Raw genomic sequence first — 72,089 nt, forward strand, 5'->3', positions numbered from 1 at the left:
ATAGTATATAGTGTGATAGAGTATAGTGTTATAGAGTGTTATAGTGTATAGTGTTATAGTGTATAGAGTGTTATAGTGTATAGAGTGTTATAGAGTATAGAGTGTGATATAGTATAGATTGTTATAGTGTATAAAGTGTTATAGTGTATAGAGTGTTATAGAGTGTATAGAGTGTTATATAGTATAGAGTGTTATATAGTATAGATTGTTATAGTTTTTAGAGTGTTATAGTGTGTTATAGTATATAGTGTGTTATAGAGCATAGAGTGTTATAGAGTATAGAGTGTTATAGTGTATAGACTGTTATAGTGTATAGAGTGTTATGGTGTGTTATAGTATGTTGAGTGTTATAGTGTATAGAGTGTTATAGTGTGTAGAGTGGTATAGTGTATAGAGTGTTATAGTGTGTTATAGTGTTATAGAGTATAGAGTGTTATAGAGTATAGAGTGTTATAGAGTGTTATTGTGTATAGAGTGTTATAGTGTGTTGTAGTGTATAGAGTGTTATAGTGAATAGAGTGTTGTGGTGTATAGTGTGTTATAGTTTATAGAGTTTTATAGTTTATAGAGTGTTATAGTGTATAGAGTGTTATAGAGTGTATAGAGTGTTATATAGTTTAGAGTGTTATATAGTATAGATTTTTTATAGTGTTTAGAGTGTTATAGTGTATAGAGTGTTGTAGAGTGTAGATTGTTATAGTGTTTAGAGTGTTATAGTGTATAAAGTGTTGTAGAGTGTAGATTGTTATAGTGTATAGAGTGTTATAGAGTATAGAGTGTTATAGAGTGTTATTGTGTATAGAGTGTTATAGTGTGTTGTAGTGTATAGAGTGTTATAGTGAATAGAGTGTTGTGGTGTATAGTGTGTTATAGTTTATAGAGTTTTATAGTTTATAGAGTGTTATAGTGTATAGAGTGTTATAGAGTGTATAGAGTGTTATATAGTATAGAGTGTTATATAGTATAGATGTTATAGTGTTTAGAGTGTTATAGTGTATAGAGTGTTGTAGAGTGTAGATTGTTATAGTGTTTAGAGTGTTATAGTGTATAGAGTGTTGTAGAGTGTAGATTGTTATAGTATATAGAGTGTTATAGAGTATAGAGTGTTATAGAGTATAGAGTGTTATTCTGTATAGATTGTTGTAGAGTGTTATAGTGTATAGAGTGTTATAGTGTATAGAGTGTTATAGAGTGTATAGAGTGTTATAGAGTATAGAGTGTTATATAGTATAGATTGTTATAGTTTTTAGAGTGTTATAGTGTATAGAGTTTTGTAGAGTGTAGATTGTTATAATGTATAGAGTGTTATAGAGTATAGAGTGTTATAGAGTATAGAGTGTTATAGTGTATAGAGTGTTATAGTGTATAGATTGTTGTAGAGTGTTATAGTGTATAGAGTGTTATAGTCTATAAAGTCTTATAGTGTATAGAGTATAGAGTGTTATAGAGTATAGAGTGTTATATAGTATAGATTGTTGTAGAGTATAGATTGTTATAGAGTGTTATAGTGTATAGAGTGTTATCGAGTGTAATAGTGTATAGAGTGTTATAGTGTGTTATAGTATATAGAGCGTTATACTGTATAGAGTGTTATAATGTATAGAGTGTTATAGTGTGTTATAGTATATAGAGGGTTATAGAGTGTAGAGTGTTATATAGTATAGAGTGTGATATAGTATAGATTGTTATAGTGTATAAAGTGTTATAGTGTATAGAGTGTTATAGAGTGTTATTGTGTATAGAGTGTTATAGTGTGTTGTAGTGTATAGAGTGTTATAGTGAATAGAGTGTTATTGTGTATAGAGCGTTATAGTGTATAGAGTGTTATAGTGTATAGAGTGTTATAGTGTATAGAGTGTTATAGTGTGTTATAGTATATAGTGTGTTATAGAGCATAGAGTGTTATAGAGTATAGAGTGTTATAGTGTATAGACTGTTATAGTGTATAGAGTGTTATGGTGTGTTATAGTATGTTGAGTGTTATAGTGTATAGAGTGTTATATAGTATAGATTGTTATAGTGTATAGAGTGTTATAGAGTATAGAGTGTTATAGAGTATAGAGTGTTGTAGACTGTAGATTGTTATAGTGTATAGAGTGTTATATAGTATAGAGTGTTATATAGTATAGATTGTTATACTGTATAGAGTGTTATAGAGTATAGAGTGTTATAGAGTATAGAGTGTTGCAGACTGTAGATTGTTAGAGTGTATAGAGTGTTATATAGTATAGAGTGTTATATAGTATAGATTGTTATAGTGTATAGAGTGTTATAGAGTATAGAGTGTTATAGTGTATAGAGTGTTGTAGACTGTAGATTGTTATAGTGTATAGAGTGTTATAGAGTATAGAGTGTTATAGAGTATAGAGTGTTATAGTGTATAGATTGTTGTAGAGTGTTATAGTTTAAAGAGTGTTATAGTGTATAGAGTGTTATAGAGTGTATAGAGTGTTATATAGTATATAGTGTTATATAGTATAGATTGGTATAGTGTTTAGAGTGTTATAGTGTATAGAGTGTTGTAGAGTGTAGATTGTTATAGTGTATAGAGTGTTATAGAGTATAGAGTGTTATAGAGTATAGAGTGTTATAGTGTATAGATTGTTATAGAGTGTATAGAGTCTTATAGAGTATAGAGTGTTATATAGTATAGATTGTTGTAGAGTATAGATTGTTATAGAGTGTTATTGTGTATAGAGTGTTATACAGTGTAATAGTGTATAGAGTGTTATAGTGTGTTATAGTATATGGAGCGTTATACTGTATAGAGTGTTATAATGTATAGAATGTTATAGTGTAGAGAGTGTTATAGTGTGTTATAGTATATAGTGTGTTATAGAGTACAGAGTGTTATAGAGTTTAGAGTGTTATAGTGTATAGAGTGTTATTGTGTGTTATAGTATATAGAGTGTTATAGTGTATAGAGTGTTATATTGTGTAGAGTGGTATAGTGTATAGAGTGTTATAGTGTGTTATAGTATATAGACTGTTATAGAGTATAGAGTGCTATAGTGTTATAGAGTGTTATAGTGTTATAGAGTAGAGAGTGTTATAGAGTATAGAGTGTCATAGAATATAGAGTGTTATAGTGTATAGAGTGTTATAGTGTATAGAGTGTTATACTGTATAGAGTGTTATAGTGTATAGAGTATAGAGTGTTATGGAGCATAGAGTGTTATATAGTGTTATAGAGTATAGAGTTTTATAGAGTATAGAGTGCTATAGAGTATATAGTCTTATAGAGTGTTATAGAGTATCGAGTGTTATAGAGTATATAGTGTTATAGAGTGTTATAGTGTTTCGAGTGTTATAGAGTGTAATAGTGTATAGTGTGTTATAGTGTGTTATTGTACATAGAGCGTTTTAGTGTATAGAGTGTTATAGTGTATAGAGTGTTATAGAGTATAGAGCATTATAGAGTATAGAGTGTTATAGAGTATATAGTGTTATAGAGTGTTATAGTGTTTAGAGTGTTGTAGAGTGTAATAGTGTATAGAGTGTTATAGTTTGTTATTGTATATATAGCGTTATAGAGTATTGAATGTTATAGTGTATAGAGTGTTATTGTGTGTTGTAGTATATAGCGTGTTATAGAGTGTTATAGAGTATATAGTGTTATAGAGTATATAGTGTTATAGAGTGTTATAGTGTTTAGAGTGTTATCGAGTGTGATAGTGTATAGACTGTTATAGTGTATAGAGTGTTATGGTGTGTTATAGTATATTGAGTGTTATAGTGTATAGAGTGTTATAGTGTGTAGAGTGGTATAGTGTATAGAGTGTTATAGTGTGTTATAGTATATAGAGTGTTATAGAGTATAGAGTGTCATCGAATATAGAGTGTTATAGTGTATAGAGTGTTATAGTGTATAGAGTGTTATAGTGCATAGTGTGTTATAGTGTATAGAGTGTTATAGTGTATAGAGTGTTATAGTGTATAGAGTGTTATAGAGTGTATAGAGTGCTATAGAGTATAGAGTTTTATAGAGTATAGAGTGCTATAGAGTATATAGTCTTATAGAGTGTTATAGTGTTTAGAGTGTTATAGAGTGTATTAGTGTATAGATTGTTATAGTGTGTTATTGTATATAGAGCGTTATAGTGTATAGAGTGTTATAGTGTATAGAGTGTTATAGAGGCTAGAGTGTTATAGTGTATAGAGTGTTATTGTGTGTTATAGTATATAGAGTGTTATAGTGTATAGAGTGTTATATTGTGTAGAGTGGTATAGTGTATAGAGTGTTATAGTGTGTTATAGTATATAGACTGTTATAGAGTATAGAGTGCTATAGTGTTATAGAGTGTTAGAGTGTTATAGAGTAGAGAGTGTTATAGAGTATAGCGTGTCATAGAATATAGAGTGTTATAGTGTATAGAGTGTTATAGTGTATAGAGTGTTATACTGTATAGAATGTTATAGTGTATAGAGTATAGAGTGTTATGGAGCATAGAGTGTTATAGAGTGTTATAGAGTATAGAGTTTATAGAGTATAGAGTGCTATAGAGTATATAGTCTTATAGAGTGTTATAGAGTATCGAGTGTTATAGAGTATATAGTGTTATAGAGTGTTATAGTGTTTAGAGTGTTATAGAGTGTAATAGTGTATAGTGTGTTATAGTGTGTTATTGTACATAGAGCGTTTTAGTGTATAGAGTGTTATAGTGTATAGAGTGTTATAGAGTATAGAGCATTATAGAGTATAGAGTGTTATAGAGTATATAGTGTTATAGAGTGTTATAGTGTTTGGAGTGTTGTAGAGTGTAATAGTGTATAGAGTGTTATAGTGTGTTATTGTATATATAGCGTTACAGAGTATTGAATGTTATAGTGTATAGAGTGTTATTGTGTGTTGTAGTATATAGCGTGTTATAGAGTGTTATAGAGTATATAGTGTTATAGAGTATATAGTGTTATAGAGTGTTATAGTGTTTAGAGTGTTATCGAGTGTAATAGTGTACAGACTGTTATAGTGTATAGAGTGTTATGGTGTGTTATAGTATATTGAGTGTTATAGTGTATAGAGTGTTATAGTGTGTAGAGTGGTATAGTGTATAGAGTGTTATAGTGTGTTATAGTATATAGAGTGTTATAGAGTATAGAGTGTCATCGAATATAGAGTGTTATAGTGTATAGAGTGTTATAGTGTATAGAGTGTTATAGTGCATAGTGTGTTATAGTGTATAGAGTGTTATAGTGTATAGAGTGTTATAGTGTATAGAGTGTTATAGAGTGTATAGAGTGCTATAGAGTATAGAGTTTTATAGAGTATAGAGTGCTATAGAGTATATAGTCTTATAGAGTGTTATAGTGTTTAGAGTGTTATAGAGTGTATTAGTGTATAGATTGTTATAGTGTGTTATTGTATATAGAGCGTTATAGTGTATAGAGTGTTATAGTGTATAGAGTGTTATAGAGTATAGAGTGTTATAGAGTATATAGTGTTATAAAGTATATAGTGTTATAGAGTGTTATAGTGTTTAGAGTGTTATAGAGTGTAATAGTGTATAGAGTGTTATAGTGTGTTATTGTATATATAGCGTTATAGTGTATTGAGTGTTATAGTGTATAGAGTGTTATAGTGTGTTGTAGTATATAGCGTGTTATAGAGTGTTATAGAGTATATAGTGTTATAGAGTATATAGTGTTATAGAGTGTTAGAGTGTTATAGAGTGTAATAGTGTATAGAGTGTTATAGTGTATAGAGTGTTATGGTGTGTTATAGTATATTGAGTGTTATAGTGTATAGAGTGTTATAGTGTGTAGAGTGGTGTAGTGTATAGAGTGTTATAGTGTGTTATAGTATATAGAGTGTTATAGAGTATAGAGTGTTATGGTGTTATAGAGTGTTATAGTGTTATAGAGTATAGAGTGCTATAGAGTATAGAGTGTTATAGAGTGTTATTGTGTATAGAGTGTTATAGTGTGTTGTAGTGTATAGAGTGTTATTGTGTATAGAGTGTTATAGTGTATAGAGTGTTGTGGTGTATAGTGTGTTATAGTTTATAGAGTGTTATAGTTTATAGAGTGTTATAGGGTACAGAGTTTTATAGTGTATAGAGTGTTATATAGTATAGAGTGTGATATAGTATAGATTGTTATAGTGTATAAAGTGTTATAGTGTATAGAGTGTTATAGAGTGTAGATTGTTATAGTGTATAGAGTGTTATAGTGTATAGAGTGTTATAGAATGTATGGCGTCTTATAGTGTATAGAGTATAGAGTGTTATAGAGTATAGAGTGTTATAGAGTATAGAGTTTTATATAGTATAGATTGTTATAGTGTTTAGAGTGTTATAGTGTATAGAGTGTTATAGTGTATAGAGTGTTATAGAGTGTATAGAGTGTTATAGCGTGTATAGAGTCTTATAGTGTATAGAGTATAGAGTGTTATAGAGTATAGAGTGTTATAGAGTATAGAGTGTTATAGAGTATAGAGTGTTATATAGTATAGATTGTTGTAGAGTATAGATTGTTATAGAGTGTTATAGTGTTTAGAGTGTTATAGAGTGTAATAGTGTATAGAGTTTTATAGTGTGTTATTGTATATAGAGCGTTATAGTGTGTTGCGTGTTATAGTGTATAGAGTGTTATAGTGTATAGAGTGTTATAGAGTGTATAGAGTGTTATAGCGTGTATAGAGTCTTATAGTGTATAGAGTATAGAGTGTTATAGAGTATAGAGTGTTATAGAGTATAGATTGTTATAGAGTATAGAGTGTTATATAGTATAGATTGTTGTAGAGTATAGATTGTTATAGAGTGTAATAGTGTATAGAGTTTTATAGTGTGTTATTGTATATAGAGTGTTATAGTGTATTGAGTGTTATAGTGTATAGAGTGTTATAGTGTGTTATAGTATATCGGGTGTTATAGAGCGTAGAGTGTTATAGAGTATAGAGTGTTATAGTGTATAGAGTGTTATAGTGTATAGAGCTTTATAGTGTATTGAGTGTTATAGTGTATAGAGTGTTATAGAGTATAGAGTGTTATAGTGTATAGAGTGTTATAGTGTATAGAGTGTTATGGTGTGTTATAGTATATTGAGTGTTATAGTGTGTAGAGTGGTATAGTGTATAGAGTGTTATAGTGTGTTATAGTATATAGACTGTTATAGAGTATTGAGTGTTATAGTGTTATAGAGTGTTATAGTGTTATAGAGTAGAGAGTGTTATAGAGTATAGAGTGTCATAGAATATAGAGTGTTACAGAGTGTTATAGTGTATAGAGTGTTATAGTGTATAGTGTGTTATAGTGTATAGAGTGTTATAGTGTATAGAGTGTTATAGTGTATAGAGTGTTATAGAGTGTATAGAGTGTTATAGTGTATAGAGTATAGAGTGTTATAGAGTATAGAGTGTTATAGAGTGTTATAGAGTATAGAGTGTTATAGACTATATAGTGTTATAGAGTGTTATAGTGTTTAGAGTGCTATAGAATGTCATAGTGTATAGAGTTGTATAGTGTGTTATTGTATATAGAGCGTTATGGTGTATTTAGTGTAATAGTGTATAGAGTGTTATAGTGTGTTATTGAATATAGAGTGTTATAGAGTATAGAGTATTATAGTGTTATAGAGTGTTATAGAGTGTTATAGAGTATAGAGTGTTATAGAGTATAGAGTGTTATATAGTATAGATTGTTATAGTGTTTAGAGTGTTATAGTGTATAGAGTGTTATAGAGTATAGAGTGTTATAGAGTATAGAGTGTTATAGAGTATAGAGTGTTATAGTGTATAGATTGTTGTAGAGTGTTTTAGTGTATAGAGTGTTATAGTGTATAGAGTGTTATAGAGTGTAAAGTCTTATAGTGTATAGAGTATAGAGTGGTATAGAGTATCGAGTGTTATAGAGTATAGAGTGTTATATAGTATAGATTGTTGTAGAGTATAGATTGTTATAGAGTGTTATAGTGTATAGAGTGTTATAGAGTGTAATAGTGTATAGAGTGTTATAGTGTGTTATAGTATATAGAGCGTTATACTGTATAGAGTGTTATAATGTATAGAGTGCGATAGTGTACAGAGTGTTATAGTGTGTTATAGTATATAGTGTGTTATAAAGTACAGAGTGTTATAGAGTATAGAGTGTTATAGTGTATAGAGTGTTATTCTGTGTTATAGTATATAGAGTGTTATAGTGTATAGAGTGTTATAGTGTGTAGAGTGGTATAGTGTATAGATTGTTATAGTGTGTTATAGTATATAGACTGTTATAGAGTATAGAGTGCTATAGTGTTATAGAGTGTTATAGTGTTATAGAGTAGAGAGTGTTATAGAGTATAGAGTGTCATAGAATATTGAGTGTTATAGTGTATAGAGTGTTATAGTGCATAGTGTGTTATAGTGTATAGAGTGTTATAGTGTATAGAGTGTTATAGTGTATAGAGTGTTATAGTGTGTAGAGTGGTATAGTGTATAGATTGTTATAGTGTGTTATAGTATATAGACTGTTATAGAGTATAGAGTGCTATAGTGTTATAGAGTGTTATAGTGTTATAGAGTAGAGAGTGTTATAGAGTATAGAGTGTTATAGACTATATTGTGTTATAGAGTGTTATAGTGTTTAGAGTGGTATAGAGTGTCATACTGTATAAAGTTTTATAGTGTGTTATTGTATATAGAGCGTTATATAGTGTTATAGAGTATAGAGTGTTATAGAGTATAGAGTGTTATAGACTATATAGTGTTATAGAGTGTTATAGTGTTTAGAGTGCTATAGAGTGTCATAGTGTATAGAGTTGTATAGTGTGTTATTGTATATAGAGCGTTATAGTGTATTTAGTGTTATAGTGTATAGAGTGTTATAGTGTATAGAGTGTTATAGTGTATAGTGTGTTATAGTGTATAGAGTGTTATAGTGTATAGAGTGTTATAGTGTATAGAGTGTTATAGAGTGTATAGAGTGTTATAGTGTATAGAGTATAGAGTGTTATAGAGTATAGAGTGTTATAGAGTGTTATAGAGTATAGAGTGTTATAGACTATATAGTGTTATAGAGTGTTATAGTGTTTAGAGTGCTATAGAGTGTCATAGTGTATAGAGTTGTATAGTGTGTTATTGTATATAGAGCGTTATAGTGTATTTAGTGTTATAGTGTATAGAGTGTTATAGTGTGTTATAGTATATTGCGTGTTATAGAGCGTAGAGTGTTATAGAGTATAGAGTGTTATAGTGTATAGACTGTTATAGAGTATAGAGTGTCATAGTATATTGCGTGTTATAGAGCGTAGAGTGTTATAGAGTATAGAGTGTTATAGTGTATAGAGTGTTATAGAGTATAGAGTGTTATAGTGTATTGAGTGTTATAGTGTATAGAGTGTTATGGTGTGTTATAGTATATTGAGTGTTATAGTGTGTAGAGTGGTATAGTGTATAGAGTGTTATAGTGTGTTATAGAATATAGAGTGTTATAGAGTATAGAGTATTATAGTGTTATAGAGTGTTATAGAGTGTTATAGTGTTATAAAGTATAGAGTGTTATAGAGTATAGAGTGTTATATAATATAGATTGTTATAGTGTTTAGAGTGTTATAGTGTATAGAGTGTTGTAGAGTGTAGATTGTTATAGTGTATAGAGTGTTATAGAGTATAGAGTGTTATAGTGTATAGATTGTTGTAGAGTGTTATAGTGTATAGAGTGTTATAGTGTATAGAGTGTTATAGAGTGTAAAGTCTTATAGTGTATAGAGTATAGAGTGGTATAGAGTATCGAGTGTTATAGAGTATAGAGTGTTATATAGTATAGATTGTTGTAGAGTATAGATTGTTATAGAGTGTTATAGTGTTTAGAGTGCTATAGAATGTCATAGTGTATAGAGTTGTATAGTGTGTTATTGTATATAGAGCGTTATGGTGTATTTAGTGTAATAGTGTATAGAGTGTTATAGTGTGTTATTGAATATAGAGTGTTATAGAGTATAGAGTATTATAGTGTTATAGAGTGTTATAGAGTGTTATAGTGTTATAGAGTATAGAGTGTTATAGAGTATAGAGTGTTATATAGTATAGATTGTTATAGTGTTTAGAGTGTTATAGTGTATAGAGTGTTATAGAGTATAGAGTGTTATAGAGTATAGAGTGTTATAGAGTATAGAGTGTTATAGTGTATAGATTGTTGTAGAGTGTTTTAGTGTATAGAGTGTTATAGTGTATAGATTGTTATAGTGTATAAAGTGTTATAGTCTATAGAGTGTTATAGAGTGTAGATTGTTATAGTGTATAGAGTGTTATAGTGTATAGAGTGTTATAGAATGTATGGAGTCTTATAGAGTGTTATAGTGTTTAGAGTGTTATAGAGTGTAATAGTGTATAGATTGTTATAGTGTGTTATTGTATATAGAGCGTTAGAGTGTATAATGTTTTATAGTGTATAGAGTGTTATAGTGTGTTATAGTATATAGAGTGTTATAGAGTATAGAGTGTTATATAGTATAGAGTGTGATATAGTATAGATTGTTATAGTGTATAAAGTGTTATAGTGTATAGAGTGTTATAGAGTATAGAGTGTTATAGAGTATAGAGTGTTATAGAGTATAGAGTGTTATATAGTGTATAGTGTTATATAGTGTATAGTGTTATATAGTGTTCCTGTTTTGACTAATTTAATAGAGTGGGTTAGGTCTGCTTTATACCAAATTAGCATACCCCCTGAGTCTCTTCCCTGTTTCACACCTCGTAGTTTGGTGGATGGGACTACCAGCTCTCTGTAACCTAGAGGGCAATCAGTGGGTCAATCTCCTTTATACAATGTTTCTTGTAGGATGACAATGTCTGTATTTCCAATTTCTTTGATGAAGTCTGGGTTCCTGCTCTTAAGGCCAAAGGCAGAGGACCTCAGACCTTGTTTATTTCAGGATTAGATAGTAAAAGCTTTGTGTTCCATAGTGTCTAGTGTTGTTTTTGTGTGGTTTATGCCCGGACCGTTACAGTAGGTGTGAGCAGAGCATGTTAGCATCTGATACATACCTCTTAGGTCGCAGGATGGGGCTTGGGCGGGTGTAATAGTGGGGGTCGGGCCTGTTGATCTGCTCATGGCCTGGTCATATGTCCTGCTGTCATGTTGAGGTCCTTGCTGCAGGGGCGGGGGGCATGGGGAGGGGCAGAAGGGGAATAGGTCTGATCTGGGGGTAGGGTGTGGCCAGGGTTTGTTTGGGGGTGGTCTCAGCTTGTTGGGTTGTGGCTGGTGATGCTGTGGTCTGGGTGTAGGTCCTCTTGGTTTGGGTTCTCTCAGTGCAGGTCCTTCGGGAGGGGTCTTGCAGATCTGCGAGGGTGTCTCGCCGGTCTGGGCGGGGTGTCCGTTGCTCTGTTGCTCCTGTGTGAGGTGCAGGGGCTATGGTTGAGGGTGACGTCCTTCAGCGTCCTGGCAAAAGTTGGGATTGCTGCCTTGTAGAGGTGGAACTGGTCGTAAAGGCTGTTCATGTCCAGGGTGGAGTGGTGGGCCAGGTAGACGTTAGGTTTTGAGGCACAGTCTTGCAATATGCTGTGCTGGTCTGTTTTGTGGGTTTGTTCTGTCTGGATTGTGAGAACCAGCTTTCTGAGCTCCACCGTGTCTCCCTCCAGCTCTGTGAATGTATCCCTCTCAATGATGGAGGAGCAGTGCAGTTGTGGGACATGGGTGTGTTCAGTGCTGGGGGGGGGGGACTATCCTCATCTGCAGGACAGTTTGAAGAGGTGTGATCAGACTCACTCAGGATGGGGGAGTCGTCACAGAGAGAGAGAGCTTTTCCTGCTGTGCTCTCTCTTTGATCCCATAAAGTCCTGCCGGAACTGTTTGAGGATGTGCTACACCATTACTGTCCCAGACTTGTACACGTTGACAGAGGTTGTTTCAGTTTCCTCAATGTCTAGTATTCTGAGTTTCCACCCTGGGCCAATTCCCTCTCTCTTGACATAGGGGTAGTGTGCTCTTATAGCACTGTGCCATGCCAGGGGATGGTCTGGTTAATATAGCACTGTGCCATGCCAGGGGATGGTCTGGTTAATATAGCACTGTGCCATGCCAGGGGATGGTCTGGTTAATATAGCACTGTGCCATGCCAGGGGATGGTCTGGTTAATATAGCACTGTACCAGGGGATGGTCTGGTTAATATAGCACTGTGCCATGCCAGGGGATGGTCTGGTTAATATAGCACTGTGCCATGCCAGGGGATGGTCTGGTTAATATAGCACTGTGCCATGCCAGGGGATGGTCTGGTTAATATAGCACTGTGCCATGCCAGGGGATGGTCTGGTTAATATAGCACTGTGCCATGCCAGGGGATGGTCTGGTTAATATAGCACTGTGCCATGCCAGGGGATGGTCTGGTTAATATAGCACTGTGCCATGCCAGGGGATGGTCTGGTTAATATAGCACTGTGCCATGCCAGGGGATGGTCTGGTTAATATAGCACTGTGCCATGCCAAGGGATGGTCTGGTTAATATAGCACTGTGCCATGCCAGGGGATGGTCTGGTTAATATAGCACCATGCCAGGGGATGGTCTGGTTAATATAACACTGTGCCAGGGGATGGTCTGGTTAATATAACACTGTGCCATGCCAGGGGATGGTCTGGTTAATATAGCACTGTGCCATGCCAGGGGATGGTCTGGTTAATATAGCACTGTGCCAGGGGATGGTCTGGTTAATATAGCACTGTGCCAGGGGATGGTCTGGTTAATATAGCACCAAGCCAGGGGATGGTCTGGTTAATATAGCACCATGCCAGGGGATGGTCTGGTTAATATAGCACTGTGCCATGCCAGGGGATGGTCTGGTTAATATAGCACCATGCCAGGGGATGGTCTGGTTAATATAGCACCATGCCAGGGGATGGTCTGGTTAATATAGCACCATGCCAGGGGATGGTCTGGTTAATATAGCACTGGTGCCAGGGGATGGTCTGGTTAATATAGCACTGTGCCATGCCAGGGGATGGTCTGGTTAATATAGCACTGTGCCAGGGGATGGTCTGGTTAATATAGCACTGTGCCAGGGGATGGTCTGGTTAATATAGCACCATGCCAGGGGATGGTCTGGTTAATATAGCACTGTGCCAGGGGATGGTCTGGTTAATATAGCACTGTGCCAGGGGATGGTGTGGTTAATATAGCACTGTGCCATGCCAGGGGATGGTCTGGTTAATATAGCACCATGCCAGGGGATGGTCTGGTTAATATAGCACTGTGCCAGGGGATGGTCTGGTTAATATAGCACTGTGCCAGGGGATGGTCTGGTTAATATAGCACTGTGCCATGCCAGGGGATGGTCTGGTTAATATAGCACTGTGCCAGGGGAGGGTCTGGTTAATATAGCACCATGCCAGGGGATGGTCTGGTTAATATAGCACTGTGCCAGGGGATGGTCTGGTTAATATAGCACTGTGCCAGGGGATAGTCTGGTTAATATAGCACTGTGCCAGGGGATGGTCTGGTTAATATAGCACTGTGCCATGCCAGGGGATGGTCTGGTTAATATAGCACTGTGCCATGCCAGGGGATGGTCTGGTTAATATAGCACTGTGCCATGCCAAGGGATGGTCTGGTTAATATAGCACTGTGCCATGCCAGGGGATGGTCTGGTTAATATAACACTGTGCCAGGGGATGGTCTGGTTAATATAACACTGTGCCAGGGGATGGTCTGGTTAATATAACACTGTGTCATGCCAGGGGATGGTCTGGTTAATATAGCACTGTGCCAGGGGATGGTCTGGTTAATATAGCACCAAGCCAGGGGATGGTCTGGTTAATATAGCACCATGCCAGGGGATGGTCTGGTTAATATAGCACTGTGCCATGCCAGGGGATGGTCTGGTTAATATAGCACCATGCCAGGGGATGGTCTGGTTAATATAGCACCATGCCAGGGGATGGTCTGGTTAATATAGCACCATGCCAGGGGATGGTCTGGTTAATATAGCACTGTGCCAGGGGATGGTCTGGTTAATATAGCACTGTGCCATGCCAGGGGATGGTCTGGTTAATATAGCACTGTGCCAGGGGATGGTCTGGTTAATATAGCACCATGCCAGGGGATGGTCTGGTTAATATAGCACTGTGCCAGGGGATGGTGTGGTTAATATAGCACTGTGCCATGCCAGGGGATGGTCTGGTTAATATAGCACCATGCCAGGGGATGGTCTGGTTAATATAGCACTGTGCCAGGGGATGGTCTGGTTAATATAGCACTGTGCCAGGGGATGGTCTGGTTAATATAGCACTGTGCCATGCCAGGGGATGGTCTGGTTAATATAGCACTGTGCCAGGGGAGGGTCTGGTTAATATAGCACCATGCCAGGGGATGGTCTGGTTAATATAGCACTGTGCCAGGGGATGGTCTGGTTAATATAGCACTGTGTCAGGGGATGGTCTGGTTAATATAGCACTGTGCCAGGGGATGGTCTGGTTAATATAGCACTGTGCCATGCCAGGGGATGGTCTGGTTAATATAGCACTGTGCCATGCCAGGGGATGGTCTGGTTAATATAGCACTGTGCCATGCCAGGGGATGGTCTGGTTAATATAGCACTGTGCCAGGGGAGGGTCTGGTTAATATAGCACCATGCCAGGGGATGGTCTGGTTAATATAGCACTGTGCCAGGGGATGGTCTGGTTAATATAGCACTGTGCCATGCCAGGGGATGGTCTGGTTAATATAGCACTGTGCCAGGGGATAGTCTGGTTAATATAGCACTGTGCCATGCCAGGGGATGGTCTGGTTTATATAGCACTGTGCCAGGGGATGGTCTGGTTAATATAGCACTGTGCCAGGGGATGGTCTGGTTAATATAGCACTGTGCCAGGGGATGGTGTGGTTAATATAGCACTGTGCCATGCCAGGGGATGGTCTGGTTAATATAGCACCATGCCAGGGGATGGTCTGGTTAATATAGCACTGTGCCAGGGGATGGTCTGGTTAATATAGCACTGTGCCAGGGGATGGTCTGGTTAATATAGCACTGTGCCATGCCAGGGGATGGTCTGGTTAATATAGCACTGTGCCATGCCAGGGGATGGTCTGGTTAATATAGCACTGTGCCATGCCAGGGGATGGTCTGGTTAATATAGCACTGTGCCATGCCAGGGGATGGTCTGGTTAATATAGCACTGTGCCAGGGGAGGGTCTGGTTAATATAGCACTGTGCCAGGGGATGGTCTGGTTAATATAGCACTGTGCCAGGGGATGGTCTGGTTAATATAGCACTGTGCCATGCCAGGGGATGGTCTGGTTAATATAGCACTGTGCCATGCCAGGGGATGGTCTGGTTAATATAGCACTGTGCCATGCCAGGGGATGGTCTGGTTAATATAGCACCATGCCAGGGGATGGTCTGGTTAATATAGCACTGTGCCAGGGGATGGTCTGGTTAATATAGCACTGTGCCAGGGGATGGTCTGGTTAATATAGCACTGTGCCAGGGGATGGTCTGGTTAATATAGCACCATGCCAGGGGATGGTCTGGTTAATATAGCACTGTGCCATGCCAGGGGATGGTCTGGTTAATATAGCACTGTGCCAGGGGATGGTCTGGTTAATATAGCACTGTGCCAGGGGATGGTCTGGTTAATATAGCACCATGCCAAGGGATGGTCTGGTTAATATAGCACTGTGCCAGGGGATGGTCTGGTTAATATAGCACTGTGCCAGGGGATGGTGTGGTTAATATAGCACTGTGCCATGCCAGGGGATGGTCTGGTTAATATAGCACCATTCCAGGGGATGGTCTGGTTAATATAGCACTGTGCCAGGGGATGGTCTGGTTAATATAGCACTGTGCCAGGGGATGGTCTGGTTAATATAGCACTGTGCCATGCCAGGGGATGGTCTGGTTAATATAGCACTGTGCAGGGGAGGTAATATAGCACCATGCCAGGGGATGGTCTGGTTAATATAGCACTGTGCCAGGGGATGGTCTGGTTAATATAGCACTGTGCCAGGGGATAGTCTGGTTAATATAGCACTGTGCCAGGGGATGGTCTGGTTAATATAGCACTGTGCCATGCCAGGGGATGGTCTGGTTAATATAGCACTGTGCCATGCCAGGGGATGGTCTGGTTAATATAGCACTGTGCCATGCCAAGGGATGGTCTGGTTAATATAGCACTGTGCCATGCCAGGGGATGGTCTGGTTAATATAACACTGTGCCAGGGGATGGTCTGGTTAATATAACACTGTGCCAGGGGATGGTCTGGTTAATATAACACTGTGCCATGCCAGGGGATGGTCTGGTTAATATAGCACTGTGCCAGGGGATGGTCTGGTTAATATAGCACCAAGCCAGGGGATGGTCTGGTTAATATAGCACCATGCCAGGGGATGGTCTGGTTAATATAGCACTGTGCCATGCCAGGGGATGGTCTGGTTAATATAGCACCATGCCAGGGGATGGTCTGGTTAATATAGCACCATGCCAGGGGATGGTCTGGTTAATATAGCACCATGCCAGGGGATGGTCTGGTTAATATAGCACTGTGCCAGGGGATGGTCTGGTTAATATAGCACTGTGCCATGCCAGGGGATGGTCTGGTTAATATAGCACTGTGCCAGGGGATGGTCTGGTTAATATAGCACCATGCCAGGGGATGGTCTGGTTAATATAGCACTGTGCCAGGGGATGGTGTGGTTAATATAGCACTGTGCCATGCCAGGGGATGGTCTGGTTAATATAGCACCATGCCAGGGGATGGTCTGGTTAATATAGCACTGTGCCAGGGGATGGTCTGGTTAATATAGCACTGTGCCAGGGGATGGTCTGGTTAATATAGCACTGTGCCATGCCAGGGGATGGTCTGGTTAATATAGCACTGTGCCAGGGGAGGGTCTGGTTAATATAGCACCATGCCAGGGGATGGTCTGGTTAATATAGCACTGTGCCAGGGGATGGTCTGGTTAATATAGCACTGTGTCAGGGGATGGTCTGGTTAATATAGTACTGTGCCAGGGGATGGTCTGGTTAATATAGCACTGTGCCATGCCAGGGGATGGTCTGGTTAATATAGCACTGTGCCATGCCAGGGGATGGTCTGGTTAATATAGCACTGTGCCATGCCAGGGGATGGTCTGGTTAATATAGCACTGTGCCAGGGGAGGGTCTGGTTAATATAGCACCATGCCAGGGGATGGTCTGGTTAATATAGCACTGTGCCAGGGGATGGTCTGGTTAATATAGCACTGTGCCATGCCAGGGGATGGTCTGGTTAATATAGCACTGTGCCAGGGGATAGTCTGGTTAATATAGCACTGTGCCATGCCAGGGGATGGTCTGGTTTATATAGCACTGTGCCAGGGGATGGTCTGGTTAATATAGCACTGTGCCAGGGGATGGTCTGGTTAATATAGCACTGTGCCAGGGGATGGTGTGGTTAATATAGCACTGTGCCATGCCAGGGGATGGTCTGGTTAATATAGCACCATGCCAGGGGATGGTCTGGTTAATATAGCACTGTGCCAGGGGATGGTCTGGTTAATATAGCACTGTGCCAGGGGATGGTCTGGTTAATATAGCACTGTGCCATGCCAGGGGATGGTCTGGTTAATATAGCACTGTGCCATGCCAGGGGATGGTCTGGTTAATATAGCACTGTGCCATGCCAGGGGATGGTCTGGTTAATATAGCACTGTGCCATGCCAGGGGATGGTCTGGTTAATATAGCACTGTGCCAGGGGAGGGTCTGGTTAATATAGCACTGTGCCAGGGGATGGTCTGGTTAATATAGCACTGTGCCAGGGGATGGTCTGGTTAATATAGCACTGTGCCATGCCAGGGGATGGTCTGGTTAATATAGCACTGTGCCATGCCAGGGGATGGTCTGGTTAATATAGCACTGTGCCATGCCAGGGGATGGTCTGGTTAATATAGCACCATGCCAGGGGATGGTCTGGTTAATATAGCACTGTGCCAGGGGATGGTCTGGTTAATATAGCACTGTGCCAGGGGATGGTCTGGTTAATATAGCACTGTGCCAGGGGATGGTCTGGTTAATATAGCACCATGCCAGGGGATGGTCTGGTTAATATAGCACTGTGCCAGGGGATGGTCTGGTTAATATAGCACTGTGCCAGGGGATGGTCTGGTTAATATAGCACTGTGCCATGCCAGGGGATGGTCTGGTTAATATAGCACTGTGCCATGCCAGGGGATGGTCTGGTTAATATAGCACTGTGCCATGCCAGGGGATGGTCTGGTTAATATAGCACTGTGCCATGCCAGGGGATGGTCTGGTTAATATAGCACTGTGCCATGCCAGGGGATGGTCTGGTTAATATAGCACTGTACCAGGGGATGGTCTGGTTAATATAGCACTGTGCCAGGGGATGGTCTGGTTTATATAGCACTGTGCCATGCCAGGGGATGGTCTGGTTAATATAGCACTGTGCCAGGGGATGGTCTGGTTAATATAGCACTGTACCAGGGGATGGTCTGGTTAATATAGCACCATGCCAGGGGATGGTCTGGTTAATATAGCACTGTGCCAGGGGATGGTCTGGTTAATATAGCACTGTGCCATGCCAGGTGATGGTCTGGTTAATATAGCACTGTGCCATGCCAGGGCATGGTCTGGTTAATATAGCACTGTGCCAGGGGATGGTCTGGTTAATATAGCACCATGCCAGGGGATGGTCTGGTTAATATAGCACTGTGCCATGCCAGGGGATGGTCTGGTTAATATAGCACCATGCCAGGGGATGGTCTGGTTAATATAGCACTGTGCCATGCCAGGGGATGGTCTGGTTAATATAGCACTGTGCCATGCCAGGGGATGGTCTGGTTAATATAGCACTGTGCCATGCCAGGGGATGGTCTGGTTAATATAGCACTGTGCCTAGGATGGTCTGATTAATATAGCACTGTGCCAGGAAAGTCTGGTTAATATAGCACCATGCCAGGGGATGGTCTGGTTAATATAGCACTGTGCCATGCCAGGGGATGGTCTGGTTAATATAGCACTGTGCCAGGGGATGGTCTGGTTAATATAGCACCATGCCAGGGGATGGTCTGGTTAATATAGCACTGTGTCATGCCAGGGGATGGTCTGGTTAATATAGCACTGTGCCAGGGGATGGTCTGGTTAATATAGCACTGTGCCATGCCAGGGGATGGTCTGGTTAATATAGCACTGTGCCATGCCAGGGGATGGTCTGGTTAATATAGCACTGTGCCATGCCAGGGGATGGTCTGGTTAATATAGCACTGTGCCAGGGGATGGTCTGGTTAATATAGCACTGTGCCAGGGGATGGTCTGGTTAATATAGCACCATGCCAGGGGATGGTCTGGTTAATATAGCACTGTGCCAGGGGATGGTCTGGTTAATATAGCACTGTGCCAGGGGATGGTCTGGTTAATATAGCACTGTGCCATGCCAGGGGATGGTCTGGTTAATATAGCACTGTGCCATGCCAGGGGATGGTCTGGTTAATATAGCACTGTGCCAGGGGATGGTCTGTGTGGGAAATGAAGTTGCTTACGTTCCCGTCTTTGTAGAAGTCAGCAAATAGTGTCTCTGGATTGTCCTTGTGCAGTGTTATTTTTAATATCCATGGAAGTCTAATTTTCACACCTCTCACTTCACACTTCAGTGCTAATTGAAGTTGCAGCCAGGTCAGTTCTTTCCTAGCAGCTTGGTAGCTTAGTAGCCTTATTTATTTAGCTTTATATAACAAAAATGCCTAGAGATTATTGTCTTTGACTTTTTGGCTTCAGAAGTAGGTTCATTACTCACTCACCTTTGTGTTGGATGGTATTTCCAGGTTCCACTGTGTTTCTTCTGCAGGTTTTGGTTTGTTCTTGGTAGTAATTTTGTCCAAAATCAAGGTTTTAGGTATGTAATTTTGATTTGGAATGAAGGTTTTGATGTTGAGGTAAGTATCCTCTGTAAGTCCCTCTCTTAATTCAATTCAATTCATGTCACGCCTGCTCCCGTTCTTCCCCCCTGGCGCTCGATGACGCCAGGCTGCCCTGCATTACGCACTCCTGACTTCCCTCGTCACGCGCTTCAGCGATATTGGACTCACCTGGACTCACTCAATCACCTGTTTATTACCTCCCCTATATTTGTCAGTTCCCCAGCTCTGTTCCCCACTGCTGCATTGTTTGTTGTCTGTCTTTTTGATTCCCAGTTCTGGCGCTGTTCCTGTCCTGTTGCATGTCCGTTCCTAATTAAATGTCAACTTCCCGTACCTGCTTCTATTCTCCAGCGTCATTCCTTACAATTCAATTCAATTCAATTCAAGGGGCTTTATTGGCATGGGAAACATATGTTAACATTGCCAAAGCAAGTGAAGTAGATAATATACAAAAGTGATATACACAATAAAAATGAACAGTAAACATTACACTCACAAAAGTTCCAAAAGAATAAATACATTACAAATGTCATATTATTATACAGGGTTGTACATCTCTCTCTCTCACTCACTCACCCTCCCTACACCCTCCCTATCTCTCTCTCTGTCTAGTCAGGCTTTCTGTCGGTCTGTCCTCCTCCTCCCCCACTCCTCATACACAGTCTAGTCAGGCTGTTCTGTCTGTCTGTCCTCCCCCCTCCCCCACTCCTCATACACAGTCTAGTCAGGCTGTTCTGTCTGTCTGTCCTCCCCCCCTCCCCCACTCCTCATACACAGTCTAGTCAGGCTGTTCTGTCTGTCTGTCCTCCCCCCTCCCCCACTCCTCATACACAGTCTAGTCAGGCTGTTCTGTCTGTCTGTCCTCCCCCTCCCCCACTCCTCATACACAGTCTAGTCAGGCTGTTCTGTCTGTCTGTCCTCCCCCCTCCCCCACTCCTCATACACAGTCTAGTCAGGCTGTTCTGTCTGTCTGTCTGTCCTCCCCCTCCCCCACTCCTCATACACAGTCTAGCCAGGCTGTTCTGTCTGTCTGTCCTCCCCCCTCCCCCACTCCTCATACACAGTCTAGTCAGGCTGTTCTGTCTGTCTGTCCTCCCCCCTCCCCCACTCCTCATACACAGTCTAGTCAGGCTGTTCTGTCTGTCTTTCCCTACCCATCATAAACACACACACACACACACACACAGAAATAGAAACATACACACACGCACACAGAGGAAATGAATCCTGCTTAAGTAAGTATTAGTTGTATCCAGACAGAGTGAAGTCTTGAAGCACAGATGACAACAGATCATGCAGAAACCTCTCCTCCACTAGCTAAGATACTATTTCATATCAACCCCTGATACTATTTCATATTTGATTTATTCTACTCTATGAAGGCCTATACCCCCTCCAAGAGAAAGTGATCTTAAAAGAATAGTTGTCTGTCTCAGATCACTCCATCACTCCAACAGAGTACAGAGTACAATGTGATGTATTGTCCAAACACACACACACACACACACACACACACACACACACACACACACACACACACACACACTGAGACTGTATTTGTTTTCTGTCAATCATAATGGAGAGTTACACTATTAGCTAGTTATTATAGTTATTATTAGCTATCATTATTAGGGGTTATTAGTTCAACACACACACACTTCTCCTAGGCGGAACAGTCACAAACCAACACACCTACACGTCCCTTGATTCCTGTGAAAATATCAAATATTCCTGGCTCAGCATGCGCACGCACACACACACACACACACACAGACAGACAGACAGACAGACAGACAGACAGACAGACAGACAGACAGACAGACAGACAGACAGACAGACAGACAGACAGACAGACAGACAGACAGACAGACAGACAGACAGACAGACAGACAGACAGACAGACAGACAGACAGACAGAGACACACACACACACACACACAGACACACAGACACATAGACACATAGACACACAGACACTAATGGATGTACTGCAGGGGGTTTTGTTGAAAGAACAGAAAGAACACTGATAAAGAACAGAAAGAACAGTGAGAGATTTGGCGGCTCAGTTACACTTATTAGGAGAAGAATGTAGATGGTATCCGTGTGTGTGTGTGTGTGTGTGTGTGTGTGTGTGTGTGTGTGTGTGTGTGTGTGCCGTGCGTAAGTATGTGTGTGCACTGACGAAAGTAGATCATATCTGCATTCTGATTGGCTTACTCCAAAGCTCCTGTGTCAAACGAGCTCAAATTTCACAGACCTTAGAGTCTACAGCAGTCAAATTCAGCGCAGTCAGAAATGTGATTTTCCTGTGTTTTATACATATTTCCACACTATGAAGTTGGAAAAATACTGTGAAATTGTGAAAATGATGATAATGTCCTTTTAGTGTAAGAGCTGTTTGAAAAGACCACCTGAAATCTCAGTCTGTTTTGGTGGGATGGAGTTTTGACCTGCCGGGTGACCTGCCAGGTCAGTACATTAGTTAATTGACCAATAATAGAGTTCCAAACCTCTCTGCCAATAACAGCTAGTTTTCCCCTCCCCACTCAGCCCCCTCCAAGACAGTCCAAGCTAAATTCTTGCTTGAGAAATTGCTATTTGCTAAGAAGATAGTTTGACCATTTGTTTTTATTTGACCAGGTAAGTTGACTGAGAACACATTCTCATTTACAGCAACGACCTGGGGAATAGTTACAGGGGGGATGAATGAGCCAATTGTAAACTGTGGAGGATTAGGTGGCCATGATGGTATGAAGGCCAGATTGGGAATTTAGCCAGGACACCGGGGTTAACACCCCTACTCTTATGATAAGTGCCATGGGATCTTTACTGACCACAGAGAGTCAGGACACCCGTTTAACGTCCCTTCCGAAAGACAGCACCCTACACAGGGCAATGTCCCCAATCACTGCCCTGGGGCATTGGGATATTTTTTTTTAGACCAGAGGAAAGGGTGCCTCCTGCTGGCCATCCAACACCACTTACAGCAGCATCTGGTCTCCCATCCAAGGACAGATGAAGACTAACCCTGTTTAGCTTCAGAAGCAAGCCAGCAGTGGCTTTGAAAACAATCACAGTAAGGTAACTACTTGTAACCCAGAATTGATTTGATATTGAAATAAAAACAGCTGCATTGGACCTTTAAGTCACTGTCCAATTTAGTTAATATAACAGTCCAGTTCTGTTTCTATAGCAGTCTACTTCAGTTTAAAGAACCATTTAGTTTATATAGCAGTAGGAGTGGGACACACACACACGTAAGTTATACGACTGTGGGTGTGTGTGCGTGAACACACACACACACACACCCACTCCCACCAGCTGTTTTCTGGCAGCAAGGCTAGGCATTCGGGACTAAATATGCAGTAAAAACAGACAGATGGAGACACTGAGGGTGTGAAAGAGAGAAAGGAAAGAGGGTGGAAGGGAGGGAGGATGAGTGGGAGGCAGGGAGGAAGGGAGGGTGGGTGAGAGAAAGAGAGAGAGCGAGATCACTCCCTCATCTGTCTGTTAGCCATCTAACCCTCTAGCCAGATGCAGCAGACTAACAATAGACTGTTTACAGACCATTACAGACAGACCATACACCAGGAGAGAGAGACAGAGAGGGTCAAATGTCTACTGTTTGCTGATGATCTGGTGCTACTTTCCCCAACAAAGGAGGGCCTACAGCAGCACCTACAGCTGAAGTCAGAAGTTTACATACACTTAGGTTGGAGTCATTAAAACCCGTTTTCGGCCTCCCAGTGGTCTAAGGCACTGCATCGCAGTGCTAGCTGTGCCACTAGAGATTCTGGGTTCACGACCGGGAGGCCCATGGGGCAGCGCACAATTGGTCCAGCGTTGTCCGGGTAAGGGAGGGTATGGCCAGCAGGGATATCCTTGTCTCATCGCGCACTAGCGACTGCTGTGGCGGGCCGGGCGCAGTGCACGCTAACACGGTCGCCAGGTGTACGATGTTTCCTCCGACACATTGGTGCATGAGCATTGTGTTAAGAAGCAGTGCGGCTTGGTTGGGTTGTTTTTCGGAGGACGCATGGCTCTCGACCTTCGCCTCTCCCAAGTCCGTATGGGAGTTTCAGCGATGAGACAAGACTGCAACTACCAATTGGATACCACGAAATTGGGGAGAAAAAAGGGGTGAACAATACAACAACCAAAACAATACTCATTTTTCAAACACCACAAATTTCTTGTTAACAAACTATAGTTTTGGCAAGTCAGTTAGGACATCTATTTTGTGCATGACACAAGTAATTTTTCCAACAATTGTTTACAGACAGATTATTTCACTTATAATTCACTGTATCACAATTCCAGTGGGTCAGAAGTTTACATACACTAAGCTGACTGTGCCTTTAAACAGCTTGGAAAATTCCAGAAAATGATGTCATGGCTTTAGAGGCTTCTGATAGGCTAATTGACATCATTTGAGTCAATTGGAGGTGTACCTGTGGATGTATTTCTACCTTCAAACTCTGTGCCTCCTTGCTTGACATCAGGGGAAAATCAAAAGAAATCAGTCAAGACCAAAGAAAAAAATTGCAGACCTCCACAAGTCTGGTTCATCCTTGGGAGGAATTTCCAAATGCCTGAAGGTACCACGTTCATCTGTACAAACAATAGTATGCAAGTATAAACACCATGGGACCACGCAGCCATCATACCGCTCAGGAAGGAGATGCGTTCTGTCTCCTAGAGATGAACGTACTTTGGTGCAAAAAGTACAAATCAATCCCAGAATATCAGCAAAGTTTCTTGTAAAGATTCTGGAAGAAACAGGTACAAAGTATCTATATCCACAGTAAAACGAGTCCTATATCGACATAACCTGAAAGGCCGCTCAGCAAGGAAGAAGCCACTGCTCCAAAACCGCCATTAAAAAGCCAGACTACGGTTTGCAGCTGCACATGGGGACAAAGATCGTACTTTTTGGAGAAATGTCCTCTGGTCTGATAAAACAAAAATAGAACTGTTTGGCCATAATGACCATCATTATGTTTGGAGGAAAAGGGGGACGCTTGCAAGCCGAAGAACACCATCCCAACTGTGAAGCACAGGGGTGGCAGCATCATGTTGTGGGGGTGCTTTGCTTCAGGAGGGACTGGTGCACTTCACAAAATAGATGGCGTCATGAGGAATGAAAATTATGTGGATATTTTCAAGCACCATCTCAAGACATCAGTCAGGAAGGTAAAGCTTGGTCGCAAATGGGTCTTCCAAATGGACAATGACCCCAAGCATACTTTCAAAGTTGTGACAAAATAGCTTAAGGACAACAAAGTCAAGGTATTGGAGTTGGCATCACAAAGCCCTGACCTCAGTCCTATAGAACATTTCCAATAGAAAATTTGTGTGCAGAACTGAAAAAGCGTGTGCGTGCAAGGAGGCTTATAAACCTGACTCAGTTACACCAGCTCTGTCAGGAGGAATGGGCCAAAATGGGGAAGCTTGTGGAAGGCTACCCGAAACGTTTGACCCAAGTTAAACAATGTAATGGCAATGCTACCACTTCTGATCCACTGGGAATGTGATGAAAGAAATAAAAGCTGAAATAAATCATTCTCTCTACTATTATTCTGACATTTCACATTCTTAAAATAAAGTGGTGATCCTAACTGACCTAAGACAAGGAATTTTTACTAGGATTAAATGTCAGGAATTGTGAAAAACTGAGTTTAAATGTATTTGGCTAAAGTGTGAGTGAACTTATGACTTCAACTGTAGATCTTCTGCACAGATTCTGCCAGACCTGGGCCATGAGAGTAAATCTCAGTAAAACAAAAATAATGGTGTTCCAAAAAAGGTCCAGTTGCCAGGACCACAAATACAAATTCCATCTAGACACCGTTGCCCTAGAGCACGTATTTCCAAACTGGGGTACGCAATGCCATCGGGGGTAAGCCAAATAAACAACACAATGTCAAATACAGGTAGCCTAGTCAAATAATGACATCCAATCACATTAACCGTTACTCTCTTGCAGGAATTCCACTAACGGTCCGTATGTAGCCAAACGTAGCTGCTGCTCATGTTGGTATCTGGACTGATGGCTCACAAGCTGTTCACTTTTTATTGCTTATTTCACTTTTGTTTATCCATTGTACTTGCTTTGGCAATGTAAACATATGTTTCCCATGCCAATAAATCACCTTGAATTTAAGTGAATTGAGAGAGAGAGAGAGAGAGAGAGAGAGATAGACTGAGTATGAGGGCTGGGGGAGGGGGAGGACAACAGATAGAACAGCCTGTCTAGAGGAGTGGGGGGGGGGGGGACAGACAGACAGACAGAACAGCCTGACTAGACTGTGTATGAGGAGTGGGGGAGAGGGAGGACAGACAGACAGACAGAACAGCCTGACTAGACTGTGTATGAGGAGTGGGGAGGGGGAGGACAACAGAACAGCCTGATAGACGTGTATGAGGAGTGGGGGGAGGGGAGGACAGACAGACAGACAGAACAGCCTGACTAGACTGTGTATGAGGAGTGGGAGGGGGAGGAAAGACAGACAGAACAGCCTGACTAGACTGTGTATGAGGAGTGGGGGAGGGGGAGGACAGACAGACAGACAGAACAGCCTGACTAGACTGTGTATGAGGAGTGGGGGGAGGGGGAGGACAGACAGACAGAACAGCCTGACTAGACTGTGTATGAGGAGTGGGGGAGGGGGAGGACAGACAGACAGAACATGGAGATGCGGGGAACCGAGCTCGGGCGAGAGCCGAAGCCACCCTCCCGGCTCAGAACCCCACGCAGAGGGAAGGGGGAAGTGGACGGCGTGAGCCCCTTACCCTACCCAGCCCACAGTACATAAAGATTGGAAAACAACCTAGTGTCTATAAAGATAAAGGTGAATGGGTGGATAGATGTAGAAATAGAGACTGGTAAAGCGATATGATGAAGGAGAGATGGGTAGATAGAGATATACAGTAGAGATGGTAAAAAGATAAGAGAGAGATGGGGGATGAGAGAAGGGGGGTGGAGAGGTGATGATGTATTCCTCTAAAGCAGGAAGCAGCTCTCCTCATCTCCATGGTGATCTCTCTCTCTCTTTATCTTTTTTCTGTATATCGCTCACTCTCAATCCCTTTCCCTTTCCCTGCCCTATATCTCTCTCTCCCTCTTTAAAGCATGCTATTACATCAATAAGCTATTTAAAGCCGCAATATGTCACTTTTTGGGCGACCTGACCAAATTCCCATAGAAATGTGATTTATAGACCTGTCATTCTCTTTGAAATCAAGTCTAGGAAGTGGTAGATCCGTTCTATGTGCACTATTTCTATGCCTCCCCTTCTAAAGTTGCATTTTTGCATCTTTTACTTTCGGTTTTGTACACTCACTTCAAAGAGCTGAAAATACAATACACAACATATTTTGGGTTATACAAAATATATTTCACAGCGGTTTAGATGGTATAATGATTCTCTATGAACTGAAATTAGCACACACACACACACACACATTCACAAAAACACTTGCTTGCCTCGCCCAACCTGTTGCTATAGTAACAGGCCTTGGTGCAGTCCGCAGTATCACAGATCATCTAGATCTCAGACTACTGACAGAAATTAGAACAAACACACACACACACACACACACACACACACACACACACACACACACACACACACACACACACAGCAGTCATACTTTTTCTCACCCTCTCTTTCTCACACTAACACTTCAGATGATAAATGTCTGTTTTTGATATAGGCTGTTACTGCTGCTGTAGCAGATTGGCTTATCAGTCTGTCTCTGAGTCTATCTAGCTATATGTCTGTCTCTGAGTCTATCTAGCTATCTGTCTGTCTGATACTATCTAGCTATCTGTCTGTCTCTCAGTCTATCTAGCTATATGTCTGTCTCTGAGTCTATCTAGCTATCTGTCTGTCTGATACTATCTAGCTATCTGTCTGTCTCTCAGTCTATCTAGCTATATGTCTGTCTCTGAGTCTATCTAGCTATCTGTCTGTCTGATACTATCTAGCTATCTGTCTGTCTCTCAGTCTATCTAGCTATATGTCTGTCTCTGAGTCTATCTAGCTATCTGTCTGTCAATGTGTCTATCTAGCTATCTGTCTGTCTGATACTATCTAGCTATCTGTCTGTCTGATACTATCTAGCTATCTGTCTGTCTGATACTATCTAGCTATCTGTCTGTCTGATACTATCTAGCTATCTGTCTGTCTGATACTATCTAGCTATCTGTCTGTCTGATACTATCTAGCTATCTGTCTGTCTCTCAGTCTATCTAGCTATCTGTCTGTCTGATACTATCTAGCTATCTGTCTGTCTCTCAGTCTATCTAGCTATATGTCTGTCTGATACTATCTAGCTATCTGTCTGTCTCTCAGTCTATCTAGCTATCTGTCTGTCTGATACTATCTAGCTATCTGTCTGTCTCTCAGTCTATCTAGCTATCTGTCTGTCTGATACTATCTAGCTATCTGTCTGTCTGATACTATCTAGCTATCTGTCTGTCTGATACTATCTAGCTATCTGTCTGTCTCTCAGTCTATCTAGCTATCTGTCTGTCTGATACTATCTAGCTATCTGTCTGTCTCTCAGTCTATCTAGCTATCTGTCTGTCTGATACTATCTAGCTATCTGTCTGTCTCTCAGTCTATCTAGCTATCTGTCTGTCTGATACTATCTAGCTATCTGTCTGTCTGATACTATCTAGCTATCTGTCTGTCTCTCAGTCTATCTAGCTATCTGTCTGTCTGATACTATCTAGCTATCTGTCTGTCTCTCAGTCTATCTAGCTATCTGTCTGTCTGATACTATCTAGCTATCTGTCTGTCTGATACTATCTAGCTATCTGTCTGTCTCTCAGTCTATCTAGCTATATGTCTGTCTGATACTATCTAGCTATCTGTCTGTCTGATACTATCTAGCTATCTGTCTGTCTCTCAGTCTATCCAGCTATCTGTGTTTCTATCTTTATCTCTTCTCTCTTCTATAAATCTACACCCCCATCTGTCTACATACCTCCCCTCTCACTTCCTCTCTATTACTGCCCCTCCCCCTACTGTTTTCTCTTTCTTTCTTTCCCTCTCTCTCTCTCTCTCTCTCTCTCTCTCTCTCTCTCTCTCTCGCTCTCTCTCTTTTCTTTCTCTTTCTTTCTCTCTCTCCGTGTCTCTCTCTCGCTCTCCTTTATTATCTCTCTCTCTCTCTCTCTCTCTCTCTCTCTCTCTCTCTTAAAGGATACAGTGTGTTTCTTGGAGTGAGTTCTACAGTGTTTACTGGATAGTGAGTTATGGTCGTAGAGGGAGACATTGGTGAAGATAAAATGGTGCAGCAGCTCTCAATCGGTGATGGACTAGCCTTTCGTGCACACACACACACACACACACACACACACACACACACACACACACACACACACACACACACACACACACACACACACACACACACACACACACACACACACACACACACACACACACACACACACAGACTAGCCTCTATTGCCTAAATATACTATAGCTTGCATCTAAAAAATGTATTCTATGTGCTGCTAAATGCCCACTCCAATAAATGCATTTAGCTATTTCATATATTCAAAAGGAAAGGAAATTCACTACATGGAGTCTGTGTGTCTGTTTGTGTTTGTGTGTGTTTGTCAGTGGAAGCTGCTAATGAGATAATAATCAGAGGGGGGCAACACCTCAAAGTGCCGCTGAGCATCATGGGCTGTGATGACCCGTTGCGCCTCAAAGAAACTCTTCCTCTCTTCCTCTCCTTCTCTCTCTCTTTCTTCTCTTCTCTCTTTACACTAAGCCCAGGTAAGAGTAGTGTGATGGACTGGATTCAAGCCTGGGTCTCCTGCACACAGTGGCGGACTTAGCATTGGGCAGAAGAGGCAATTGCCTCTGGCCTCACATCATCAATGGGCCTCGTGAGCTGGACATCATTTTACATATACAGTACCAGTCAAATATTTGGACACACTTACTCATTCAAGGGTTCTTCTTTATTTTTTAAAATATTTTCTGCATTGTAGAATAATAGTGAAGACATCAAAACTATGAAATAAGACATGGAATCATGTAGTAACCAAAAAAGTAGCCACCATTTGCCTTGATGACAGCTTTGCACACTCTTTGTTTATCATCAGCTAGGGTAAATGTTGAGATCTGCCTGATACCATCCCTTTTGACTGGTACTGTATATATACATATACACAGAGTATACAAAACATTAAGAACACCTGCTCTTTCCATGACATAGACTGACCAGGTGAATCCAGGTGAAAGTTATGATCCCTTACTGATGTCACTTGTTAAATCCACTTCAATCAGTGTAGATGAAGGGGAGGAGACAGGTTAAAGAAGGATTTTTAAGTCTTGAGACAATTGAGACATAGATTGTGTATGTGTGCCATTCAGAGGGAGAAAGAATAATATTTAAGTGCCGTTGAACGGGGTATGATAGTAGGTGCCAGGGTCCAGGACACCACTTTGTGTCAAGAACTGCAACGCTGCTGGGTTTTTTACGCTCAACAGTTTACGTGTGTATCAAAAATGGTCCACCACCCAAAGAACATCCAGCCAACTTGACAGAACTGTGAGACGCATTGGAGTCAACATGGGCCAGCATCCCATCACTTTCAACACCATGTAGAGTCCATGCTCTGACGAATTGAGGCTGTTCTGAAGGCAAAGGGGGGCAGTAAAATAGAGCAGCAGTAAAATAACAGTAGCGAAGCTATATACAGTGGGTACCGGTACAGAGTCAATAATGCAACCAGTCAGGATGCTCTCAATGGTGCAGCTGTAGAACTTTTTGAGGATCTGAGGACCCATGCCAAATATTTTTAGTCTCTTGAAGGGGAATAGGCTTTGTCGTGCCTTCTTCACGACTGTCTTGGTGTGTTTGGACCATGATAGTTTGTTTGTGATGTGGACACCAAGGAACTTGAAGCTCTCAACCTGCTCCACTACAGCCCAGTCGATGAGAATGGGGGCGTGCTCGGTCCTCCTTTTCCTGTAGTCCACAATCATCTCCTTTGTCTTGATCACGTTGAGGGAGAGGTTGTTATCCTGGCACCACAAGGCCAGGTCTCTGACCTCCTCCCTATAGGCTGTCTCATCATTGTGGGTGATGTTGTGTCATCGGCAAACTTAATTATGGTGTTGGAGTCGTGCCTGGCCACCCAGTCATGAGTGAACAGGGAGTACAGGAGGGGCCCCCGTGTTGAGGATCAGCGAGGCGGATGTGTTGTTGCCTACCCTTAGCACCTGGGGGTAAGGAAGTCCAGGATCCAGTTGCAGAGGGAGGTGTTTAGTCCCAGGGTCCTTAGCTTAGTGATGAGCTTTGAGGGCACTACGGTGTTGAACGCTGAGCTGTAGTTTTTTATTTGATTTATTTCACCTTTATTTAACCAGGTAGGCTAGTTGAGAACAAGTTCTCATTTACAACTGCGACCTGGCCAAGATAAAGCAAAGCAGTGCGACAGAAACAACAACACAGAGTTACATGGAATAAACAAGCGTACAGTCAGTAACACAATAGAAAAAAGAAAGTCTATATACAGTGTGTGCAAATGGCATGAGGAGGTATGGCAATAAATAGCCCATAGTAGCAAAGTAATTACAATTTAGCAGATTAACACCGGAGTGATAGATGAGCAGATGATGATGACGAGCAGATGATGGTGTGTAAGTAGTGATACTGGTGTGCAAAAGAGCAGCAAAGTAAATGAAAACAATATGGGGATGAGGTAGGTAGATTGGATGGGCTATTTACAGATGGACTATGTACAGCTGCAGTGATCGGTTAGCTGCTCACATAGCTGATGTTTAAAGTTAGTGAGGGAAATGTAAGTCTCCAGCTTCAGCGGTTTTTGCAATTCGTTCCAGTCACTGGCAGCAGAGAACTGTAAAGAAAGGCGGCCAAAGGAGGTGTTGGCTTTGGGGATGACCAGTGAGATATACCTGCTGGAGTGCGTGCTACGGGTGGGTGTTGTTATCGTGACCAGTGAGCTGAGATAAGGCGAAGCTTTACCTAGCATAGACTTGTAGATGACCTGGAGCCAGTGGGTCTGGCGACGAATATGTAGCGAGGGCCAGCCGACTAGAGCATACAGGTCGCAGTGGTGGGTGGTATAAGGTACTTTGGTAACAAAACGGATGGCACTGCATCCAATTTGCTAAGTAGAGTATTGGAAGCTATTTTGTAGATGACATCGCCGAAGTCGAGGATCGGTAGGATAGTCAGTTTTACTAGGGTAAGTTTGGCGGCGTGAGTGAAGGAGGCTTTGTTGCGAAATAGAAAGACGATTCTAGATGTAATTTTGGATTGGAGATGTTTGATATGAGTCTGGAAGGAGAGTTTACAGTCTAGCCAGACACCTAGGTATTTGTAGTTGTCCATGTATTCTAGGTCAGAACCGTCCAGAGTAGTGATTGTAGTCGGGCGGGCGGGTGTGGGCAGCGAACGGTTAAAAGCATGCATTTAGTTTTGCTAGCGTTTAAGAGCAGTTGGAGGCCACGGAAGGAGTGTTGTATGGCATTGAAGCTCGTTTGGAGGTTAGTTAACACAGTGTCCAAAGAAGGGCCAGATGTATACAGAATGGTGTCGTCTGCATAGAGGTGGATCAGGGACTCACCAGCAGCAAGAGCGACATCGTTGTTATATACAGAGAAAAGAGTTGGCCCGAGAATTGAACCCTGTGGTACCCCCATAGAGACTGCCAGAGGTTCATACAACAGGCCCTCCGATTTTACACACTGAACTCTATCTGCGAAGTAGTTGGTGAACCAGACGAGGCAGTCATTTGAGAAACCAAGGCTATTGAGTCTGCCAATAAGAATACAGTGATTGACAGAGTCGAAAGCCTTGGCCAGGTCGATGAAGACGGCTGCACGGTACTGTCTTTTATCGATGGCGGTTATGATATTGTTTAGTACCTTGAGTGTGGCTGATGTGCACCCGTGACCAGCTCGGAAACCGGATTGCACAGCGGAGAAGGTTCGGTGGGATTCTAAATGGTCAGTGATCTGTTTATTAACTTGGCTTTCAAAGACTTTAGAAAGGCAGGGCAGGATGGATATAGGTCTGTAACAGTTTGGGTCTAGAGTGTCACCCCCTTTGAAGAGGGGAATGACCGCGGCAGCTTTCCAATCTTTAGGGATCTCGGACGAAATGAAAGAGAGGTTGAACAGACTGGTAATAGGGGTTGCAACAATGGCGGTGGATAATTTTAGAAAGAGAGGGTCCAGATTGTCCAGCCCAGCTGTTTTGTACGGGTCCAGGTTTTTCAGCTCTTTCAGAACATCTGCGATCTGGATTTGGGTGAAGGAGAAGCTGGGGAGGCTCGGGCAAGTAGCTGCGAGGGGTGCGGAGCTGTTGGCCGGAGGGGTAGGGGTTGGGGTAGCCAGGAGGAAAGCATGGCCAGCCGTAGAGAAATGCTTATTGAAATGTTCGATTATCATGGATTTATCGGTGGTGACCGTGTCGCCTAGCCTCAGTGCAGTGGGCAGCTGGAAGGAGGTGCTCTTGTTCTCTATGGACTTTACAGTGTCCCAAAACTTTTTGGAGTTAGAGCTACAGGATGCAAATTTCTGTTTGAAAAAGCTAGCCTTTGCTTTCCTGACTGACTGTGTGAATTGGTTCCTGACTTCCCTGAACAGTTGCATATCGCGGTGACTATTCGATGCAATTGCAGTCTGCCACAGGATGTTTTTGTGCTGGTCAAGGACAGTCAGGTCTGAAGTGAACCAAGGGCTATATCTGTTCTTAGTTCTACATTTTTTGAAAGGGGCATGCTTATTTAAGATGGTGAGGAAATTACTTTTAAAGAATGACCAGGCATCCTCGACTGACGGGATGAGGTCAATATCCTTCCAGGATACCTGGGCCAGGTCGATTAGAAAGTCCTGCTCGCAGAAGTGTTTTAGGGAGCGTTTGACAGTGATGAGGGGTGGTCGTTTGACCGCGGACCCATAGCGGATGCAGGCAATAAGGCAGTGATTGCTGAGATCCTGATTGAAAACAGCAGAGGTGTATTTGGAGGGCAAATTGGTCAGGATAATATCTATGAGGGTGCCCATGTTTACGGATTTAGGGTTGTACCTGGTGGTTTCCTTGATAATTTGTGTGAGATTGAGGGCCTCTAGCTTAGATTGTAGGACTGCTGGGGTGTTAAGCATATCCCAGTTTAGGTCACCTAACAGAACGAACTCTGAAGATAGATGGGGGGAAATCAATTCACATATGGTGTCCAGGGCACAGCTGGGAGCTGGGGGGGGGGGTCTATAACATGCGGCAACAGTGAAAGACTTATTTCTGGAGAGATTCATTTTTAAAATTAGAAGCTCAAACTGGGCATAGACCTGGATGACAGGAGCTAACACAATATCTTAGTCCTAGGAGCTAACACAATGTCTTAGTCCTGGGAGCTAACACAAGATCTTAGTCCTAGGAGCTAACACAAGATCTTAGTCCTGGGAGCTAACACAAGATCTTAGTCCTGGGAGCTAACACAAGATCTTAGTCCTGGCAGCTAAAACATGATCTTAGTCCTGGGAGCTAACACAAGATCTTAGTCCTGGGAGCTAACACAAGTCTTGGGGCATTTAATACAAGTGTAGTTCACTGAACACCCTCCACTACAATGGCAGACAGTAGCTTGACTGAGGAGATAGTGAATATTTAATATTCCCACATGTTATCTGACCAAGACAGAGGAGATGAGATTCTAATGGAAGTGAGTTGTGATAGGGAGTGAATCTGCTCTCTCTCTGTGTGTGTGTGTGTGTGTGTGTGTGTGTGTGTGTGTGTGTGTGTGTGTGTGTGTGTGTGTGTGTGTGTGTGTGTGTGTGTGTGTGTGTGTGTGTGTGTGTGTGTGTGTGTGTGTGTGTGTGTGTGAAGCAGGGGTCACTCTCCCCCCTCGGTTGTGTGACTTCATCGCTCTGCAGCGTGGGATTCTGGGTAGTGAGCATGGAAGTCTGACATTGCCCTTCTCTCTGAGTGACTCATCTCTCTCACACACACACGCACACACACACACGCACACACACACACACACACAATATAACATGGATACATACTGTATCTATGGGAGGGGGGATTTTACAAATGTACAAAGCTAAGGGTGGCCTAGTAGAGGGGCACGTCCTCTGGTACAGTCCAATCCATCTTAGGGCCATGGCCATTCATACTGTATTAAATACCAGCGTGACTGTTAATGTGAATATATTCAATTAAACAACTATTTTGTTAGAAACATTGAAATAAAAATAAAAAATAAATCAAGGCATGAAAGGTCAGATTGAAATGAATGAATCTCCACTTACTATCCAAAATAAAATATCCTCATGGCTGCCTGTCTCCTGCGTGAAGTGAACACATACAATACATCCACTAGACTTTTTTCATCAGAGATCATATGATTATTCAGATTGATTCAAACTATGACAGATCATCAGTCTATGAACTCTATGAGTTTGGAGAGGTACTTCTCACTATCTTCCCTGTTGGTTTGTTTGTGGCCTCTCTCTCTCTCTCTCTCTGTCTCTCTCTCTCTCTCTCTCTGTCTCTCTCTCTCTCTGTCTCTCTCTCTCTCTCTCTCTCTGTCTCTGTCTCTCTCTCTCTCTCTGACTCTGTCTCTGTCTCTCTGTGGGTATCATATACCCTCTAGACTAGGGATGAGAAACTTTGATGGGGGTGGCTCTTGGGTCCGCCAACCAACATCCATACCCACACATGCAAGTTTGCTTGACATCACTTTTTTTGTTGCAGTTTTACTGTCAGTGAGTGCCATATAGCAAGTGGAAAACTGTTTATGCACAACCAAGTTTGGAAATGGCACCTTGTGTATTCAAAATTTTTTACCCCCGGCTCCTACGCCCATGTATATCATGATTACTAGTGCCAGGAGTTGTGAACTGACCATAAAATACAGGCCTTGTAGCCTAGCTAGCTAACCCTGACTCTAGCCTACTTATAACCATCTTGTCTCTGCTATCTGTATTATGGTGCTTAAAAACAACTCTAGACTGATGTAAATTGTAGTGGGGTACATACACAGATTTTTCAGTGGAAATGTCACCGCTGAATATCGGGTAACTTTTTATACCTGGAGGGATGGTTGTTGGAACTTGTTGCTGCAGCTCCCACAGGTCATTTCCCCACGCATTCCATCTCCTTGTGCAGCCAGAGCAATTACTTGCCAAATGAAAGGGCCTCAAGCAGAAAGTGTGGGAAAAAACGACATTGCTTGATATAATAGGCCTATTATATGGCAATTTATGGGTAAATGTTACCCGACCAGACCGAGCAAAAAAACATAAACATTGTTTGAAATCATCTATAGGCTATAGATAGCAGTGGAGGCTGGTAGGAGGAGCTATAGGAGGACGGGCTCATTGTAATGGCTGGAATGGAATTATTGGAACCGTATCAAACACATCAAACATATGAAAACTACGTTTGACTCGTTCCATTAATTCAATCCCAGCCATTACAATGAGCCCGTCCTCCTATAGCTCCTCCCACCAGCCTCCCCTGATCGATATATCGTCTATCTACCTTGCAAGCTATTTAGACTACTTAAAGTCAGCTAAACAGGAACAAAGGGAAGATAGCCCACAGATTATGGTTATTTTCCAGTAGGCCTACCTATTGAATTGTAAAATAGGCTAGTTTACAGCATAGCAGGCTACATAGGCCTACAATAGGATAATATCAATTTGGTTAAAGGTATCTAGGGTAGCCTAAACAAGAGCTCTTAAAAATGTTATAGCTAGCCTATGCCTCTCTCCGTTTATAGGCTATTGAACAGGACGGGCGGAGGAACCGGGACCCGCTTCAGAGTACGAAAGTGACGTCACGAAGTGCCATTCGGCTGCGGGAGGGGGTGTATAACTAAATAATAGATTACTGGTCACGTGGTGTAAGCAGGCTTCTGAATGATTTAAAAGGTTCTCGCCTCCCACCGCCTCCTGGTGATGCGCGAGATGCTGCTGCTGCTGAAGAGAGAGAAGGAGAAGAGAGAGAGGGAAGAGAAAGAGAGAGAGGCAGAGAGAGCGAGAAAGGTCGAGCGAGAGAGGAGAGAGAGAGAGAGAGAGAGACTGCAACAGCAGCCGACATGGAGCTCGAGCCTTTCCGGGGGAGAGCGAGCATCCTCTAATCTGCCAGGGTCACGGTAGAATACGTAAGTGAATATGTTTCTCATCCTTTCTGTCCATCTCTGTCCCACTCTCACTCTCTCTGCATGTGTCGTCATGGTTTGTGTGTGTGAAAATTGTGTATTTGACCCGCGGTATGTATGTGTGTCCTGCAGTTGATCGCGTTGTTGTTTGACGATAAAATGTTTCCTTCTTGAGTCACACCTGCTCGGCGTGCATGTGCGTGTGCATGTGTATGTGTTGGGGGTGGGAACTCGCAGCCCCGTTGTAGCTGCAGTAGACACCAGGAGAGAGAGAGGAGAGGAAGATACGATTTCGTTATTACATTACCCGACATAAAGGTATTTGTTTATCAACAGCTAGAGTAAATGTTGAGCTCTGCCTGATATCATCACGTAGTAGGCTACATCTCATCTGATCGCTATTTTATCTTAGAAGGACCTCTAGATAGATATAAGGCTACCCTGTGCTGTGTGTGTGTGTGTGTGTGTGTGTGTGTGTGTGTGTGTGAGAGAGAGACAGAGAGAGACCGTACGAAATGGATGCTTATCATCCGGTTTATAGCTTAATGTCTGCGTGTGTAGGGTGCACGCCCATGTGCACGCCTATCCTCTGCAATAATCAGTCTTTTTCTATAGATGATAGCGTGCGTGGGGGGTGGGGCATCTGAACTTGTGCTGTTGGGGAAACTCTCTTGGGAGCAGATTTGTTGGGAGGTACAACTCGTTTAGTATAGCATAGGATAGGGTAGGATAGGGTAGGGTAGGGTAGGGATAGGGTAAGGATAGGGTAGAATAGGGAAGTATAGGATAGGGTTGGGTAGGGTGAGGATAGGGTAAGGGTAGCATAGGATAGGGTAGGATAGGGTAGGGTAGGGTAGGGATAGGGTAAGGATAGGGTAGAATAGGGAAGTATAGGATAGGGTTGGGTAGGGTGAGGATAGGGTAAGGGTAGGATAGGGTAGGGTAGGGTAGGGATAGGGTAAGGATAGGGTAGAATAGGGAAGTATAGGATAGGGTTGGGTAGGGTGAGGATAGGGTAAGGGTAGGATAGGGTAGGGTAGGGATAGGGTAGGGATAGGGTAGAATAGGGAAGTATAGGATAGGGTTGGGTAGGGTGAGGATAGGGTAAGGGTAGGGTGAGGATAGGGTGAGGATAGGATAGGGTAGGATAGGGTAGGGTGGGGATAGGGTAAGGATAGGGTAGAATAGGGAAGTATAGGGTAGGGTTGGGTAGGGTGAGGATAGGGTGAGGATAGGGTAGGATAGGGTAGGGTGGGGATAGGGTAAGGATAGGGTAGAATAGGGAAGTATAGGGTAGGGTTGGGTAGGGTGAGGGTAGGGTAAGGGTAGGATAGGGTAGGGTGGGGATAGGGTGAGGATAGGGTAGGATAGGGTAGGGTAGGGATAGGGTAAGGATAAGGTAGAATAGGGAAGTATAGGGTAGGGTTGGGTAGGGTGAGGATAGGGTAAGGGTAGGATAGGGTAGGGTATGGATAGGGTAAGGATAGGGTAGAATAGGGAAGTATAGGATAGGGTTGGGTAGGGTAGATGATAGGGTAAGGGTAGGATAGGGTAGTGTGGGGATAGGGTAAGGGTAGGGTAGGGTAGGAAAGGGTAGTATAGGATAGGATAGGGTTGGGTAGGGTGAGGATAGGGTAAGGGTAGGATAGGGTAGGGTGGGGATAGGGTAGGGATAGGGTAAGGATAGGGTAGAATAGGGAAGTATAGGAAAGGGTTGGGTAGGGTGAGGATAGGGTAAGGGTAGGATAGGGTAGGGTGGGGATAGGGTAGGGGTAGGGTAGAATAGGGAAGTATAGGATAGGGTTGGGTAGGGTGAGGATAGGGTAAGGGTAGGATAGGGTAGGGTGGGGATAGGGTAGGGATAGGGTAAGGATAGGGTAGAATAGGGAAGTATAGGATAGGGTTGGGTAGGGTGAGGATAGGGTAAGGGTAGGATAGGGTAGGGTGGGGATAGGGTAGGGATAGGGTAGAATAGGCTAGAATAGGGTAGTTACTGTATATTATTGTGTTATAACTTTCCATCCTCTCTGGGTTTGAGCATGAAATAGATGGTAGAGAGAGAGGGGGATCAAAGAGAGCTCTCTAACTGCAGTATTTTCATTAGCGCCTTCACACACATTCCTCTCTCTGTCTGAGAAGCCAAAAGCTGGAAACATTGATTTCAATTATTTAGGGCTGAGGTTTAAACACACACATGCACACACTGAGATGTTGAGACAGGTCTGTGTGTCAGAAAGCCTGGAGCCTGAGAACAAGCTCATCTCTAATGACATGTCATGAGAGTTCTCTCTTTCTTTCTTTCTTTCTTTCTTTCTTTCTTTCTCTTTCTTTCTCTCTCTCTCTCTCTCTCTCTCTCTCTCTCCATCACCCATTCCTCCCCATGTTCCTTTTCTTCCTCTACCTCTCTTCCTCATCCACTCCCCCCTCTCTCTGCTCTCTCACTCCTTTACATCTGCCTCTGTCCCACTCTCCCTTTCTCTCTCCTTTCATCTGTGTGGTGCTGGCCGTGGTGCTGAAAGCAGCAGTCATTAACAGGAATTATAAACTGGGTGGTTCAAGCCCGGAATGCTGAATGCTGATTGGTTGACAGCTGTGGTATATCAGACCGTATTCCACGGGTATGACAAAACATTTATTTTTACTGCTCTAATTATGTTGGTAATCAGTTTATAATAGCAATAAGGCACCTTGGTGGTTTGTGGTATATGGCCAATATACCATGGTTAAGAGCTGTATCCAGGCACTCTGAGTTGCGTTGTGGCTAAGAACAGCACTTAACCGTGGTATACTGGCCATATACCACACCCCCTCAGGCCTTATTGCTAAAATATGGTGTTGATGAAGTCTTGATAATAGTCATGTCCGTTATGTTGTATTAGTTTGGCTACATTCCCGTCATGCCAAGGAAGATCCCAAGATGTGTTTAACCCTGATGGGGATACCAGTTCAATAATTCACCTCCTGTCATGGCTAGATGTCACGGGGAGTAACATCGACTGCTCCCTATAAGCCTGTTTGTAATGGATTTAGATCAATCATTCTGTCAACAGGTGTGTGTGTGTGTGTGTGTGTAATGCATAATGATGAAACATCACTGAGCCACAGGTTTCAGCTGTGTGTGTGTGTGTGTGTGTGTGTGTGTGTGTGTGTGTGTGTGTGTGTGTGTGTGTGTGTGTGTGTGTGTGTGTGTGTGTGTGTGTGTGTGTGTGTGTGTGTGTGTGTGTGTGTGTGTGTGTGTGTGCGCGCTGGTGTGTGTAGATGATCTCATAAACGTTGTTCTATTGCATGTGTCACTCACCCTCTCACAAGAACACACACAACCTGATTTGGTTTGTGAATGGGAGCCTCACTACTGTCACAGAGCCTGTCTGTGCATAAAAGCTAATACAATCACCTCCACACACACACACACCATCACGGAGCCATCTGCATCTCCGTCATCAGCAGCCCACCCCCGACCAGACTACAGGCCACGTAGACATACAGAGAGAAAGAGAGATAGAGAGCGAGAGGAAGGGGGGGATAAACTCCGGGCCCTAGTGATGTGTACAGCCTATTGGTTAGTAATCCTTTTAGATATGTGTCACAGTTTGGCAATATGGTTACCATGGTTGTCAGATACAAGGCCATCCAAAGGAACACAGATATAGAGGGACAGAGAGGGAGAGAGAGGAGAGAGAGAGAGGGGAGAGAGAGAGAGGAGAGAGAGAGAGGAGAGAGAAAGGGGAGAGAGAGAGAGGAGAGGGAGAGAGAGAGGAGAGAGAGAGAGAGGGAGAGAGAGAGAGAGAGAGAGAGGGGAGAGAGAGAGAGGGGAGAGAGAGAGAGGGGAGAGAGAGAGAGGAGAGAGAGAGAGAGAGAGAGAGAGGAGAGAGACAGGGGAGAGAGAGAGAGAAGAGAGAGGGGAGAGAGAGAGGAGAGAGAGAGAGAGAGGGGAGAGAAAGAGAGGGGGAGAGAGAGAGGGGAGAGAGAGAGGGGCGAGAGAGAGAGGAGAGAGAGAAGGAGATGGAGGGCTGCGTTCCAGCTGTCTTTCCCACTCTCACTACACTCATGAACTCAGCACTGGAGAGAGGAAGAGAGAGAGACTGAAAGAAAGGAGGACAGAGAAAGAGAGAGAGAGAAACTGAAAGAAAGGAGGAGAGAGAGAACCTTTCTCCTGAGTCAGGTCCTATACTCAACGATGACATACCCTCTGTCTGACTCTGACCTACTCAGAAGTCCAGTGGTTGCCATATCAGAACATTGCCGGTTGCCAGATTGGACTGAATCGGTTGCCAGATTGGACTGAATGAGGCCTTTTAGCTTTATTAAGGTACTGAGTTCCAGAAGCTGAATCAGGATGTACGTTCTGTCAGTCAGACAGAATGTTGGCTGGAACACACAGCTAACCACTCTCTTACAACAATGAATCATGCTCATTGATTGGCTGATTGAATAACAATAATTTATTATTATGGTGGATGACTAGGAAACTTGATGACAGACAGACGGATGGACAGGCATGCCAACAGGCAGACGGACAGACAGATCGATCGACAGACAGAGGACGGCTGGACTTTGTAATGGGCTGTTTACGCCTGTTCTTCTAGTTAGGGAGGACAGATCCTATTGCATTGTGTTTGAGATCAATACTGTGTCTGATGGGAACAGATGAGCTGTTTTATCAGTCTTCTGCTCATCCCTCCATCATCATATCCCTACTTTCTTATGTTCTATTACCCACACTCTGCAGGGACAATAGCTGCCATGCCCACCGCTCTCCTGTATTGTGCCTTGCTTTGTGGTTAAACTGAAACGCACACATGTACACACACACACACACACACACACACACACACACACACACACACACACACACACACACACACACACACACACACACACACACACACACACACACACACACACACACACACACACACATACATACAGCCACTGTGGTTAAACAGCTGGGTAATTGCAGGCCTCGTTTAAGTGGTTGATGGCTGAGAGGCGTGTGTGTGTGTGTGTGTGTGTGTGTGTGTGTGTGTTCGATGATTGAGTAGTACTCGATGATTGAGAGGTGCGTTGGCCCACTTTACATAAATGATTTCTCCCCTCTTCATGAGTGCAGACAGAGGGGGAATAATAGAGAAATAAACAGAGAGAAAGAAAGGAAACTCATTGAAAGAGGGAAAGAGCTTGGCAGTAATAGCAGTCATCAGAGCAGGTTATTTTCCTACCCGGGCTGCACATACTGACTTTATATTAACTCTTGTTCACTTTAGACCAAATGGTTTTATTCAATCATCTTCTATGAGTGCAGTCGTTGACTGACTGGGCGGAGGACAGGGGATTCGTCGCTCGAAGGTTGAATCCGTGACTGTGCCTCAAATAAAGCCCTATTCCCTTTATAGGGCTCTACTTTTGACCAGTACTCTGGACTAAGTGCACTATATCGGGAATAGGGTGCCATTTGGGACGCGCGACCCTGTAATTCTTTGTCTATGGCTGTAATTATATTGTTTGTGCTTGTGTGGGTCTGTAACAGAACAATCTGTTCTGTCAGATTGGGGGGAGTGGAGGAGTTGAGTCATTACAGTCCATCAGCTCTGAGTTTATCTCAGGTCAGATCTAATCAGGAAGTGATGATGACTCAGGAAGCTGTGGACAAGACACAGGCATGGTGTCTTATGTTGTCAGCTGTATTGTACTGTATGTGTAAAAACAGGGGCTTTTCTGTTACAGATGGACACCTGAGACAACAGACAACACTTCTATATCACCATGAGGAACTGCTGACACCCTCCTCACCTGACTACCAGAGAGAAGACACTTTTCTTCCTCCCATCCTCTCTCCCACTCAGCCCGTCTTCACAAGGATAAACGTTATTTTCGAGAGTGGAAAAAGTGAACGCCAGAGGATAAAATAGAGAAAAAAGCTAAAGCCCTCTCTTGACCCTTGACCTCAACCACTGACCTGTGACCTCAGTATGTCAGGTCTGCGTGGTAAGCTGCAGCGTGTCCAGTGGCGGGCAGGATGGCACTCCTTCACCTCCAGAGTCCTCAGGACCAAACCGGTAGAGAGCATGTTGGACTCTGGGACAGGTAGATGTTTAAAGGGGGTTATCTAGGGGTGTGAATGAAGGTGGGAATGTGTGTGTATGTGTGTGTATGGGGGGGGGAATATGTGTGGGTATACAGTATGTGTGGATATATGTGGGTGGGTGATATTAACGTGTGTTTTATGTTAAGGCATGTGCTTGTATGCTAATGTAAGTGTGTGTGTACAGGTGGTACCAGCAGCCATGGCACCAAACTAGCGAGGGTGTTGTCCACGATAGACCTGGTGTCACTAGGGGTGGGCAGCTGTGTTGGCACGGGGATGTACGTGGTCTCTGGGCTGGTTGCTAAGGAGATGGCTGGACCTGGCGTCATCGTCTCCTTCATCATCGCTGCTGTCGCCTCTATACTGTCAGGTAATGACACACACACACATACACACACACACACACACACACACACACACACACACACACACACACACACACACACACACACACACACACACACACACACACACACACACACACACACACACAGGACATTAAGGCACACACAGCTACATGATATTTGTGTGTCTCCCCTTCAGGAGTGTGTTATGCTGAATTTGGGGTTCGCGTTCCCAAGACAACAGGCTCAGCCTACACCTACAGCTACGTGACAGTGGGGGAGTGTGTGGCCTTTTTCATTGGCTGGAACCTGATCCTGGAGTACCTGATTGGTACAGCCGCGGGGGCGTCGGCTCTCAGCAGCATGGCGGACTCACTGGCCAATAAAAGCATCTCCACGTTTATGACTACACACATCGGAACACTCAACGGCCTGGGTGAGTCTGGAGGGGGGAGGAGAGGGGAGGGAGGGGGTGGAGAAGGGAGGAGGGTGTGTGCTGTATATTTGTGAGGGTGTGTGTGGTGTTTCCACTTGCTGTGAAATAATCTTCCCTGAGACCTGGGCTGTGTCCAGCGTAGAAATATAGTGCGATGAACAGCCATGCCTTTCTGACAGGCAGAGCAATAACACAAGTCAGTAGGTTTCACCTTCCTGAATGTGAGCTTGACGTATAGAGTGGCTAGCAGTATAGAAACAGACAGTGAAAGCTCATTCCTCAGCATAACAGATGAACACTACTTTTTATGTTTGTGGATTGTAGCGAGGGTTATGCTACAGGGTTGTGATAGTTTTCCTGTTTGTGGATTGTAGCGAGGGTTATGCTACAGTGTTGTGACAGTTGTGTGACAGCCTAGGAACTGTGTAAACAGACAGAGGGAGACAAAATCTCTCTAACAGGAAAAGGAAATGGTAACTTTCCAACCACTGGCCATCTAGCCTGCCATCCATTTCCTCTGCTCACACACACACACACACGCACGCACGCACACACACACACACACACACACACACACACACACACACACACACACACACACACACACACACACACACACACACACACACACACACACACACACACACACACACAAACACACAGGCTCAGGACTCAAGAGAAAGACTGTGGTGGGAAGAAAGAGAGAGAGCCACAGTAAACTTTACAGTAAACTATTATATAAGCCCTCGTGTGAAACATTTTAACTTTGAGCCTGTTTCTTATACTGAGGTCTGTAAAGCACTAAAGGCAATAGACACTAAAAAGTCTGCAGGTCCAGACAACCTGGATACCTACCTCTTAAAGATAGCAGCTGGTATTATTACTGAACCTGTGGCTCACATTTTCAACTTGAGTCTCTGGACCAATTCCATTCTCACCATTTGGAAATCAGCTTATGTCCTCTCACTGCTGAAGGGTGGAGATCCCTCAGATCGAATAACTATCGTCCTATTTTCCAACTCCCTATGCTGGCCAAAGTCTATGAATCCCTAGTGAACTCACAGTTCAAAAACATCCTAATTGAAAAGAACATAGTGAGCGGGGTTAGGGCTGTGGCGGTCACGATATTTCATCAGCCAGTGATCGTCAAGCAAATAACTGCCTGTCTCACGGTAACTGACCGTTAATTAACATAAACACATTTAGCATCTCCTGGCTTCCATACATTTTAAAAAGTCTAATAAATCCATGTAATATAGCCTACACCTTCACAATAAATCCATTATTTCTTTTAGACGGGTCTGAAGAAGCATGATATGAAGAAATTGTAGTCTATTTCAGAAGAACAGAATAGCATACTCTGATACTCTGAGTTGTCCTTATGTTTGGTCCTGATGTGGCTATGCCAAATGGCTGTGGGATACACTAGTTCATTTAGCAGACAAGATTTGCTAATAATTCCTTGGCATTATTTTATATTATTTTATAGTATGAAGAATACAATTGAACAAAGCTGAATAAAATATAAATATTTTCTCCAAATGATTTGAGGGAGTGCGCACATGCAGCTATTCTGTGTTGAGTGGTTAACAAAGAAATAGGTACTCCTATATGCTTAATTTAGAGTTATTTATGTACCTATAGTTGTGATACAAATGTTGGGATATATGTTTAGATTTTTAATACATTGTAAGGCTGCATGATGAGACTCTAATGATGATTTGAGAAAAGTCGCTTGAAAGGCATGAGCTCTGCTTTGTTTTTTTTGCGCAGGCTGTATACACTCCAATAGTCTCTCATTCACAATTTGACCAGCACTTAATAATGCCTCAAATTTCACGACTGCATCCCTTTGTGGCCGTCATGCACCCTGAAAAAGTCCATGGCTTTTGCGGCCTGGAGTGCTGCGTTGTGCCCTTCTCCCTGAGTGTGCTGCGTAATCCGATGCATCTCTCACTCACATGGCTCTCCGTCACGTGATCAGGTCTTTCTCACAGGCTACAAGTGAAGACAGACACATCAGGGATGCAACTGCGTGCGACCTTATCCAATTCCGAGGTGCATATTGAAGATATTGGAAGAACTGTCCAGATTTACATTTCGTCAGCCAACAAGATGATTAGGCCTAACGAACAGCAAAAGCACTAGCCTATGTCAATCTACTATCCCCCATAGACCAAAAATTGACCTATTCTCTTCTGTGTGAGAAATAAATATTCCAAACAGTCTGGGACAGTTGTGGGATGCGATAGATCCCAAATTAATACAACCACTCGAATCAAAAAAAAAAATTACGCAATGAGGCTGGTGCAACAGATCAGAACGTTTAGCTTAAAATTAGGCTATTTCTTCACATTTTAATCGCAGCAATGCGCACATGGTAGTAGGCTATAAGCGTGAATGTTCCATTAGCGGAAAGCACCATTATCAAAAGTGAACACAAATGCAATTATGCATGTAATGCTTTTATTATAAAGGTGCATTGTTATGGTGAAAATTATCTTCCCCAAACTTGAAACTCACGTGCTGCTTATGTATGCCAGTTATGTTCTACACCCCTTATAAAGCGGATTAATGTTCTTCATTTTAAGAAGTAATTTGGACACTTTAGTTGTGATACAAACCTTATTAAAACATATAGGATTATGGGCTAGGCTTAGCGACTATGATTTGAACAAGTCGCAAAAAAAAGGCATTGTTTCTTATACTGGGCATCATTCACAAGTGATAATACAGTTGAAGTCGGAAGTTTACATACACTTAGGTGGGAGTCATTAAAACTCATTTTTCAACCACTCCACAAATTTCTTGTTAACAAACTATAGTTTTGGCAAGTCGGTTAGGACATCTACTTTGTGCATGACACAAGACATTTTTCCAACAATTGTTTATAGACAGAATATTTCACTTAAAATTCACTGTATCACAATTCCAGTGGATCAAAAGTTTACATACACTAAGTTGACTGTGCCTTTAAACAGTTTGGAAAATAAAAAAAAATGATGTCATGGCTTTAGAAGCTTCTGATAGGCTAATTGACATAATTTGAGTCAATTGGAGGTGTACCTGTGGATATATTTCAAGGCCTACCTTCAAACTCAGTGCCTCTTTGCTTGACATCATGGGAAAATCAAAAGAAATCAGAAAAAAAGTTGTAGACCTCCACAAGTCTGGTTCATCCTTGGGAGCAATTTCCAAATGCCTGAAGGTACCACGTTCATCTGTACAAACAATAGCACGCAAGTATAAACACCATGGGACCACGCAGCCGTCATACCGCTCAGGAAGGAGACACGTTCGCTCTCCTAGAGATAAACGTACTTTGGTGCGAAAAGTGCAAATCAATCCCAGAACAACAGCAAAGGACCTTGTGAAGATGCTGGAGGAAACAGGTAAAAATGTATCTATAGCCACAGTAAAACGAGTCCTATATCGACATAACCTGAACGGCCACTCAGCAAGCAAGAAGCCACTGCTCCAAAACCGCCATTAAAAAGCCAGACTACGGTTTGCAACTGCACATGGGGACAAAGATCGTACTTTTTGGAGAAATGTCCTCTGGTCTGATGAAACAAAAATATAACTGTTTAACCATAATGACCATTGTTATGTTTGGAGGAAAAAGGGGGAGGCTTGCAAGCCGAAGAACACCATCCCAACTGTGAAGCACGGGGGTGGCAGCATCATGTTGTGAAGGTGCTTTGCTGCAGGAGGGACTGGCGCACTTCCCAAAATAGATGGCATCTTGAGGAATGAAAATTATGTGGATATATGGAAGCAATATCGCAACACATCAGTCAGGAAGTTAAAGCTTGGTTACAAATGGGTCTTCCAAATGGACAATGACCCCAAGCATACTTCCAAAGTTGTGACAAAATGGCTTGACAACAAAGTCAAGGTATTGGAGTGGCCATCACAAAGCCCTGACCTCAATCCTATAGAAAATTTCCTATAGAACATTTGTGGGCAGAACTGAAAAAGTGTGTGCGAGCAAGGAGGCCTACAAACCTGACTCAGTTACACCAGCTCTGTCAGGAGGAATGAGACAAACTTCACACAACTTATTGTGGGAAGCTTGTGGAAGGCTACCTTAAACGTTTGACGCAAGTTAAACAATTTAAAGGCAATGCTACCAAATACTAATTGAGTGTATGTAAACTTCTGACCCACTGGGAATGTGATGAAAGAAAGAAAAGCTTAAATAAATCATTATTATTCTGACATTTCACATTCTTAAAATAATGTGGTGATCCTAACTGACCTGAGACATGGAATTCTTACTAGGATTAAATGTCAGGAATTGTGAAAAACTGAGTTTAAATGTATTTGGCAAAGGTGTATGTAAACTTCCGACTTCAACTATATATAATTCACAAGTGATAGGCTAATTTTGCCACCCATCAGACTATTCTTGATTTAATATTACCTTTACATATACTAAATAATATATTTGTGACATTTGTTTTGATTTAGAATGGACCATTATCATGCACCTGTATCGAAACAGGGGAAAAAATACATGTCATCTATGCATGTATATAGTGGAGGACGCTTTCCCGTGGTTTATTTTCATGCCAGTCAGGTGGGCTATACTCCTGTTGTAAAGAGAAGCAATGTGCATAATATTAGGAAAGGTTCAAATAAAATACAGTAGGCCTAGCTAATAGAAAGCTGATGGGATCCTCCTCTTTTTAATAGAATCCATCACTGTTTTCTCACGCAATTGCATAGCCTATTAAAATGTTGCGCAACAGGAGCTCTCAGGAAGTGTTTGATTAGATTTTCAATTACATTTGCATTAATGTCAGAGTGATTAGAGGGACAATAGAGTGCTGAGTACCAGGCAGTTAGTAAGTTTGGTAGGCTACTAATGACCAGCAGCAGCATCAGAGCTTGAGAAGCCAAGTTACCCTGACTAAACGGTCACGTGGCATTTGACTGCCTTCATGACTCGTGACTGCTGGTGTGGCGGTAATATGGTCACCGTAACAGCCCTAAGCGGGGTTCAGTCTGGCTTTAGATTGGGGCACAGCACCACAACTGCAGGTATAGAAGTGGCAAATGACATCATAAATGCACTTGATAAAATGCAGCATTGTGCTGCTCTGTTTGTTGATTTATCAAAGGCATTTGATTCAGTTGACCATGAATTGTTGCTAGCTAGACTCAGTAACATTGATCTCAGTGAAGGGGCAGTAAATTGATTTAGGGACTATCTTTCTGGTAGAACACAATATGTATATACTGACAATCACAAGTCTAGCTTTCTTGAGATTAATATGTGCCCCAGGGTTCAAGTCTACAATCCATTCTTCATCTAGATATGTTAGTGCCACTGAATGAATTTACATTATTTATGGGAGACTGTTACAGAGGAGTGTAAATGCTTATTTTAGGCTGGATCATGTTGTTGAATTCTATTGTATTGTTGTATATTTTAATTCTGTAATGTATTGATTGTTGCTGCCTTCTTGGCCAGGTCTCCAAAGAGACTCTGGGTCTCAATGGGCTTTTCCTGGTTAAATAAAGGTTAAATAAAACATTTATGTTTACCTCTCGGTGTGGTGTGTATTTAACCCTCCCTCCCTCCCTCCCTCCCTCCCTCCCTCCCTCCCTCCCTCCCTCCCTCCCTCCCTCCCTCCCTCCCTCCCTCCCTCGTTCTCCCCTCTGCTCCAACTCGCTCTCTCCCTCCCTCCTCCCCTCCCTCCTCCCCTCCCTCTCTCCCTTCCTCTCCCCTCTGCTCCCCCTCACTCTTTCCCTCCCTCCCTCCGCTCCCCCTCTAGGTAAAGGAGAGCAGTCGTACCCAGACCTCCTGGCCCTGCTGATAGCAGTGATAGTGACAGTGATCGTGGCCCTGGGGGTGAAGAACTCAGTAGGGTTTAATAATGTGTTGAATGTGATCAACCTGATGGTGTGGGTCTTCATGATGGTGGCCGGACTCTTCTTCGTCAACGGACACAACTGGGACGATGGAAGGTTCCTACCCTTCGGGTGGTCAGGGGTGAGACACACAAACAGACTTATATACATATGCACACGCTATTAAACACATACATTGGTAGGCATGTAGATATGCAATGAATTGTGATATTCAACTCATTAGTCAACTTCTCCTAGTTTACTAGCTAGGTTTAGATAGCAACATTGCTAACTAGAGGCTAACTCGAGTTCAACTGTTGGTGGAATCATAATGCCAAAAGTGATTGTGTTTTAACACAGCCCTTAACCTCTGTGTCTCTCCTGTGTGTGTTTATACCAGGTGATGCAGGGAGCGGCAACATGTTTCTATGCCTTCATAGGGTTTGACATCATCGCTACTACAGGAGAGGAAGCCAAGAGTCCCAACACCTCTATACCCTATGCTATTACTGTTTCCCTCATCACCTGCCTTACTGCATACGTCTCTGTGAGTACACACACACATACACACACGCATACACACAGACACACACACGGACAAACACACACACACGAACACGTCCATGCCCTATTCGGTGCAAATGACATCATTTGCCCTCAAGAGTTTGTCGGAATGTATGATTTCTGGTTGGTTGGACTCTCTCTATGTATGTCTATATACTCTATGGTTTAAGATATAGACTCTATCTATATACTCTATGGTTTCAGATATAGACTATCTATATACTCTATGGTTTCAGATATAGACTGTCTATATACTCTATGGTTTCAGATATAGACTGTCTATATACTCTATGGTTTAAAATTCAGATATAGACTGTCTATATACTCTACGGTTTCAGATATAGACTGTCTATATACTCTATGGTTTAAAATTCAGATATAGACTGTCTATATACTCTATGGTTTCAGATATAGACTCTATCTATATACTCTATGGTTTCAGATATAGACTATCTATATACTTTGTGGTTTAAGATATAGACTCTATCTATGTACTCTATGGTTTAAGATATAGACTCTATCTATATACTCTATGGTTTCAGATATAGACTCTATCTATATACTCTATGGTTTAAGATATAGACTCTATCTATATACTCTATGGTTTCAGATATAGACTATCTATGTACATTATGATTTCAGATATAGACATGTTCTATATCTCTGGTTTAGGTTAGGTTGTTAATCTGTCAGTAAGAGATGGCACTTTTATTCCTGTCTCTCTCTTCCTCCATAATCTCTGCATCCTAATCTCTCTCTGATCTCTGATCTGTGACAGATGGCCGCATGACTTCACACGTCAGTTTACGTAGATCACAGAGGCGCAATCATGCACACACCCACACTCACACACATACAACCCCACTCACTAGAGTTAGTTTGGGCAGTGATTGCACACATGCACACTTGAGTTTATCTTCATAACCCTGTCTCTCTCTCTCTCTCGCTCTCTCTCTCTCTCTCTCTCTCTGTCTCTCTCTTTCTCTCGCTGTCTCTCTCTGTCTCTCTCTCTCTCTCTCTCTCTCTCTCTCTCTCTCTCTCTCTCTCTCTCTCGCTCTGTCTCTCTCTTTCTCTCTCTGTCTCTCTCTGTCTCTCTCTGTCTCTATCTCTAGGTATCAGTGATTCTGACTCTGATGGTTCCCTATACAGAGATAGATGCAGACGCTCCTCTGATGGAGATGTTTGCTGTCCATGGCTGTTATTTTGCTAAGTACATAGTAGCAGTAGGTTCTGTAGCTGGCCTGTCTGTCAGTCTCCTGGGCTCTCTGTTCCCCATGCCACGAGTCATCTACGCTATGGCTGGAGACGGACTGTTGTTCAGGTGACAACACACACATGGACACACACTCATACACACACACACGGACATGATCATACACAAACACACGCACGCATATATGAATAATTTTCGCATTGTGTGTGTGTGCGTGTGTGTGTCTAGGTTCCTGGCCCATGTGTCTCCCTACACTGAGACTCCAGCAGTAGCATGTGTTGTGTCTGGCTGTCTGGCTGCTCTCCTCTCTCTCCTCGTCTCCCTACGAGATCTCATAGAGATGATGTCCATAGGAACACTACTGGCTTACACACTGGTGAGTTACACACACACACACACACACACACACACACACACACACACACACACACACACACACACACACACACACACACACACACACACACACACACACACACTCACACACTCACTCACACACAAACACACTAACTCTCACTCTTGTCTACCTCTTCCAGGTTAGTGTGTGTGTGTTGTTGCTACGCTACCAGCCAGAATCAGACATCCACGGCTTTGTGAACTTCCTGTCTGAGGAGCAGTCCAATAAGAAGAAGGAGGGCGTGTTAGCTGAGTGTGAGAAGGAAGTGTGCTCTCCAATCAGTGAAGGAGATGACTACGGAGGATCTCAAACTAACACCTGTGGAGCTAAGAATCTCCCCTCGCTAGGTGCACACACACACACACACACACACACACACACACACACACACACACACACACACACACACACACACACACACACACACACACACACACACATCCAATCCTACTACCCTAATACCATATTACCCTAACATTGTAAATTGTAATATTGTAATTGTAATATTGTAACATTGTAATATTGTAATCCAGGCGACAACGAGATGCTGATTGGTAAACCAGATAAAACCACTTACACTGCCAGCCACCCGAACTATGGCACCGTCGACATGGGCTCCGGCATCGAATCAGAAGAGTCGGAGGGCGGGATGTCGTGGAGGCTGAAGAAGCTGATTGGTCCGCGGTACTACACCATGAGGATCCGATTGGGCCTGCCTGGGAAGATGGACCGGCCCACTCCGGCAACGGGAAAGACAGTTACAGTCTGTGTCCTCCTCCTCTTCCTCGTCGTCTTTATCTTCAACTCCTTCATCATTTTCGGTGAGGAGACATCTCTGTTCAACACTCAGTACTATTGAAACTATACTATTGATACACCATTAGTTTCTGTATTATATCACATTTTTTGTAAGATTCAAACCCACATTTCTCAAATGACTTATACTAAACAACATACATCTAAAACTACACAAACCAAGCTAACTGTGAACTGCTAAATAATTTCATTCTATCATATTATATTATTCCTTTGAAATAATGAAGTTTCTGCACGGTGAACGTTTCCTTCTCTAGTTATTTCACTCCTGTATCTTCTCTTCTCCAGGAGCGGCCAGCATCGGTGATGGCAGCTGGTGGGCTCTTCTCCTGCTGATCTTCCTGGTCATCTTCATGGCCCTCCTCATCGTCATCATCCTGCAGCAGCCAGAGAACCCTAAGCGACTGCCCTACATGGCTCCGGCTGTTCCCTGGGTTCCTGCTGCTGCCATGCTGGTCAACAGCTACCTGATGTTAAAACTGTCTGCCATCACCTGGATACGCTTCGCTGTCTGGTGTTTCCTAGGTGCGTTACTGGACCGAAGAGTGAATGGATGGATGGATGAATGGATGGATGAATGTACATGTATATATGTACCACATACTCTAACACTGTGTGAGTGTGCGTGCGCACGTGCGTGTGTTTGTATGCATGTGTGTACAGTGAGGGAAAAAAGTATTTGATCCCCTGCTGATTTTGTACGTTTGCCCACTGACAAAGAAATTATCAATCATGTCAAAAATGTTATAAATTGATTTGCATTTTAATGAGGGAAATAAGTATTTGACCCCCTCTCAATCAGAAAAATTTCTGGCTCCCAGGTGTCTTTTATACAGGTAACGAGCTGAGATTAGGAGCACACTCTTAAAGGGAGTGCTCCTAATCTCAGCTTGTTACCTGTATAAAAGACCCCTGTCCACAGAAGCAATCAATCAGATTCCAAACTCTCCACCATGGCCAAGATCAAAGAGCTCTCCAAGGATGTCAGGGACAAGATTATAGACCTACACAAGGCTGGAATGGGCTACAAGACCATCGCCAAGCAGTTTGGTGAGAAGGTGACAACAGTTGGTGCGATTATTCGCAAATGGAAGAAACACAAAATAACTGTCAATCTCCCTCGGCCTGGGGCTCCATGCAAGATCTCACCTCGTGGAGTTGCAATGATCATGAGAACGGTGAGGAATCAGCCCAGAACTACACGGGAGGATCTTGTCAATGATCTCAAGGCAGCAGGGACCATAGTCACCAAGAAAACAATTGGTAACACACTACGCCGTGAAGGACTGAAATCCTGCAGCGCCCGCAAGGTCCCCCTGCTCAAGAAAGCACATATACATGCCCATCTGAAGTTTGCCAATGTACATCTGAATGATTCAGAGGACAACTGGTTGAAAGTGTTGTGGTCAGATGAGACCAAAATGGAGCTCTTTGGCATCAACTCAACTCGCCGTGTTTGGAGGAGGAGAAATGCTGCCTATGACCCCAAGAACACCATCCCCACCATCAAATATGGAGGTGGAAACATTATGCTTTGGGGGTGTTTTTCTGCTAAGGGGACAGGACAACTTCACCGCATCAAATGGACGATGGACGGGGCCATGTACCGTCAAATCTTGGGTGAGAACCTCCTTCCCTCAGCCAGGGCATTGAAAATGGGTTGTGGATGGGTATTCCAGCATGACAATGACCCAAAACACACGGCCAAGGCAACAAAGAAGTGGCTCAAGAAGAAGCACATTAAGGTCCTGGAGTGGCCTAGCCAGTCTATTCTATTCAGTGTGAGAAATAAATATTCCAAACCGTCTGGGACAGTTGTGGGATGCGATAGATCCCAAATTAATACAACCACTAGTATAAAAAAAAAACTTTTTAGGCAATGTGGTTGAGGCAACAGATCAGAACATTTAGCTTAAAATGTTGCTAAACTATTAGGCTATTTCTTCACATTTTAATCGCAGCAATGCGCACATGGTAGTAGGCTATAAGCGTGAATGTTCCATTAGCGGAAAGCACCATTATCCAAAGTGAACACAAATGCAATTATGCATGTAATGCTTTTATTATAAAGGTGCATTGTTATGGTGAAAATTATCTTCCCCAAACTTGAAACTCACGTGCTGCTTATGTATGCCAGTTAGGTTCTACACCCCTTATAAAGCGGATTAATGTGCTTAATTTTAAGAAGTAATTTGGACACTTTAGTTGTGATACAAACCTTATTAAAACATATAGGATTATGGGCTAGGCTTAGCGACTATGATTTGAACAAGTCGCAAAAAAGAAGAAGCACATTAAGGTCCTGGAGTGGCCTAGCCAGTCTCCAGACCTTAATCCAACAGAAAATCTGTGAAGGGAGCTGAAGGTTCGAGTTGCCAAATGTCAGCCTCGAAACCTTAATGACTTGGAGAAGATTTGCAAAGAGGAGTGGGACAAAATCCCTCCTGAGATGTGTTCAAACCTGGTGGCCAACTACAAGAAACGTCTGACCTCTGTGATTGCCAACAAGGGTTTTGCCACCAAGTACTAAGTCATGTTTTGCAGAGGGGTCAAATACTTATTTCCCTCATTAAAATGCAAATCAATTTATAACATTTTTGACATGCGTTTTTCTGGATTTCTTTGCTGTTATTTTGTCTCTCACTGTTCAAATAAACCTACCATTAAAATTATAGACTGATCGTTTCTTTGTCAGTGGGCAAATGTACAAAATCAGCAGGGGATCAAATACTTTTTCCCCTCACTGTATGTGTGTGCGTCTCACCCTGCGTATTGGTGTGTGTCTCCCCTTCAGGTATCCTGATCTACTTTGGCTATGGGATGTGGAACAGTACTTTGGAGATCAGGTCCAGGGAGCAGGAGGTCCATGCGTCTACATACCAGCGCTACGATGGTCACCATGCCGGGGTGGACGACGGCTTCTCAGGCTTCAGCGTTGATGACGACCTCTACCCCCCTAGCAACAACGACCCCTGGGCCGCACCAGACGGTGTCGACGGGTCAGGGCTGGTACCCCCCAAGGCTGATGATGATGATTGGATGGTTCCGAAGGGAGGAGCTAAGAGAGCGCTAGCGGAGGAGGACCCGGTGGATTTCTGAGAAGAAAGGAATGATGGACGGATGTTTCCGAGAGGATTGATAGATGTTACTGTTGTAAACACCTGAATGTACTGCCTACTGACGGCTGCCTGCCTGCCTGCCTGCCTGCCGGGTGTGTCTGTGTGTGTGTGTCTGTGTGTGTCTGTGTGTGTGTGTGTGTGTCTGTGTGTGTGTGTGTGTGTGTGTGTCTGTGTGTGTGTGTGTGTGTGTGTGTGTGTGTGTGTGTGTGTGTGTGTGTGTGTGTGTGTGTGTGTGTGTGTGTGTGTGTGTGTGTGTGTGTGTGTGTGTGTGTGTCTGTGTGTGTCTGTGTGAGTGTGTCCATGAGAATGTTTGTGTGGGTCCCTTGTTACTTATTTAAAAACATATTTTTTTTCATTGAGTTCCAAAGGAAATATGATCCTATGGAGGAAAGCTGTAGACTTCCAATTACAAACAGTGGGCGGGGTCTTTGGGTTGATTTGGTGATGGGCATACAGTGAAGGTATTTTCCTCTCACTATAGACAGTCCAGAGTGATGACAGACTGGGAGCGACGAGTCAGCATTTCCTGGTTCACCACACACACAGGAAGTTGTCAGAGCGCTGATCCGAGGTCACTTCCTGTCACTGGTCCAGGTGTCTCTGCTGCTTCTCTTATCTCACAGAGAGGAAACTAGCTACACACACACACACACAGACACACTTAGACACACACACACACACACACACACACACACAGACACACTTAGACACACACCCGCCTCTCCAGTCTCTATCTAGGAAGGAGGGGGGCTGATGGGGTTTTTGTGTCACATAGTAATTGGACCTTGCTTGCAATAGTGCCTTCATCTGTGTGTGCACGCATGTGTGTGTTTTTCTTTTGGCTGTGTGTGTGTGCATGCGTGCGTGTGTGTGTGTACGCTTTTAAACCTTGTATCTATGTCCCCTTCAGGGTCTTACCAGTGTAGTGTGTTTGTGACTTCTTTTGCTCCATCCCACTCTCTATGAATCCCCCCCCACAAGCCCTGTTGCTGCATTACTAGAGCTCAGAATGAAAAGGTTCTAAATTACAGATTTGTTCTCGACAGAGTTATGGACACCACCCTGCTCTGCTCTACCTACAGGTGTGCTAAATCTCCAAATGAAAGTTACTATATTAGAAAGAAGACGAGATGAGAATTGCTCTCACATCAGACAAATATCTCTGAGTGTTTAGTCACATAGAACCCTCTAATTCTATGGTCTCCACCCCCTTGGGGAAGCCTTACTTGTCAAATGCACTAAACTAAAGATGCCACGCGACCCCTCCTACTCTCCACGACCCCTAACCGCTGACCTCTATCCCTAACCACGCTACCCAGGGTTCTCTCTGCTGTTCAGGGGTGGGCTCGCTTGTGTTGTCCAGTGAAACACACACACACACACACACACACACACACACACACACACACACACACACACAGTTCAGCTGAACCCAAAACCAGAAAGGGGCTTCAGTAGGTACTCTGTGCTCCTTAGTTGTACTGTAAATATTATGTCTCTGTGTGTGTGTGTGCGTGTGCGTGTGTGTGTGTGCGCGTGTGTGTGTGTGCGCGTGTGTGTGTGTGTTCCATGCCTGTGGCTATGTAACGTGGCTGGCTGGTGAATGTGATAGCATGCTAATGTGTATAGCATGGTTGTAGATGTTGTATTTGCATGTGGTGACCGACGGCTAAGAGACATTATAGAACTAACAACACCCTACTCCAAGCTGACCCCTGACCCCTGATAAGGGAAACTATAGGGCGAAGGGGACTGGTCGATCTGGAACTGGGGTATGATATGTAGCAAATTTAGAAGGTGGTGGTTCTTTGATTTCATCTCCAACCCTCACCACCACTAACTCCACACCCTGTGTTTACAAAGCAAGCCAAAGTACACAACATTTGTTAACTTTGTAGAGAACAAAATAACCATGAGAATCCAGTAGACCATAGACCTGTACAATAGATTGAAGTCATTCACGGTATATTAGAGGGTTACACCGTAACCCTATACGTTCTGCTTATAAACGGTTAGTAATCACTACAACAGGGTTTGTTTAGGTCAAACTGAATTATGAATGTTAACTATTCAATCAGGATCCACCTGGAACCAAATATAAAAAGACCCAAATAATGTAATTTTTCTATTGATGCAGTTTACTAAGGGTTAACGACATATTTAATAATGGTTAAGAAGCCATTTTTAAGCAGAATTCAAGTTTTACTGAGACCACTTGGTAGAGTAGACACATGCAATTACATTCACTAGCTAGAGTAAATACATACAGTTCCATCCAACAGCATCGACACAAAAACATGAGGAAAAACTGTCAAACAAAAATAGGAGTATTTTTCTACTGCTGCGTCACGCCCACACCTATCCCTAACCACACTACCCAGGTCCTCCAATGGTGGGCCTCCACAGTAAGTGGGTGAGGTTTATCCACTTTCACTTCTTGTATTTCGCCCAATCAGAGCTCAGCTTGGGAGGAAATGGCAAAAGCTTATATTTTTAACTACTTCTATCTCTAGTCGTATAAGGTTAAGTTAAAAAAATATCTCTTTTCTTTTAAAGATCTTATAACATTTATTACAGTCTAAAGTAGGCAAATTAGAAGTTTTGCCACTGTTGCTTTTAAAGTCTGAGGTGCTGTTTGTTTGTTCATTTTGTCTCGGGAGAAGGTGTGCCATGTTTCTGTCCACTTCCGGGTATTCAATCATAATGCATTCCGGTTTGAACCGCACAGAACGTCAACAATCTTCCTAACAGCTTCCTAAGGCCCATTTAGGGACGGGTGATATAAATGAACTCCAGCTATCCACATTGGTTCAATTGCTGGTTTATTCAATAGGTCAATGAAATGCACTGCGATTGAATTCCTGCCTCTATCTCTCTCCTGCTGTGGCTGGCTGTCTTTGTGGGATGTTGAGACTGGCTTCTGTTTGCTGACTAGATATTTGTTTTTCTTCTGTATATTTTTCGGTATCTGAAGTTGTAAAATGTTCTGATGTATTTGGGGTTTTCCGTTATTGTTTTTGACTTTGTCTGAAATGACACCCTATCAGGACCAAAAGTAGTGCACTATAAAGGGAATAGGGTGCCATTTTGAATGCAGGCCCTATGTGTGTTTCTGCTCCTGAGTGCACTTGTTTAAGCTGAGTTGTCGATATCACCTCCATGCAACAATGAAACATTATTTATTGCAAATATGAACCGGACTGGCTCTGTTTTTGTCACAGAAACACGCATGAACACACACACACACACACACACACACACACACACACACTGCTACATAGAGGAGGATATGATAGGACAGTGTGTATCACAGGGAACAGAGCCTTCTGTGCTGAGCTAACCAGGACAAGGTCAGAGTCACACCACTGATAACACACTTTATAACAATGCCCTAGGTGAACACACACACACACACAAATACACACGTCTGTGTCCTTACACAGAGCGAAGAACAGACAGTTCACGTGGCCAGATGTGCTTCCGGGAACACAGACTAGGATTACTGATTACATCACACACACACATGCTACACTTCCTGTGTTTTGGGGTCAGATTGAACCGGAGCACCAGTGATAATACCTCTGATGTCAGTGTTTATTATGCTACAGTTAGGGAAACACGGCTGGAGACGGGGAGAGAGTAGATGATTCCTGTGTGTGTGTGTGTGTGTGTGTGTGCGTGCGTGCGTGTGTGTGTGTGTGTGTGTGTGTGTGTGTGTGTGTGTGTGTGTGTGTGTGTGTGTGTGTGTGTGCGCGTGTGTGCGTGCGTGCGTGTGTGTGCGTGTGTGCGTGCGTGCGTGTGTGTGTGTGTGTGTTGTGTTTGAACATTTGACAGAAATGTTGGGGCAGTTAGCTAGTCATTTAACTTGACATGAAAAACATTGGGACTTTTTCATTATTATTATTAGTATTAACCAAATTACATTTTTATTTATTACAGAAAATCGAACAAAAACACTGGGATAGCACAACATAGCACAATAAATAAACCAAGATAAACACGTTCCAGAAACGTTTCTGTTTTAACAAAGAGTTATTGCTGGAACTACAGAGAGGGAGTGTTAGTCTGGTGTATAGACCACATATGAACAAACACATCTGAAATGACACCCCAGTGTGCTGCGTTACTATTGGCCAGAGACACATACTATGAAGTGTTTGCCCCATCTGTCCTTTGTAGTGCACTATATAGGATAGGGTGTCATTAGAGATGCAGAGGTCTAGACGTGAAAAAGGGAAGGACCATGCTGCCAGAGATATGGAACCTGGAGACATAGAAACATTACACATCCTCTGCTACAGATGCGGATCAAACAGGAAATGAATAATGTTATCTTAACAATTTTAGTTGTAGTTCTCTTTGTCAAAACATCATTTATTCATTACTGCCACTCAAGCCCTCTAGGGGCTCGATTCAATCCATAGCGCTAAAGATCTGCGCTATAGCGCGTTAGAAATTGAAAGGCAATGTTTCCGCGTTAGCAGAGACTGCATTCACGGTGAACGCTGCATACAGTAGAAATGGATTAGCTGACAACGTCACAAAAAAACGATGTGCGCGCTTCCATGGGGAAGAAGTCAGCGTGTTGTTGTGATTCTGGATGGCCAGATTGTTAGGCCAACCCTATCACTAACCGTTCCATCAGGCTGAAGAAACTGACTTGGCAGTGTTTGAGAGAAGGGCTACATTGCCGTTTCATCGGTTTGTCATCGTATAATAAAACTATATAATAATACATTTCCTTACCACATTACTGTTGGAACACAGGTAGGTACCCACATAATGATCAATGTATAATCAACAATAATAAACATTTAAGACATGGTATTCAACAAAAAACTAAAAATCAAGACAGTCTTTATTAAAAAAGGTACGCTTTATTTTCTATAAAATGCACTGGTAGGTGTACAGTTATCCTTCATAGTAGAACAAAGAACCATAATTCTAACCCTAGCCTTCATTGTAGAACAAAGAACCCTAACCCTAGCCTTCATTGTAAAATAAAGAACCCTAACCCTAACCCTAGCCTTCATTGTAGAACAAAGAACCCTAACCCTAACCCTAGCCTTCATTGTAGAACAAAGAACCCTATCCCTAGCCTTCATTGTAGAACAAAGAACCCTAACCCTAGCCTTCATTGTAGAATAAAGAACCCTAACCCTAGCCTTCATTGTAGAACAAAGAACCCTAACCCTAGCCTTCACTGTAGAACAAAGAACCCTAACCCTAGCCTTCACTGTAGAACAAAGAACCCTAACCCTAGCCTTCACTGTAGAACAAAGAACCCTAACCCTAGCCTTCATTGTAGAACAAAGAACCCTAACCCTAGCCTTCATTGTAGAACAAAGAACCCTAACCCTAGCCTTCATTGTAGAACAAAGAACCCTAACCCTAGCCTTCATTGTAGAACAAAGAACCCTAACCCTAGCCTTCATTGTAAAATACAGAACCCTAACCCTAGCCTTCATTGTAGAACAAAGAACCCTAACCCTAGCCTTCATTGTAGAACAAAGAACCCTAACCCTAGCCTTCATTGTAGAACAAAGAACCCTAACCCTAGCCTTCATTGTAGAACAAAGAACCCTAACCCTAGCCTTCATTGTAGAATAAAGAACCCTAACCCTAGCCTTCATTGTAGAACAAAGAACCCTGACCCTAGCCTTCATTGTAGAATAAAGAACCCTAACCCTAACCCTAGCCTTCATTGTAGAACAAAGAACCCTAACCCTAGCCTTCATTGTAGTACAAAGAACCCTAACCCTAGCCTTCATTGTAAAATACAGAACTCTAACCCTAACCCTTGCCTTCATTGTAAAATAAAGAACCCTAACCCTAGCCTTCATTGTTAAATAAAGAACCCTAACCCTAGCCTTCATTGTAAAGTAAAGAACCCTAACCCTGGCCCTCATTGTAAAATTAAGAACCCTAACCCTAACCCTAGCCTTCATTGTTAAATAAAGAACCCTAACCCTAGCCTTCATTGTAAAGTAAAGAACCCTAACCCTAGCCTTCATTGTAGAACAAAGAACCCTAACCCTAGCCTTCATTGTAGAATAAAGAACCCTAACCCTAGCCTTCATTGTAGAACAAAGAACCCTAACCCTAGCCTTCACTGTAGAACAAAGAACCCTAACCCTAGCCTTCACTGTAGAACAAAGAACCCTAACCCTAGCCTTCACTGTAGAACAAAGAACCCTAACCCTAGCCTTCATTGTCGTACAAAGAACCCTAACCCTAGCCTTCATTGTAGAACAAAGAACCCTAACCCTAGCCTTCATTGTAGAACAAAGAACCCTAACCCTAGCCTTCATTGTAGAACAAAGAACCCTAACCCTAGCCTTCATTGTAAAATACAGAACCCTAACCCTAGCCTTCATTGTAGAACAAAGAACCCTAACCCTAGCCTTCATTGTAGAACAAAGAACCCTAACCCTAGCCTTCATTGTAGAACAAAGAACCCTAACCCTAGCCTTCATTGTAGAACAAAGAACCCTAACCCTAGCCTTCATTGTAGAATAAAGAACCCTAACCCTAGCCTTCATTGTAGAACAAAGAACCCTGACCCTAGCCTTCATTGTAGAATAAAGAACCCTAACCCTAACCCTAGCCTTCATTGTAGAACAAAGAACCCTAACCCTAGCCTTCATTGTAGTACAAAGAACCCTAACCCTAGCCTTCATTGTAAAATACAGAACCCTAACCCTAACCCTTGCCTTCATTGTAAAATAAAGAACCCTAACCCTAACCCTAGCCTTCATTGTAAAATAAATAATCCTAACCCTAACCCTAGCCTTCATTGTAGAACAAAGAACCCTAACCCTAACCCTAGCCTTCATTGTTAAATAAAGAACCCTAACCCTAGCCTTCATTGTTAAATAAAGAACCCTAACCCTAGCCTTCATTGTAAAGTAAAGAACCCTAACCCTGGCCCTCATTGTAAAATTAAGAACCCTAACCCTAACCCTAGCCTTCATTGTTAAATAAAGAACCCTAACCCTAGCCTTCATTGTAAAGTAAAGAACCCTAACCCTAGCCTTCATTGTAAAGTAAAGAACCCTAACCCTAGCCTTCATTGTAAAGTAAAGAACCCTAACCCTAGCCTTCATTGTAAAGTAAAGAACCCTAACCCTAGCCTTCATTGTAAAATTAAGAACCCTAACACTAACCTTCATTGTAAAATAAAGAACCCTAACACTAACCTTCATTGTAAAATAAAGAACCCTAACACTAACCTTCATTGTAAAATAAAGAACCCTAACCCTAACCTTCATTGTAAAATAAAGAACCCTAACACTAACCTTCATTGTAAAATAAAGAACCCTAACCCTAACTCATTGTAAAATAAAGAACCCTAACCTTCATCAGAGCAGGGTTATCCCGATCAGGACCCCTTGGTTTCTCTTCAGGCACCAGGTTAGACACCGCTCTGAGTTACACAACACTGTGTGTGTGTGTGTGTGTGTGTGTGTGTGTGTGTGTGTGTGTGTGTGTGTGTGTGTGTGTGTGTGTGTGTGTGTGTGTGTATGCAAGCATGTACTTCATATGTGTCTAAACATGGGCGCTCTTGGCGTGGTTAGTGGAGGGTGGAACAGGGTTGCCAGGCCCCTGTCCTTTGGAGTAGTAGAACCTGTCATGGTGATTGTAGTGTTGGGACGGTTCAGTAGAACAGCAGGTGATCATGGCCCCTCCCAGGAGACAGAAGGCCGTGCCCACCCAGCCAGCATACAGGCTGAACCCAAACGACATGAGTCCCTGGTCCTGGTGGGCTCCTATAGGAAACCATACTGTCGACACCCCCCCACACAGAGCTATACAGGAAGGGGAGAGAGAGAGATTTAGATTAATGCCCACATTTAATACATATAAAAGGTCCTATTTTTTTCGTCCTTTTTAACTCTGCTTTGTTTGGAAAGGGCTTGTAAGTAAGCATTTCACGGTAAAGTCTACACCTGTTGTATTTGGTGCATGTGACAAATAAAATTAGATTTTGATTTGATTATAAACACACATGTATACTGAACAAAAATATAAACGCAACATGCAACGATTTTACTCAGTTACAGTTCATATAAGGAAATCAGGCCTTAATCTATGCATTTCACATGACTGGGCAGGGGCGCAGCCATGGGTGGGCCTGGGAGGGCATAGGCCCACCCACTTGGGAGCCAGGGGCAGCCAATCAAAATGAGTTTTTCCACACAAAAGGGCTTTATTAAAGACAGAAATACTCCTCAGTTTTATCAGCTGTCTGGGAGGCTGGTCTCAGACGATCCCGCAGGTGACGAAGACGGATGTGGAGGCCGGTTGGATGTACTGCCAAATTTTATAAAACGACGTTGGAGGCGGATTATATGGTAGAGAAATGAACATTCAATTCTCTGTCAACAGGGGTGGACATTCCTGCAGTCAGCATGCCAATTGCACGCTCCCTCACAACTTGAGACATCTGTGGCATTGTTATGTGTGACAAAACGGCACAAGGTGCACCTCTGTAATGATCATGCTGTTTAATCAGATTCTTGACATGCCACACCTGTCAGCTGGATGGATTATCTTGGCAAAGGAGAAATGCTCACTAACAGGCATGTAAACAGATTTGTGTACAAAATATTAGAGAAATAAGCTTTTTTTTATATTTCTGGGATCTTTTATTTCAGCTCATGAAACATGAGACCAACACTTTACATGTTGTGTTTATATTTTTGTACAGTATACAGTAGAATTTATAGGTAAATATAGTACTTATAGTAGTATATACGACATTGTACACGCACACACACACACACACACACACACGATGGACATCATGTGGAACAGGGTGTTGGAAAACTGGACAGTGAAAAGCAGATCAAACACATTTTATATTGTGTCAAACAACAAATGGGAAAATATTTTCCAGCTGGAGGGAACAGGGTGCGGACGAGGTGGGTGGGGAGGAATGGTGGTCTGGGGGATGTGTGTCTGTGGGAGTTAGGGGAGGGAGGAAGGGGAGAGACGGATGGCTGAGAGGGGTGAAAGGGAGGGAGGATGGGGGGGTTAAGGGTCAAGGTTAGACCTGGGGCTGGGGTTGTTATAAGTATGACCATATGTTGTAATGTGTGTGCAAACATCTGTCTCTGTGCTCAAGTGTCTGTCTGTCTGTACGTGTGTGTGTGCGTGTGTGCGTGCGTGTGTGTCCAGACTTACCCACTAGCAGTATGAGAACTCCCCCAAGTAGGGATCGTTTGTTCTTGGCTGACTGAGGCTCGTCCCCCAGAGAGATGCAAGGCGTGGCTGTTAGGACCATCCCCACTGCAGGCAGCCCCAGGAGGGATCCAGTTATCATCAAAGCCCTCGACGTCTGGATGTATGCTGTACACAGACACACAGAGACAGAGAGATAAACGGTATGGCCTGAAATGTGCCGTAGTAATCTTGGTTGATTCCAATAGGAAAGATATCCAGGCCTTGAGTTTGAGAGTTGTAGACTATCGGTTTAGGCTTGGGACAAACAACACCCTTTAGCTGTGAAATATTCCCGATATATCATAACCTCATGGTCGGAGTACACAGCCACATAGACGCAGCAGTCTGCACAGCCCTGTTATTTCTTATTTATTAACCTCAATATAGTAGTATCATCTATCTATAGTAGAGTAGAGTATAGCGGTGTATAGTAGAGTGCAGTATAATATAGTATATTATAGTATAGTATAATATACTATAGTATAGTGGAGAATATTAGAGTATAGCATAGTGTGGTATAGTATAGAGGAGTATAGTAGAGTGTAGTAATATTTAGTGGAGTATGGTATAATAGAGTATAGTATATTGCGGTATATTAGAGTATAATGTAGCATAGTGTAGTATTGTAGAGTGTAGTATTTTATAGCATAGTATGGTGGAGTACAGTATAGTGGAGTATAGTAGAGCATAATAGATTGTAGTACAATATAGTATAATATATTATAGTATAGTATAGCGGAGTATAGCGGAGTATAGTATAATATACTATAGTATAATATAGTAATGTTCTATTACCTTTAATATAGTATTATTATGTATTACTGTATAGTATATTATAGTAGAGTATAGTATAGTATTATACAGTAGAGTAATGTTCTATTACCCGGTAGGTCCAATATCTGTGTCAATGATATACAGTGATAGAGGGCGGTTGATATGACACATTCAGCCCACAGCCCCTTGGCTCCTAACTCGTCCATCTTCTTGCAGGTGTTCATGCCGTATTTACACGTCACTACCCAGTCGTTGGTGGCCGTGGCGATAAGGATCCCGACCCAGCCGATACAACTCATCACAAAACCGCTGAGCTGGAGACAGCTGTTCGCCATGGCAATGAGAGAGGTAGGGTAGTCCTAGGGTAGAATAGTCTTCAAAAACTGTTTATAAAAACGTAAAATGGTCCAGGCAGTCAGAGTGACTCAAGACGGTGAATAGGACAGTCCACAGCCCAACTAGTCCAAAAACAACTGATGGTACTCTAAAGATACGTTGAAGCTTGTGTGAAAGTAGACTCGCTTGCCAGACTCACAACGCCTGTGGGACTATTGTGAAAGGAATTGTTATGATTTCAAAATAGTCCTGTGTTGTACAAACGCTGGTGAAAACTGTAAAACAGAAGAAAATGATAGCCAAATGCTGTGTGAAGTTAGAGTGAGTTTTCGATTAGAATATTCCTCAAGAAGTAATCCCAGAATTGTGTGTTGTCTCTCCTGGGTCTGTTGTGTAGTCCTGTCTGCTTGGAGAATCTCCTCTTCTAAAGAATAGCTTCGGCACTTTTCCATTTGTTTTATAGTAGAGAAAGGTCTGAAAAAAAACTACCTGGAAACTTCTAACCAATCGGAGGGATGGAGAGAAATATAAAAATTCTCTCTCGCTCTCTCTCTCTCTCTCTCTCTCTCTCTCTCTCTCTCTCTCTCTCTCTCTCTCTCTCTCTCTCAAAATGATTTGTAAAGTGTTACTGCCCTCCCCTGGACATTGAAAATCCTGTCAGTTCCAGGTGTGTCCACCAGGGGGCGACCTAGTACTGCCTCTGGAACTTCAGGCAGGAGGGTACAACTTATTGGTCCCCATGTTCAGCTACCTTTATAGGCTCCTGCTCAGTAGTCTGAAGGGACTACTCATTCATTTAATGGAGTAGTCATCCCACAGGGGAGTTAGGGAGACAGAGACAGGAAGAGGGAGAAGAAGGGGAGAGAGAGGCAGGAAGGAGAGAGAGGAAGAGGGAGAACGATGATGTAGTAGGAGCAAGGCATCATGGGAATGGGAATATTATGGTAATGAAGATGATCAGAATGCCAGGATGACAGTGAAGGATGATGGGTTTCAGCTCTCCTGGTGTGTGTGTGTGCGTGTGTGTGCGTGCGTGTGCGTGTGTGCGCGTGTGCGTGCGCGTGCGTGTGTGTGTGGCCTTTAAATCAGAGAGTGGAGGAGAAGGAGCGTAACGAAGTGACTCTTAGTCTTTCACTATGACAGCTCTGTCACTAGAGCAGAGTGGCTGTCATCAGGAGGAGGGCTGCTTTGTAGCAACACAGTCATTATGAAATGAAACATTACTGAAACTTAGGTATGAAGGACAAGTAAGACATCCGGTAAATACTGTGAGTATTGAAATGTGCTGTTCATTATAACTTGGCCAATGGTATGTGTCTGTATTTTGCCTATTTACATATTCACCTTTTAAGGCTTGGAATCTACAGGTGTGGGTGTCGTTAGAGTTGTGGCTTATCAGAATAGGAGCCTCGTAAAGTTTTACTAAAACATTTGAGTCACCTTGATCTCGATGACATTAGGTTTACTATGAATTAAATGACCAGGTTTTTCCCTTCACAATTGGACTGTTTCTTGAACTGTTACCTTTCAAGGACAGAAGCCAGAGGAGGCTGGTAAGACTGTGGATTATAGTTGTATTTAAGATTAAGATATTAACAGCTATTTCAATCATATGGGGTTAAATCATTCCACAATGTAGCTAACACATGTTATTCAAAACTAGAGCAACCATCCTAGAGATGATATTATCATTATGCAGCATGTAGGTCTATATAGGAAGTGACCATCCTAGAGATGATATTATCATTATGCAGCATGTAGGTCTATATAGGAAGTAACCATCCTAGAGATGATATTATTATTATGCAGCATGTAGGTCTATATAGGAAGTAACCATCCTAGAGATGATATTATTATTATGCAGCATGTAGGTCTATATAGGAAGTAACCATCCTAGAGATGATATTATCATTATGCAGCATGTAGGTCTATATAGGAAGTAACCATCCTAGAGATGATATTATTATTATGCAGCATGTAGGTCTATATAGGAAGTGACCATCCTAGAGATGATATTATTATTATGCAGCATGTAGGTCTATATAGGAAGTAACCATCCTAGAGATGATATTATCATTATGCAGCATGTAGGTCTATATAGGAAGTAACCATCCTAGAGATGATATTATCATTATGCAGCATGTTCAATAGGAAGTAACCATCCTAGAGATGATATTATCATTATGCAGCATGTAGGTCTATATAGGAAGTAACCATCCTAGAGATGATATTATCATTATGCAGCATGTAGGTATTAGGAAGTAACCATCCTAGAGATGAATTATTATTATGCAGCATGTAGGTCTATATAGGAAGTAACCATCCTAGAGATGATATTATCATTATGCAGCATGTAGGTCTATATAGGAAGTAACCATCCTAGAGATTATATTATTATTATGCAGCATGTAGGTCTATATAGGAAGTAACCATCCTAGAGATGATATTATTATTATGCAGCATGTAGGAAGTAACCATCCTAGAGATGATATTATCATTATGCAGCATGTAGGTCTATATAGGAAGTGACCATCCTAGAGATGATATTATTATTATGCAGCATGTAGGTCTATATAGGAAGTGACCATCCTAGAGATGATATTATCATTATGCAGCATGTAGGAAGTAACCATCCTAGAGATGATGTTATTATTATGCAGCATGTAGGTCTATATAGGAAGTAACCATCCTAGAGATGATATTATTATTATGCAGCATGTAGGTCTATATAGGAAGTAACCATCCTAGAGATGATATTATCATTATGCAGCATGTAGGAAGTAACCATCCTAGAGATGATATTATCATTATGCAGCATGTAGGTCTATATAGGAAGTGACCATCCTAGAGATGATATTATCATTATGCAGCATGTAGGAAGTAACCATCCTAGAGATGATATTATCATTATGCAGCATGAGGATAGGAAGTAACCATCCTAGAGATGATATTATCATTATGCAGCATGTGGTATTAGGAAGTAACCATCCTAGAGATGATATTATTATTATGCAGCATGTAGGTCTATATAGGAAGTAACCATCCTAGAGATGATATTATTATTATGCAGCATGTAGGTCTATATAGGAAGTAACCATCCTAGAGATGATATTATTATTATGCAGCATGTAGGTCTATATAGGAAGTAACCATCCTAGAGATGATATTATTATTATGCAGCATGTAGGTCTATATAGGAAGTAACCATCCTAGAGATGATATTATTATTATGCAGCATGTAGGAAGTAACCATCCTAGAGATGATATTATTATTATGCAGCATGTAGGAAGTAACCATCCTAGAGATGATATTATTATTATGCAGCATGTAGGTCTATATAGGAAGTAACCATCCTAGAGATGATATTATTATTATGCAGCATGTGGTATATAGGAAGTAACCATCCTAGAGATTATATTATTATTATGCAGCATGTAGGTCTATATAGGAAGTGACCATCCTAGAGATGATATTATTATTATGCAGCATGTAGGTCTATATAGGAAGTAACCATCCTAGAGATGATATTATCATTATGCAGCATGTAGGTCTATATAGGAAGTAACCATCCTAGAGATGATATTATTATTATGCAGCATGTAGGTCTATATAGGAAGTAACCATCCTAGAGATTATATTATTATTATGCAGCATGTAGGTCTATATAGGAAGTAACCATCCTAGAGATGATATTATTATTATGCAGCATGTAGGTCTATATAGGAAGTAACCATCCTAGAGATGATATTATTATTATGCAGCATGTAGGTCTATATAGGAAGTAACCATCCTAGAGATGATATTATCATTATGCAGCATGTAGGTCTATATAGGAAGTAACCATCCTAGAGATGATATTATTATTATGCAGCATGTAGGTCTATATAGGAAGTAACCATCCTAGAGATGATATTATCATTATGCAGCATGTAGGTCTATATAGGAAGTAACCATCCTAGAGATGATATTATCATTATGCAGCATGGTAGGAAGTAACCATCCTAGAGATGATATTATTATTATGCAGCATGTAGGTCTATATAGGAAGTAACCATCCTAGAGATGATATTATCATTATGCAGCATGTAGGAAGTAACCATCCTAGAGATTATATTATCATTATGCAGCATGTAGGTCTATATAGGAAGTAACCATCCTAGAGATGATATTATTATTATGCAACATGTAGGTCTATATAGGAAGTAACCATCCTAGAGATGATATTATTATTATGCAGCATGTAGGAAGTAACCATCCTAGAGATGATATTATCATTATGCAGCATGTAGGTCTATATAGGAAGTGACCATCCTAGAGATGATATTATTATTATGCAGCATGTAGGTCTATATAGGAAGTGACCATCCTAGAGATGATATTATCATTATGCAGCATGTAGGTCTATATAGGAAGTAACCATCCTAGAGATGATATTATCATTATGCAGCATGTAGGTCTATATAGGAAGTAACCATCCTAGAGATGATATTATTATTATTATGCAGCATGTAGGTCTATATAGGAAGTGACCATCCTAGAGATGATATTATTATTATGCAGCATGTAGGTCTATATAGGAAGTAACCATCCTAGAGATGATATTATCATTATGCAGCATGTAGGTCTATATAGGAAGTAACCATCCTAGAGATGATATTATCATTATGCAGCATGTAGGTCTATATAGGAAGTAACCATCCTAGAGATGATATTATTATTATGCAGCATGTAGGTCTATATAGGAAGTAACCATCCTAGAGATGATATTATTATTATGCAGCATGTAGGTCTATATAGGAAGTAACCATCCTAGAGATTATATTATTATTATGCAGCATGTAGGTCTATATAGGAAGTAACCATCCTAGAGATGATATTATTATTATGCAGCATGTAGGTCTATATAGGAAGTAACCATCCTAGAGATGATATTATTATTATGCAGCATGTAGGTCTATATAGGAAGTAACCATCCTAGAGATGATATTATCATTATGCAGCATGTAGGAAGTAACCATCCTAGAGATGATATTATCATTATGCAGCATGTAGGTCTATATAGGAAGTGACCATCCTAGAGATGATATTATCATTATGCAGCATGTAGGTCTATATAGGAAGTAACCATCCTAGAGATGATATTATCATTATGCAGCATGTAGGTCTATATAGGAAGTAACCATCCTAGAGATGATATTATTATGCAGCATGTAGGTCTATATAGGAAGTAACCATCCTAGAGATGATGTTATTATTATGCAGCATGTAGGTCTATATAGGAAGTAACCATCCTAGAGATGATATTATCATTATGCAGCATGTAGGTCTATATAGGAAGTAACCATCCTAGAGATGATATTATCATTATGCAGCATGTAGGAAGTAACCATCCTAGAGATGATATTATCATTATGCAGCATGTAGGTCTATATAGGAAGTAACCATCCTAGAGATGATATTATCATTATGCAGCATGTAGGTCTATATAGGAAGTAACCATCCTAGAGATGATATTATCATTATGCAGCATGTAGGTCTATATAGGAAGTGACCATCCTAGAGATGATATTATTATTATGCAGCATGTAGGTCTATATAGGAAGTAACCATCCTAGAGATGATATTATTATTATGCAGCATGTAGGTCTATAAAGGAAGTAACCATCCTAGAGATGATATTATCATTATGCAGCATGTAGGAAGTAACCATCCTAGAGATTATATTATTATTATGCAGCATGTAGGTCTATATAGGAAGTGACCATCCTAGAGATGATATTATCATTATGCAGCATGTAGGTCTATATAGGAAGTGACCATCCTAGAGATGATATTATTATTATGCAGCATGTAGGTCTATATAGGAAGTAACCATCCTAGAGATGATATTATCATTATGCAGCATGTAGGAAGTAACCATCCTAGAGATGAT

General features: G+C 42.2%; 2 protein-coding genes across 3 annotated transcripts; one reads left to right on the forward strand and one right to left on the reverse strand.

The window, feature by feature from the left end:
• The first annotated feature begins 36,726 nt into the window (after positions 1-36,726).
• On the forward strand, positions 36,727-55,983 carry LOC106591672 (probable cationic amino acid transporter). 2 transcript variants are annotated; one of them, XM_045697763.1, is made up of 12 exons: positions 36,727-36,991; positions 42,713-43,072; positions 43,258-43,443; positions 43,617-43,853; positions 49,637-49,854; positions 50,113-50,259; positions 51,389-51,597; positions 51,718-51,865; positions 52,026-52,233; positions 52,420-52,707; positions 52,991-53,227; positions 55,497-55,983. In XM_045697763.1, the coding sequence occupies exons 2-12, from the start codon at positions 42,958-42,960 to the stop codon at positions 55,799-55,801; spliced, it is 2,298 nt and encodes a 765-aa protein (XP_045553719.1). In that variant the 5' UTR covers positions 36,727-36,991; positions 42,713-42,957; the 3' UTR covers positions 55,802-55,983. The 2 variants fall into 2 exon arrangements, with proteins under 2 accessions (XP_045553719.1, XP_045553720.1); XM_045697764.1 differs by lacking the exon at positions 36,727-36,991 and adding an exon at positions 37,033-37,306.
• A 6,962-nt stretch (positions 55,984-62,945) lies between these two features.
• On the reverse strand, positions 62,946-66,596 carry LOC106591671 (claudin-11). The gene is made up of 3 exons (XM_014182895.2): positions 65,930-66,596; positions 65,008-65,172; positions 62,946-63,629 (listed from the first exon to the last, which is right to left on the reverse strand). The coding sequence occupies exons 1-3, from the start codon at positions 66,153-66,155 to the stop codon at positions 63,370-63,372; spliced, it is 651 nt and encodes a 216-aa protein (XP_014038370.1). The 5' UTR covers positions 66,156-66,596; the 3' UTR covers positions 62,946-63,369.
• Positions 66,597-72,089: the final 5,493 nt, after the last annotated feature.

The sequence above is a fragment of the Salmo salar genome, chromosome ssa16 (assembly GCF_905237065.1).
Source record: "Salmo salar chromosome ssa16, Ssal_v3.1, whole genome shotgun sequence".
NCBI classification, from domain to species: Eukaryota; Metazoa; Chordata; class Actinopteri; order Salmoniformes; family Salmonidae; genus Salmo; species Salmo salar.

Excerpts from the sequence above, each read along its gene's own strand:
- LOC106591672 (XM_045697763.1), top strand. The coding sequence starts at position 42,958 with ATGTCAGGTCTGCGTGGTAAGCTGCAGCGTGTCCAGTGGCGGGCAGGA. Across the intron at positions 50,260-51,388 it reads GCCTTACTGCATACGTCTCT|GTATCAGTGATTCTGACTCT; the intron begins GTGAGTACACAC and ends CTCTATCTCTAG. Across the intron at positions 51,598-51,717 it reads GGAGACGGACTGTTGTTCAG|GTTCCTGGCCCATGTGTCTC; the intron begins GTGACAACACAC and ends GTGTGTGTCTAG.
- LOC106591671 (XM_014182895.2), bottom strand. The coding sequence starts at position 66,155 with ATGGCGAACAGCTGTCTCCAGCTCAGCGGTTTTGTGATGAGTTGTATC. Across the intron at positions 65,173-65,929 it reads ACAGATATTGGACCTACCGG|CATACATCCAGACGTCGAGG; the intron begins GTAATAGAACAT and ends GTCTGTGTACAG. Across the intron at positions 63,630-65,007 it reads AGTTCTCATACTGCTAGTGG|CTCTGTGTGGGGGGGTGTCG; the intron begins GTAAGTCTGGAC and ends CTTCCTGTATAG.